The 54,319-nt window shown below is 40.0% G+C and overlaps 1 protein-coding gene across 1 annotated transcript; it reads right to left on the bottom strand.

Annotated features, from left to right (window-relative positions):
• Window positions 1-25,008: 25,008 nt before the first annotated feature.
• On the bottom strand, window positions 25,009-50,230 carry LOC128689114 (vacuolar protein sorting 29). Its single transcript, XM_070081463.1, has 4 exons — window positions 50,154-50,230; window positions 48,438-48,629; window positions 35,191-35,423; window positions 25,009-27,573 (listed from the first exon to the last, which is right to left on the bottom strand). Exons 1-4 carry the CDS (start codon window positions 50,154-50,156, stop codon window positions 27,453-27,455), a joined length of 549 nt encoding a protein of 182 aa, XP_069937564.1. The 5' UTR covers window positions 50,157-50,230; the 3' UTR covers window positions 25,009-27,452.
• Window positions 50,231-54,319: the final 4,089 nt, after the last annotated feature.

The raw sequence follows: 54,319 nt of genomic DNA, 5'->3' as shown, positions 1-54,319 counted from the left end.
AGATGCCTTCCTCTCCCACTACATTGTAAAATGCTCCAAACTTCAGAACACCCGTGACTTAACCTGAATCCTCATTTTTTTCTTTCTTTTTCTTCTTCCTCTTCCCCTTTCCTCTTTCCTTTTCTCCTCTGGGTTGTCTTTCTCTCTCCTGTCTCGTGTTTCTGTTCCTTCATTTATTTTATTTCACCACTACCCCTTTCACGCACCTCTGTGCGCTTGCTCTCCCTCTGTGGGCATCTAGCTCTCTTGCAGTGCTCCTCTTCCTTTGTTTTTGACTGGCTCGTCATCCTTATTTCCCACTTCTAACACTACCACTACTACTACCTCTTCTTCGTCTTCAACTACTACTACAACTACTGATGAAATTAAGACACATGTGCGGCGTCTGGTTGTCTTTGTTGTGGACGTTTCGCCATCCAGTGGCTGGCTGGATGGCGAAACGTCTACGATGGGGATGCCCGGGTGTTGTGCATGTCTTAATTTCATCTTGTCGGTATTATATACAATTCTTGTACTACTACTACTACTACTACTACTACTACTACCTCTTCCTGCCTATATATAGCCGTCCTGCTCCACCTCTGTTAGTGTGACTTTGTCAATGGTCCAAGTCGGACCGAGACGTCGTCGTAAGCTTCTCTTTTATGTGCGGGTTATTTGTGTATCGTTCCAGTCACGGTATTGTGCCTTTTTGTTATTTAAGGGATACCTTTCTCTGCTATTGCAGCGATGGAAACACGGAGGCAATGACACTTGTGTACAGTTCATAACTTTTATTAAAAAAAATCATTTTAGTAAATACAGCACTACATATAAGGTTTTATCCACAGCTCAACATTCAACTTACCAGTGACCAACACCCAGCTGGGACGGCTGTTAACATACCAGTGACCAACACCCAGCTGGGACGGCTGTTAACATACCAATTACCAACACCCAGCTGGGACGGCTGTTAACATACCAGTGACCAACACCCAGCTGGGACGGCTGTTAACATACCAGTGACCAACACCCAGCTGGGACGGCTGTTAACATACCAGTGACCAACACCCAGCTGGGACGGCTGTTAACATTTAAATTATAACTTAAACATTTTAACAGGCTAAAGCATTGTCCAAATATTTTTTTTATATTTAAATTATCTTCTATATTCCCGTCTGTTATGTTCCCGACGCTGTACAGAAACTAGCTTAACATTTTTCTCTAACCTCCCGTCATGTTTGCGTTGTATTTTTATAATCATGGGGGAAGCGCCAAATTTTTCTCTAATAAATTTCGTTTAAATGTTGGTAAAATTAATTTGCTTAGTGTAATCTGGAACAATTTTCTTTTTTTTTTTAGTAAATGTTGCAAATGTTGACACGGTGCATGCAACCTGCGGAATAACTCGCCTGTGGATGTTAGGTTCATGATTTAAACATGTTACTCTTTATATAGGCAGCAGCGTTATTATTGTGTATGGTGTGTGGAAATTACTTCCAAGCTGGAATGTGTATTATATAAATGTCTAGTTTAGCTCTGTATATAAATTTTAGTTTTAACGTTTTACATAATGACAAGACCAGCGCTCTATGACCCTTGTGGGTTTAGCGCTTAATGTTAATGATGAATAAGACACATGTGCAACACCTGGATATCTTTGTTGTTCAAACGTTCTGCCTGCGCAACAGACTTCTTCAGTCGAATGCTGACTAATATAACAGTGAAAACAGTAGAAGTAATTATGAGGTGATTAGTCCCTTAACTTCGACAGGTGGTCAGTATCTCAGCCTAAAGCAGACATGCGACCATATGTTATAAACTCGAGCAGAAGTGAGGTGTAGCAGCTTATTCAGCAGTAAACTTGTCTGGCACAGCATCGTCAAGGTATTTAGCTACAGGGAAAATTTTCTCCCACACTGAGTGGACAGCATTTACCTGTAATGTCACCTCCAGATACTACTCAGTTGCTCCTGTATATAAGGTCTGGCCACATGCCTCTGCCTTAGGCTGAGGGACTGATCACCTCAAAATTGCTTCTACTGTGTCTGTTATATTCACCCGTATTTAACTAAAGCTTGTTGAACAGGTAAAATTTCAGTAATTAAGATGCCCATGGGTTACACGTCTTTTTATAGATACAAGGTAACTTTTTAGTGATCATTCATATGTCTAGTTATAATAAAATACACTAAGTATAGTGGTGTTACCTTGTATATTAGACGTAACAGAACATGATGTTCAGTCATTACAGGTTTGAAAACTGAAAAACAAGGAAATGCTGAAGGAGTTAATTTAGTAATGAAGACGATAGACAAGGGGCCTTAACAAAGGCGAGTCTGTATTCTTTTAAGCCTATAACTTTATTAAAAACTAGTATCAGTAATGTTTCTGAATATAAGTCATAGTGCTCTAAAAAAAAAATGTTTCTACTTCGGATACTGTTTTATTCTGTATTTTATTGTAGTGTTATAACTGGTTATTTTTTTATTAATGGAGGATAATCTAATCTTGCTGAACCTAACCTGACGTCATGAAATCTAAAATTCTAAAATACTGATATTCAATTTGGACGAAAGTGCATATACTTTGGACGTCTTTAATGTGTAAGTTTTGAAGCTGGGGCTCATCGTCCCCGCGGCCCGGTCTAAGACCAGGCCTCGTGGTGGATCAGGGTCTGATCAGCCAGGCTGTTACACCTGGCCGCACGCAAACTGATGTACGAATCACAGCCCGGTTGGTCAGGTACTGACTTTAGGTGCCTGTCCAGTGCCTTCTTGAAGACAGCCAGGGGTCTTGGAGGTAATTGAACAGTCTTGGGCCCTTGACACTTGCTGTGTTGTCTCGAGTGTATATTATGTATCTCTCACGCCTGCATTCCAGAAAATACAAATCAAGGGACTTCAACCGCTCCCAGTAATTTAGGTAATTTATCGTACTTGTGTATGTCGTGCAAGTTCTTTGTACACTTTCCAGGTCAGCAATTTCGAGTACCTTGAAGGAGGCAGTTAGTGTACAGCAATATTCCAGCCTAGAGAGAATAAGCAATTAGAAGAGAATCATCATGGGCTCGGCGTCTCTAGTTTTGAAGGTTCTCATTATCCATCCTATCTTTTTTTTTTTTTTTTTTTTTTTTTTATATATAGCAGATGCGGTGGATACATTGTTGTGGTCTTTGAAGGTAAGATCCTCTTGACAATATCACTCCCAGGTCCTTCACATTACTTTCTCGCTCTATTGTATGGTTAGAAATTGTTGTATTCCCTGATACAATTTTAATTTCCTCAAGTTTTCCATATATGAGTAGTTGAAATTTCTCTTCATTGAACTTCATATTGTTTTGAGTGGCCCTTTTGAAGATTTGGTTGATGTCCGCTTGGAGTCTTGCGGTGTCTTCGATGGAGGACAATGTCATGGCAATTCGGGTGTCATCCACAAAGGAAAACACTGACCTGTGGCTTACTTCTGTCAGATATAAGGATGAGGAATAAGAAGGGAGCGAGTACTATGCCTTGTGGAACAGAGCTTTTCACTGTAGCTGCCTCAGACTTTACGTTGTTTACTATTAATCTTTGTGTTCTGTTTGTCAGGCAGTTATAGATCCATCTACCAAGTTTTCCTGTTATTCCTTATCACTCATTTTGTGCGCTATTACACCATGGTCGCACTTGTCGAAGGTTTTTGCAAAATCTATGTATACTACATCTGCATTTTGTTTATCCTCTATAGCATCCAGGACCTTGTCATAGTGGTTCAGTAGCTGGGGCAGGCATGAGCGACCTGCTCTAAACTCGTGTTTCCCTGAATTGTGTAATAGATGGGTATCTAGGTGGTTGGCGATCTTGCTTCTTGGAACCCTTTCAAAGATTTTTATATGAGATGTTAGTGCTATCGGTCTGTAGTTTTGCAATTGCTTTACTGCCACCTTTGTAGAGTTGGGCTATGTCTGTTGGTTTTAGTGAGTGTGGGATGACCTCTGTGTCCATGCTCCCTCTCCATAGAATGCTGAAGGCACGTGACAGGGGCTTCTTGCAGTTCTTCGTGAACACTGAGTTCCATGAGTCTGGGCCTGGGGCAGAGTGCATGGGCATGTCATTTATTGCCTTTTCAAAGTCTTGTGGTGTTTGGATAATATCAGAAATTTTTGAGATGACCAAATTTTGGGTCTCATTCATAAAAAATTAATTTAGATTGACGACCCTTAGTCAGGAGAACACAAGTCTTGGGAGATGATCAGTTTAAGGTTTCAAATCATCTAGTTGCCGTTATTCTCACAAAGGTACCTTTACTGATCCATCCTTCCAACCTTTGAATCAACTCTCTCTCTTCCCTCGGGTGTTTTATGACTCCTATGATTTTAGTGCTCTCCAATAAAAAGTCCAATTGCTGTCATGCAGCATCGTGGCCCAGTATCATGTGCAGTATTGATATCAGTGGCAGCACCAAGGGAGCACTGGAGCCCAAAAAATTCCCTCGGCCCTCCAAGCCTCCCCAAATAAAAATAGAAATAATAACGCTGCTTCAAAACAAGTCTCCTAGTCCTCCCCCGTTCCAACCAGACAGCTACCCCAATGACCCCACCCAGCATGTATAGAAATATTGGCGCCGCCTCTTAATGTATTTCCCAGCCTTTTGTTGTATTGTGTTGAAAGTAGCAATTAAGGGTGCTTTAATACAGTAGCGTCAATCCCTGTTGGATTTCCTGCAGATAAATTCTGTATTGCTCCAGTGCACGTTAGGTCTGTGTTCAATAAAGTAAGTGTTGCTGGAGTCACCCACGTTACACGTACAGTAGATTTGTTTTATAGGACCCGTGTGAAAAGATTCCTCTTCATTTCTCCTATGTAGATTTTGTTGCATCCTTTGCAAGGAAATCATAACCATAATTTTTGAAGGGGGTAGACCGGTAAGCCAGCAGAAGGCTCTAGTCAGATGACCAAAAGCTGTGTCATCTATGACTAAGACCAGCATCAGGAAACACTTTTTTCCTGACAAATCTTACCTAACTTAACACTAATGGTGTATACTTCTGTTTCACTGTTGGGTTGATCTAAGGAATCTCTCTTTTCCTGGTGAGGTTTCTGCTGGAAGACTTGGCCGTGACAGCTTCATGGTGTTGACCACTACCTCTTCAGGTAGAATAAAGAATCTGAGTTTCTCGGTAGTAACTTTGTTGCTAGAGTTGAGCATAGTCTTGTATAAAGGAGGAAAGTGTATTATTACAATCAAAACTAAGCGCTAAACCAACAAAGGTTATACATAATCGTGGGGGAGAGCTAAACCAGTAGGATTATACAAAGGTTATACAGCACCGCAGGATGAGATGCGCTCTAGATGAAATGTGCGAAGATCAGAGACCAGTGAGGGGTTAGTTTTCAATAGTGGGGAGCTCTAAAGGGAAAATATAATTAGTTGGTTTAATAAGGCAGTTGCTGACAGTCAGAGGGAGTCCGCATGCAAGGTTGGGCTTTCAGCCAGGTTAGATATAGGCAGTGCACGAGGACGATGACGACGTCGGAAATAAATTTTACGTGTCTCCTGATACAGGAGAGTCTATTAAGAGATGGTGAACTGAGCGGTGCTGAGCAGCATGTCAACTGTTCACCGGTACAATACGATAAAAAATTTATTTCTTTGCAAAGGTTATAATGTGTGATTTACATATAAGATGCTGAAGTACAAAGAAAGCCGCTAATATGGCTGAGCATTTTGGGCAGTAGAAAATGCAAGATACACATCCGGTGTTAGAACACTTATTAAAGAAAAGTTCCATCCATCGGTGCTTTCAGTCAAATACAGTGACTAGCCCTATCAGTGTTGGTCCCGTTATATATTGGCTTTGAAGCCAGTGTTAGTTCCATACCTGGAGTTTACCTGGAGAGAGTTCCAGGGGTCAACGCCCCCGCGGCCCGGTCTGTGACCAGGCCTCCTGGTGGATCAGAGCCTGATCAACCAGGCTGTTGCTGCTGGCTGCACGCAAACCAACGTACGAGCCACAGCCCGGCTGATCAGGAACTGACTTTAGGTGCTTGTCCAGTGCCAGCTTGAAGACTGCCAGGGGTCTGTTGGTAATCCCCCTTATGTGTGCTGGGAGGCAGTTGAACAGTCTCGGGCCCCTGACACTTATTGTATGGTCTCTTAACGTGCTGGTGACACCCCTGCTTTTCATTGGGGGGATGGTGCATCGTCTGCCAAGTCTTTTGCTTTCGTAGTGAGTGATTTTCGTGTGCAAGTTCGGTACTAGTCCCTCTAGGATTTTCCAGGTGTATATAATCATGTATCTCTCCCTCCTGCGTTCCAGGGAATACAGGTTTAGGAACCTCAAGCGCTCCCAGTAATTGAGGTGTTTTATCTCCGTTATGCGCACCGTGAAAGTTCTCTGTACATTTTCTAGGTCGGCAATTTCACCTGCCTTGAAAGATCCTGTTAGTGTGCAGCAATATTCCAGCCTAGATAGAACAAGTGACCTGAAGAGTGTCATCATGGGCTTGGCCTCCCTAGTTTTGAAGGTTCTCATTATCCATCCTGTCATTTTTCTAGCAGATGCGATTGATACAATGTTATGGTCCTTGAAGGTGAGATCCTCCGACATGATCACTCCCAGGTCTTTGACGTTGGTGTTTCGCTCTATTTTGTGGCCAGAATTTGTTTTGTACTCTGATGAAGATTTAATTTCCTCATGTTTACCATATCTGAGTAATTGAAATTTCTCATCGTTGAACTTCATATTGTTTTCTGCAGCCCACTGAAAGATTTGGTTGATGTCCGCCTGGAGCCTTGCAGTGTCTGCAATGGAAGACACTGTCATGCAGATTCGGGTGTCATCTGCAAAGGAAGACACGGTGCTGTGGCTGACATCCTTGTCTATGTCGGATATGAGGATGAGGAACAAGATGGGAGCGAGTACTGTGCCTTGTGGAACAGAGCTTTTCACCGTAGCTGCCTCGGACTTTACTCTGTTGACGACTACTCTCTCTGTTCTGTTAGTGAGGAAATTATAGATCCATCGACCGACTTTTCCTGTTATTCCTTTAGCACGCATTTTGTGCACTATTACGCCATGGTCACACTTGTCGAAGGCTTTTGCAAAGTCTGTATATATTACAACTGCATTCTTTTTGTCTTCTAGTGCATTTAGGACCTTGTCGTAGTGATCCAATAGTTGAGACAGACAGGAGCGACCTGTTCTAAACCCATGTTTCCCTGGGTTGTGTAACTGATGGGTTTCTAGATGGGTGGTGATCTTGCTTCTTAGGACCCTTTCAAAGATTTTTATGATATGGGATGTTAGTGCTATTGGTCTGTAGTTCTTTGCTGTTGCTTTACTGCCCCCTTTGTGGAGTGGGGCTATGTCTGTTGTTTTTAGTAACTGTGGGACGACCCCCGTGTCCATGCTCCCTCTCCATAGGATGGAAAAGGCTCGTGATAGGGGCTTCTTGCAGTTCTTGATGAACACGGAGTTCCATGAGTCTGGCCCTGGGGCAGAGTGCATGGGCATGTCATTTATCGCCTGTTCGAAGTCATTTGGCGTCAGGATAACATCGGATAGGCTTGTGTTAATCAAATTTTGTGGCTCTCTCATAAAAAAATCATTTTGATCTTCGACTCTCAGTCTGGTTAGCGGCTTGCTAAAAACTGAGTCATATTGGGACTTGAGTAGCTCACTCATTTCCTTGCTGTCATCTGTGTAGGACCCATCTTGTTTAAGTAGGGGCCCAATACTGGACGTTGTTCTCGATTTTGATTTGGCATAGGAGAAGAAATAGTACAGCGCCATGAGCTCGGCTCGCTCAGATAAGCTGTGAGCGGAAAATTTGGGCCTAGATGTAAGAGAATGGGTCTATGCGATAAGTGTGCACCATATAAAAAAAAATCTGCAGCATGTAGTGCATGATGGAAAGAAAATGCAACCATGTTTTTGGTTTAAAACAGACTTTGTGGTGTATTTTTGTATAGTTTTTATGGTTGTGAAAATTTGTCTGGACTGCCTCCAAGTGAGTCGCCTACCCTGGCAAGCTCTGTTGACACCGAGCTCTGAGATCGGTACCTCAGCCTCACAAGTGGCTTATAGGACAGATTTTCATAAATGACTGATGTTGCAAGAAATCTCGCCTGCATGCACGTTTAAAGGACTAACTAACTTGGTGTTGCAGCATATATCCTGATCTTCAACCTTCCTAAGCTTAGCCCCTTTGGACTTTCCCTAAGAAACCACGTGCAACCGGGAGCCTTAATTCATGCAATATTCAATCGATATTAGTGACCTGCCTGCACCTCAGAAATTCCTGTATCCAAGAGGGTGTGTATCCCCTAGTATAACTGTGCAGAAACGGACACTAACTTCTAGGTAGACAAGAGACAAAATCACGTACTGGTCATGAACTGCCTGCTGCACAAAGGCCACAGCTCAACTCGCTCGCAGTTTTCCCCAGACACTGGCCAGAAATCCTAAGAAATAGTGGAGGTCTTGTCTTACTGTATGGGCCTGACGGAGGAGGTCATCTACGGTACATCGAGGTGCCTCTTACCAAATTTTCCCAGGTCTCATATGTGAAGACACGTGGGGGGCGCTGCCTGCTGATCACGGCACGTGTTGTCCAGATGGAGTCTAGTCTAAGAAGAAAAATGTGGCGTCTTCGAGACCCGTGCCTCATCGTTGAAACTTGGGCTGCCAGTTCTCCCTAGCTAACTTAACCTAGTGTTTGCCTACATTATCAGCCTATTACTACCTATGTTAAGGTCTTAGGTCTACATTATTTTTATCTACAGTTGCCTCAATAATCCTAATATTAGTGTACTAACAGTATAAACTACCTACTTCTTCCCTGAAGGGTAAATTTATCAATTAAAAAGTACCTTCCATCCACCTCCACCAATCCGGGAGTGTGTTTGTGTTTTTGGGTGGGTGTAAGGGCCCTCGAACGGTGTGTTTTTCCCCGTTGGGACTTCTCGGACCGAATAATTTCCAACAGTTGTATTCTTGGTCTCTATTTGATAGAATGGAAGATATTAAAAGAAATAGATGATTTGGAGTGGTTTTAGAAATGAAAGTAGCTTGAAATTGAGCTCAAAGTAGCGGAAATGTTCGATTTTTGCCAATATTCAGAATATACAAATGATGTCACTTGTCCAACATGCATCCAGCTTACCAGTCTAATATGCATTTTTTATGTATAAAAGTTCAAAATGGAAAGCAAGCGTAATATAAGAGGGGCCTGAAAACTTGACTAAGGAACCGAGGACATGTTTTTAAGGCCAGGGATGTCTACATTGTTTATTCTGGACCCTATTTTTAAACTGACATTTTTTAATTTTGAGTGAAATTGGCTAAATTGCCTATTTCTGATCACTTTATTGGGTAGTTGAAACAGGTAAATGGGCGGTTTCTTGTACTTAATCGATAGAAGGAAAACTAACGACATAGCTGATTTTGGTCTACTGGAACAATAGAATTGCCAAAAACAGGGCACAAAGTGGGCGAAATCGCATCTTACTCCACAAACTTGACCACTATGGTCAAGTTTGTGGAGGCCATGCGCTTGCATATTTTAAATCCTACCTTTCTAATAGGTATCAGTAGGTCACCATTAAAGACAGCCTCATCAATACAGCCACTTGATACTGGAGTTCCGCAGGGAAGTGTCCTTGGACCCCTGCTCTTCCTCATTTACATCAATGATCTTCCAAACATATCCCAACACCTGAAACCCATTCTCTTTGCTGGCGACACGACTTGTGTCATCTCCCACCCTAATCTTGCCACCCTCAACATCATTCCCTCTTCAAGGGGGGCTCCTTGGCGTGGTGAAGAGGCTCTTGGTCTGAGGAATTAGACCTGTCGGTCTTCTTCCTCAGACCGAACCTAATTACCCCCCAATCTCCCCTCCCCTATCCCATCCTCCCCATCCTCCCCTTTTTCCTTTCCTCCTCCTCCTCCCCACCCCTCCCTTTTGCCCTTCCTCTTTTTGTCCTTTGGGATTTCTCCCACAGGCACGCTAGTTCCTAGGTAGGGAAAAGGATACTGGGGTCCATCCCATTCCGTTGAGGTTCTTAGCGGTGGCGTAGTTTGCCGTGGAATCTGGATCGCCTGGGGATGTCCCGATCCCTCTCCGGTATCCCGGAGTAGCTTTGGGTGTCTTTCGGGCGACGAGTGTATCTCTGGAAGCCACCTTTCGGATTCCGGGGGTGGTGGCCGAAGGAGGTATGCTTTGTGGCGGATATCCGGCCGCCCTCTCTTTTGTCCACCGAGGTAGCTCGGCAGATGTGAGGTTGCTATCCCGGATTGTTAGTTTACTAGCATGATGGGTAGGGTATGGCACGGGTTCCATGCTGCATCTGCGCTACTTGCGGTGCTGAGGTCCTCTTGGGCGCGGAGGGAGATTTCTGGCCCTTTCATTCCTCCTAGGACCTATCCCTCCCCGGTCCCCCCTTTTTTTTTCTTTTTTTTTATTTTTATTTTCTTTTCTTCTTTCTTTTTTTTTCTTAAAAACAAAAAGAAAGAAGTAACCTAACCATGGCAGCCCTAGTCCATGAACCTACTACCCCCGGGCCCCTTCTTGATACCGCACCCCGTTCTGACCCCGCCTCGTCTTTGGACCACTCTTCAGACACTCCTCATGCCTCTGTACCTATTGCCGGTGCTGTTTCCTCACCCGCTTCAGGTACTGAGGCCTCGACTGACTCCTTCGATTTATCGGACCTTCGCTCTCCTCTGACTATGCTTCCGGCCTCTCCCTCTACGGTGCGGCAATTTTCAAATCGCCGACCCGTTCCACGTCGGACCAACTCTGGTCCCACGCCTAAACGTCAACGACAATTACCTGCTGATGATACTTCTCCACCTTCTCGTTCTTCTCAGAAACGATCGACACGTCCTTCACTACCTTTCCACGCTCAGTTTCAGACTGAACAATGGACTAAATTCTTCACTTTACGACCAACTTCCTCTACTGCCTATCTTTCTGACCATAGTATTGGCAAGGCACTCCTACGCCATGTTGGTAAAGATATTTCTTTTCATGCTCTTAAGAGCGGTACGCGCATCATTACCGTACAGAATGCTACCCAGGCTCATGAGCTCTCTCGTCTTTCCCATATCGATACTGTTCCTGTCACTCTTGAAAAACATCATTCCCTCAATTCTTGTAGTGGTACCGTCATTCTGCCCCATACCATAGTTCAACAAAATTTCCAGACATGTGGCACTGACATTCTTGAACAGCTGGAACTCCAAGATCTCCCAATCCTCAAGGTAGACACTTACGTTCTTCCTGCCCGTGGGCGGAGACGATACCCTAGCAATGTGGCTCGTTTAACTTTTGACAGCCGAGAACTCCCATCCTCAGTTTATATAGCAGGACATCGGTTACAAGTTCGAAAGGTGATCCCTACACCACAACAGTGTAGAAATTGCTGGCGATTTGGCCATCCAGCGAAATATTGCAGATCTATCGCCGAATGCCCAGTCTGTGGTGCCGATGACCATTCTAATACGTCTTGCAATCGATCTCCCTCTTGCCTTAACTGTCATGAGGCTCACCCTTCGTACTCTCGCCGTTGTCAAGTCTATTTAAACGAGCGGGAAATCCGTTACCTCAAAGAGACAGAAGGTCTCCCTTATGCCATGGCAGTTTCTCATCTCCGCCTCCAAGGGAGACTCCCACGTGTTTCTTATTCCCGTGTTTCAAAACGTCCCCCCACTTCTGGTATCCCATCTTCTACACCCACCTCTGTGGTTACCTCTCCCATAATCACTCCTGTATCTAATCCTTTTGCTGTCCTCGGCTCAGACGTCCCTACTTCAACGCCTCAGTCTAATCTCGCTTCTTCGAGTTCTCTCTCACAAGCCTCAGTATCGACGAGACCTCGTACGACACCTCCTCCCAATCGTCCCTCTACTTCTCAAAAGTCAAAAAAAGGTCCGTTAACACCTCCTACCCATCTTCCACCTCCTCATTTTACCCTCCCTGTCTCTGTCCCTAGTTCTTCCCCTCTCACTGGCTCAGTTACAAGTGCAGAGGTTCACCCTCCTCCTCGTAATGTACCTTCCTCCCCTGTTCCCTCCCAAGTTTCTTCCTCTTCTGCCACCTCCCAGGTTCCTGCCTCTTCTGTCCCCTGCCACGCTTCTCCAGTTCCCTCCACCCTTTCGCCCCCCCCTACCTTGGTACAGTCCAATACAGTTCCAATCTTTACTCATCCTCCCCCTACCATTTCCAATATTGTCTCCCATACGACATCTCTGAATTCCGAAACACTTGAAGCAATCTCTGAATATATTGCAGAGACCAAACCATCAATGGACACTGATCCACCTTCCGCTCTTTCTCTCTCCTCTGCTCCATCTGCGCAACTCCTTTCTTCACAGCGCACCGTTCCTTCGCTGCTTGAACGTTTTCCACTGCCTCCGCATGTGGACTTTTCTAACCCCTCTAGTCCGTAGGAACCCTTACCTGCGGATTTCAAGTATCTTTATCATTGCCAATCATGGCCTATTTACAGTGGAATATACGCGGCCTCAGGGGTAATCGGGGTGAGCTTCAGATGTTACTCTCCCAGTTTGCCCCTGTTGGTGTTTGCTTACAGGAACCAAAATTACACTCTGCTGTTATTTCTCACATCTCAGGCTATAATTTATTGTATTCTTCAGATCCTTTTCCTGATGGGACCTTTAATGAAAGTGCCCTTCTTCTCCGCACTGATATTCCGTACCATCAGCTATTTGTTCATACTTCGCTGCATTACACAGCAGCCCGTATCCACTTACATAGGTGGTATACGCTCTGTTCTTTATATCTCTCTCCTTCTCGGGCATTATCTATTCCGGATTTTGCCTTCCTTGTTTCGTCATTACCGCCACCGATTCTGTTACTTGGTGATTTTAATGCCCACCATTTCCTCTGGGGGGGGGGGGGGTCTCACTGTGATTCCCGTGGAATTCAGTTAGAGGCTTTTCTTGCCACCCACCCCCTCCATGTTTTAAATACAGGTACTCACACCCATTTTGATCCTCGGACTCATACTCTCTCTTGCATCGATCTCTCAGTTTGCTCTTCCTCCGCCGCATTAGACTTCACTTGGTCTGTTCTCCCGGACTTACATGACAGTGATCATTTCCCAATCATTCTTACTTCCCCTTCATATTCGCCACCTCTTCGCACCCCACGCTGGCAATTTAATCGGGCAAATTGGAACCTTTACTCACACCTAACTGTTTTTAAAGAGGTTCCTTCTTCGTCCTCCATCGATGAGCTTTTACACCTCTTCTCGTCCTCCGTTTTCACCGCAGCTTCTCATTCTATACCCCAAACTTCGGGCAGGCATTCTCAGAAATGCGTGCCTTGGTGGTCTCCTGCTTGTGCTCGTGCAGTACGTTTGAAACGCGCTGCATGGGGCAGGTACCGGTACAATAGAACCACAGAGCGACTCCTTGATTTTAAACAGAAGCGTGCGATCGCTCGCCGTGTCATCCGTGACGCTAAACGCACTTGCTGGCGAGATTATGTCTCCACCATCACCTCTGCTTCCTCTATGAGTGCAGTCTGGAAAAAAGTACGAAAACTGAGTGGTAAATATTCTCCTGACCCGGCTCCTGTTCTGCGGGTTGCCGGTGTTGATATAGCAAACCCACTAGATGTTGCCAATGAAATTGGCAATCATCTGGTCCGTATTTCTCAGGGACTCCATCTATGCCCCTCATTTCTTTCCTCAAAGTCTGCCAGAGAGTTAGCACCCTTGGACTTTTCTTCTCTCAGAGAAGAACAGTATAATGTGCCTTTTACACTTCAAGAACTGGAGGCAACACTCTCAGCTTGTCGATCATCGGCAGCTGGGCCCGACGACATTCATATTCGTATGCTACAACATTTACATCAGTCAGCCCTTGCAGTCCTATTACGCCTTTACAATCTTATTTGGTCACAAGGAGTTCTTCCACAGCTGTGGAAATCCGCCATTGTTCTCCCTTTCCGCAAACCAGGCACTACGGGACATGAAACCTCCCACTATCGTCCCATTGCTCTTACCAGTGCAGTTTGCAAAGTAATGGAACGCCTAGTAAATAGACGTTTAGTGTGGTATTTAGAGACACACAACAGTCTCTCCACTCGTCAATATGGCTTTCGTAAGGGACGTTCTACCATAGACCCCTTACTACGCTTGGATACGTATGTTCGTAATGCCTTTGCGAATAACCACTCAGTTATTGCCATATTTTTTGACCTTGAGAAGGCATATGACACAACTTGGAGGTATAATATTTTAGCCCAAGCCCACTCCTTAGGCCTTCGAGGCAATCTACCATCCTTCCTTAAGAACTTTTTAACTGACAGGCATTTCCGTGTTCGGGTTAATAATGTGCTCTCCCCGGACTTTATCCAAGCTGAAGGTGTCCCCCAGGGATGTGTTCTGAGCACAACACTTTTTCTCCTTGCTATTAATGATTTGGCCTCTAGTCTTCCATCAAATATTTGGTCATCACTCTATGTTGATGACTTCGCTATTGCCTGTGCAGGCGCTGACTGTCACCTCATTACAGTTTCTCTCCAACATGCAGTCGACCGTGTTTCCAATTGGGCCACCACACGTGGGTTTAAATTTTCCAGCACTAAAACCCACCAAATTACTTTCACTAGACGCTCTGTCATCTCCGATCATCCTTTGTACCTCTATGGCTCCCGTATCCCTGAACGTGATACAGTCAAGTTTCTGGGCCTCCTCTTTGATCGTAGGTTATCCTGGAAACCTCACATTACCTCTCTGAAGGCAACTTGTCACAGCCGGCTGAACCTTCTTAAAACCCTTGCTCATCTTTCATGGGGAGCTGATCGTCGAACCCTCCTTCGCCTACATTCCACCCTTATTTTATCGAAACTTGATTATGGTGACCAGATCTATTCAGCGGCATCTCCTGCTACTCTCTCTAGCCTTAACCCCATTCATCACCAAGGATTACGTTTATGCCTTGGTGCTTTTCGCTCTTCCCCTGTCGAGAGCCTCTATGCAGAAGCGAACGTTCCATCCTTATCCGATCGCCGTGATGCCCATTGCCTGCGCTACTATGTACGCTCTCATGATCTCCGCAATCCTTCCATTTATAGAATGGTCACTGATATTAGTAGACATTCTTTATTTGTTCGCCGCCCCTGTTTACTCCGTCCCTTCTCTCTTCGCCTTCATTCGCTCTTGTCTTCTCTTCAACTACCACCTTTCTATGTACATGTAGCATCTCACTTTTCCCTACCCCCCTGGGAAGTTCCAGCTGTTCGAGTCTGTTCTTTCTCCCTCCCTTGCTCGAAAGCCCAACTGTCTACGGTCGCTTCCCGCTCTCTTTTTCTTGACCACTTTCACTCTCATTCTCATGCCATTGCTGTGTACACAGATGGCTCTAAGTCTTCTGACGGCGTAGGATTCGCAGCAGTGTTTCCGGACAGCGTCGTACAAGGGCATTTACTATCTTCGGCTAGTATTTTTACTGCTGAATTATATGCCATCCTTACAGCACTTATCCGTATTGCATCTATGCCTGTGTCATCATTTGTGGTTGTCTCAGACTCCCTTAGTGCTTTACAGGCTATACAAAAATTTGATACACCTCACCCCTTAGTCCTCCGTATCCAACTTTGGCTACGCCGCATCTTTACCAAGCATAAAGATATTGTTTTTTGTTGGGTCCCTGGTCATGTTGACGTACAGGGCAATGAACAGGCAGACACTGCTGCGCGGTCAGCAGTACATGACCTACCAGTTTCTTATAGAGGTATTCCATTTACGGACTATTTTGCTGCAATATCTTCCCACCTTCACACCCGTTGGCAACAACGTTGGTCTACTATGCTCGGCAACAAACTTCAATCTATTAAACCGAGTATAGGTTACTGGCCGTCTTCTTATCACCAGTGTCGAGGTTGGGAGACTACTCTCTCCCGTCTTCGCATTGGCCATACTCGTCTTACTCATGGATATCTCATGGAGAGGCGTCTTGCTCCTCTCTGTGAGAATTGCCAAGCTCCATTATCAGTCAGCCACATTCTGTTGGACTGCCCACTTTATCAACGAGCACGCAGAATTTACCTCTGTCGTCGTCTTCGCTCCGCTGCTCTCTCTTTACCTTCCCTTCTCGCTGATGGACCCACCTTTCATCCGGACTCTCTCATTGACTTTTTGACAACAACTGACTTACTTCACAAATTCTGATACCTTCAGCCCTTTCTACTTCAATCTCTTGCTACCCTCTACCCCCGTACTATCCCCTGCCCCGCTGTTTTCTGTAACCTGCTGATCATCCCCCCTCCCTTCTGCCATCCAATACCCTCGCTTCCTTCCCTACCCTGCAGCGCTGTATAGCCCTTGTGGCTTAGCGCTTCTTTTTGATTATAATAATAATAATAATGCCGATTCCCACCAAGGCAGGGTGGCCCGAAAAAGAAAAACTTTCACCATCATTCACTCCATCACTGTCTTGCCAGAAGGGTGCTTTACACTACAGTTTTTAAACTGCAACATTAACACCCCTCCTTCAGAGTGCAGGCACTGTACTTCCCATCTCCAGGACTCAAGTCCGGCCTGCCGGTTTCCCTGAATCCCTTCATAAATGTTACTTTGCTCACACTCCAACAGCACGTCAAGTATTAAAAACCATTTGTCTCCATTCACTCCTATCAAACACGCTCACGCATGCCTGCTGGAAGTCCAAGCCCCTCGCACACAAAACCTCCTTTACCCCCTCCCTCCAACCCTTCCTAGGCCGACCCCTACCCCGCCTTCCTTCCACTACAGACTGATACACTCTTGAAGTCATTCTGTTTCGCTCCATTCTCTCTACATGTCCGAACCACCTCAACAACCCTTCCTCAGCCCTCTGGACAACAGTTTTGGTAATCCCGCACCTCCTCCTAACTTCCAAACTACGAATTCTCTGCATTATATTCACACCACACATTGCCCTCAGACATGACATCTCCACTGCCTCCAGCCTTCTCCTCGCTGCAACATTCATCACCCACGCTTCACACCCATATAAGAGCGTTGGTAAAACTATACTCTCATACATTCCCCTCTTTGCCTCCAAGGACAAAGTTCTTTGTCTCCACAGACTCCTAAGTGCACCACTCACTCTTTTTCCCTCATCAATTCTATGATTCACCTCATCTTTCATAGACCCATCCGCTGACACGTCCACTCCCAAATATCTGAATACGTTCACCTCCTCCATACTCTCTCCCTCCAATCTGATATTCAATCTTTCATCACCTAATCTTTTTGTTATCCTCATAACCTTACTCTTTCCTGTATTCACCTTTAATTTTCTTCTTTTGCACACCCTACCAAATTCATCCACCAATCTCTGCAACTTCTCTTCAGAATCTCCCAAGAGCACAGTGTCATCAGCAAAGAGCAGCTGTGACAACTCCCACTTTGTGTGTGATTCTTTATCTTTTAACTCCACGCCTCTTGCCAAGACCCTCGCATTTACTTCTCTTACAACCCCATCTATAAATATATTAAACAACCACGGTGACATCACACATCCTTGTCTAAGGCCTACTTTTACTGGGAAAAAATTTCCCTCTTTCCTACATACTCTAACTTGAGCCTCACTATCCTCGTAAAAACTCTTCACTGCTTTCAGTAACCTACCTCCTACACCATACACTTGCAACATCTGCCACATTGCCCCCCTATCCACCCTGTCATACGCCTTTTCCAAATCCATAAATGCCACAAAGACCTCTTTAGCCTTATCTAAATACTGTTCACTTATATGTTTCACTGTAAACACCTGGTCCACACACCCCCTACCTTTCCTAAAGCCTCCTTGTTCATCTGCTATCCTATTCTCCGTCTTACTCTTAATTCTTTCAATTATAACTCTACCATACACTTTACCAGGTACACTCAACAGACTTATCCCCCTATAATTTTTGCACTCTCTTTTATCCCCTTTGCCTTTATACAAAGGAACTATGCATGCTCTCTGCCAATCCCTAGGTACCTTACCCTCTTCCATACATTTATTAAATAATTGCACCAACCACTCCAAAACTATATCCCCACCTGCTTTTAACATTTCTATCTTTATCCCATCAATCCCGGCTGCCTTACCCCCTTTCATTTTACCTACTGCCTCACGAACTTCCCCCACACTCACAACTGGCTCTTCCTCACTCCTACAAGATGTTATTCCTCCTTGCCCTATACACGAAATCACAGCTTCCCTATCTTCATCAACATTTAACAATTCCTCAAAATATTCCTTCCATCTTCCCAATACCTCTAACTCTCCATTTAATAACTCTCCTCTCCTATTTTTAACTGACAAATCCATTTGTTCTCTAGGCTTTCTTAACTTGTTAATCTCACTCCAAAACTTTTTCTTATTTTCAACAAAATTTGTTGATAACATCTCACCCACTCTCTCATTTGCTCTCTTTTTACATTGCTTCACCACTCTCTTAACTTCTCTCTTTTTCTCCATATACTCTTCCCTCCTTGCATCACTTCTACTTTGTAAAAACTTCTCATATGCTAACTTTTTCTCCCTTACTACTCTCTTTACATCATCATTCCACCAATCGCTCCTCTTCCCTCCTGCACCCACTTTCCTGTAACCACAAACTTCTGCTGAACACTCTAACACTACATTTTTAAACCTACCCCATACCTCTTCGACCCCATTGCCTATGCTCTCATTAGCCCATCTATCCTCCAATAGCTGTTTATATCTTACCCTAACTGCCTCCTCTTTTAGTTTATAAACCTTCACCTCTCTCTTCCCTGATGCTTCTATTCTCCTTGTATCCCATCTACCTTTTACTCTCAGTGTAGCTACAACTAGAAAGTGATCTGATATATCTGTGGCCCCTCTATAAACATGTACATCCTGAAGTCTACTCAACAGTCTTTTATCTACCAATACATAATCCAACAAACTACTGTCATTTCGCCCTACATCATATCGTGTATACTTATTTATCCTCTTTTTCTTAAAATATGTATTACCTATAACTAAACCCCTTTCTATACAAAGTTCAATCAAAGGGCTCCCATTATCATTTACACCTGGCACCCCAAACTTACCTACCACACCCTCTCTAAAAGTTTCTCCTACTTTAGCATTCAAGTCCCCTACCACAATTACTCTCTCACTTGGTTCAAAGGCTCCTATACATTCACTTAACATCTCCCAAAATCTCTCTCTCTCCTCTGCATTCCTCTCTTCTCCAGGTGCATACACGCTTATTATGACCCACTTCTCGCATCCAACCTTTACTTTAATCCACATAATTCTTGAATTTACACATTCATATTCTCTTTTCTCCTTCCATAACTGATCATTTAACATTACTGCTACCCCTTCCTTTGCTCTAACTCTCTCAGATACTCCAGATTTAATCCCATTTATTTCCCCCCACTGAAACTCTCCTACCCCCTTCAGCTTTGTTTCGCTTAGGGCCAGGACATCCAACTTCTTTTCATTCATAACATCAGCAATCATCTGTTTCTTGTCATCCGCACTACATCCACGCACATTTAAGCAACCCAGTTTTATAAAGTTTTTCTTCTTCTCTTTTTTAGTAATTGTATACAGGAGAAGGGGTTACTAGCCCATTGCTCCCGGCATTTTAGTCGCCTCATACGACACGCATGGCTTACGGAGGAAAGATTCTTTTCCACTTCCCCATGGACAATAGAAGAAATAAAAAAGAACAAGAGCTATTTAGAAAAAGGAGAAAAACCTAGATGTATGTATATATATATATGCATGTGCGTGTCTGTGAAGTGTGACCAAAGTGTAAGTAGGAGTAGCAAGATATCCCTGTTATCTTAGCGTGTTTATGAGACAGAAAAAGAAACCAGCAATCCTACCATCATGCAAAACAGTTACAGGTTTTTGTTTCACAGTCATCTGGCAGGACGGTAGTACTTCCCTGGGTGGTTGCTGTCTACCAACCTACTACAAGTCAGACCAGTTGAACATTCAGAGGATCTCCGTTCTGGTACTACCATCCTGTAAAACTATATTTCCCTGGGATGATAAAACCACTAATTCATATTCCCAGTTTGAACCAGCTGGAGCTGATAACCAGGAAGCACATCTAGGAACTCAGTGACCTTAACGATCTTCATGCTATCTTAATTTATCCAAGGAACAGTTAGAGCCACTTGGGTCAAGATTGTGTCAATTGGAATTAACTGCACCCAGACACAAGAATCATTTTGTTTAGAAAGCAACAGAAAAGCCTAGGAACTTTAAACTGGAAGAATCGGTTACTGCAGCGCTACCAGGTCTGCCCTTAGCTCTTGCTAGAGGCTTAAAAGAAAAATGAAACAATGCACAAACTTGTCACTACAATGAGAAGTTTGAGTTGAAAACCTGTGGTGACCTAAAAATTATAAGCTTATACTGGAATTGCAAGGTGAATTGACAAAGTACTGCTGCTACCTGTACCTGTGGTACAATTAAGATGCATTCAATGTATAAGGCCAACTCTAGAATCATATGAGGCAGGGTTCATCTACCTAAGGGAGAAGTTTTCCAAAGTTAGTGACACCAAATTAAAAGAATGAATCTTTGTCAGACCTCACACCAGGAAGTTATTAAATGATCCTCGTTTTAACAAAAGTCTCAAAGATGCTGAGCTGCATGAGTGGCATTCAAGAACACTTGTGCATGTCTCTTGGGGAGTCATCACTGATGATCACAGAACTATTGTAGAAGAGCTTTTAACAGTATATATACCGAGACGTCAGATTCTCAAAATTCATTTCCTCTATTCTCAACTTTAATTTTTCCTGCCAAACCTTGGTGCAGTTAATAACGAATGCACTGAATAATTTCACAATAACATAACCATCTTAGAGAAGAGATATCATGGAAATGTGATCAGCTTTATGGCTTTATATGCATAAAAAAAATTCCTGTGATTGTTAAGTAATGAGTATCATGAAATTCTTAAAACAAGCCAAAATACTGATCATAAGATCTCAAAAGAGCCTTACATGATAGACTAAATAAGATCAGATTTGTTATCAGTGCATCAATCTTAGCTTAAAACACCAATTTGCTCTCTGAACTTGTTAAATTTTTTAGGCTAGTGTTATATTCATAGTAAAGTGCTGAACTCGTTAGGATCAAGCAGCACCTGGAGGGAATAGGATTATTACCATTAATATAATCAAAGGGAAGCATTAAACCCATAGTGGTCAGTGCCTGGGGAATGGTTGGCAATCAAGGTTAATCCAAACAAGGCTAGAGCCAATTTCTTGAATCAAGAGCCCTTCATTATTATATCCATGGAAAAGTGTTAAACCCATAGGGATCATAGAATGCCTTGGAAACAGAGATAGTTAGGTTTGACTCGAGAGAATAGATCCAATTCCTTTGATCAAGATCCCTTTACCAGCATTAAGGCACCCATTTGATGGAAGAACAGTGTGTAAAATTTCTACAATGTAGTAAATCATACTTTCCTTATTTACACTATAAAAACATAAGAATGAAGATTAACAAGCAATTGTAGATTTCAGAAACTGTCCAACATAATGAATTGGACAATGCTGGAAGGTACCAAGAGGACACTCGAGATTATTTTATTCACAAAGAAGTGCTAAACAAATGAGGGGGTTAGTGTGCAGGAACACAAAGATCACGTACATACTAGAAAAGTTTACACAAGATGAACCAGGAGACATCAAAGAAGTTTTGAACTCTGTCTTTAGTACAGTTCTGTAGTGTTATTAAAAGTATCATTTTGTGACCCATGCAGATTGAGCATTTTAGTTAATATACAGGCAAACAGCGCTTCACTTTAGTTTTTCACTAATACAGTGGTTTTTTACTATACCCATTCTTCATTTATTCAGATTTCCTACAATAAATATATTCACTATAAGCTAAAGAAGAAAATATTTTAAGGTATGTAATGTGTGCACTGTATGTGCATTTTTTAGGCATAGCTATAGTACTCACTTAATATATGATAGTGTAAATATATCAGGCTTTTATGTGAATTTGAAAGTGAAAAAAAGGCAATGATTCATTTTACAGTGATTTTTGCTTTACAGCAGTAGCCAGATAATATAAATAAAACATAATATAAACAAAACAGTCCCCAACTTGCTAACAAGTTGCATTCCTGGTGTTTCAGTATTTTATAGAAATCAGTACAGGTTGAGTATACCTTATTTGAATTGCTTGGGGCCAGAAGTGTGTCAGATTTCAAACTTGACAGATTTTGGAATATGATAGCTTGGGGATGGGAATATCTAAACCTGAAGATGGTTTATTTTTAGTAAAAATATGTTTTTAATGAAAGTAGCACAGCACATCAGATTATTATAATCAAAAAGAAGCGCTAAACAGCATCAGCTGTTACAGTAAATACTGGCAGACTGTCTCCACCTGTGATGCTCTATTTTGATTAAAAGCTCTCCCCTCCTCCCATTATACACTAATTAAGTTTGTAAGTGTGCATGCCATCATGTGTGTGTCTTGCACGGATTAATTTTATTTCCATTATTTCTTATGGGGAAAATTCATTCACATAACGATTATTTCGCATAACAATTACCCCTCTTGCACGGATTAAAATCGTTAACCGGGGGTCCACTGTATTATAATCAAAAAGAAGTGCTAAACAGCATCAGCTGTTACAGTAAATACTGGCAGACTGTCTCCACCTGTGATGCTCTATTTTGATTAAAAGCTACTATACACTATTTTTTCTCATCAGTGTTACCATTTTTACACTCAAAAATATCTTGACAACACAGGGCAAAGAAAAGCACTAAACACAGTAATCACAGTGAGTAATGTATGTAGTATTTAGTGGTTAGCTATGATTAATAATATTAATGCACATAGGTCTGGCAATGACAGATGTTTATAAACTGGCGTGAACAGACCATCAGAGCCCCAATCAGGGTACATGAGGTCACGTCACATCTGTCTGGGTATGGAGAGACTTGCACAATGCCTGGTAACCTCTCCAGAGCTGAAAGGATTTTCCATTTGTGGCATCGTATCAGTGCTCAAAAAAAAAAAAAAAGTTTCAGATTTCGGAGCTTTTCAAATTTCATTATTTTGGATAAGGAATACTCAACCTGTAGTACAAAGGATAGTTATGTCTTATCATTTGTACTGAAAATTTGCAAGTGTAAGAATTTAAATGGTTTAGTATTTGTGAGGGTGGTCATAGCCTGGAGCATGTGTAAGCTAGGAAAATCCTGTATGCTTCATTCTAGTTTAATCAAATTAATTTGTTAATGTATTTATGAAAAAACATGTCAGTCCAGTCATACATCATGTATCTCAGGCAATGCCATGCTTTATTTCATTATGCAAGTGATTTTTTTCCCTTTATACACATTTCATGAGCTTCATGCAACCAACTTCCGAACACCAATGTGACGAGACAAATTATTATGCAGAATACATATTTTAAATCTTTTTAAACTATTCATTCAAACAGGATGAAAATTTTACATAATTCTACATGTCCTTTTGGAAAGGCAACTATGGAGTGAGTGATGGTCAATGAGCTTTCTTCAGGCATGATTCAAGACAGGGAAGAGCAGCTCCAATTTTGTAGAATACCATTGTCACACTGTAAATCAATCCAGTAAAAATATTGCCATAATTAAGCCATATTTATTAAAGTAATTTAGTTAATTCTGAAGAAATAAAACCCTTTTTTATGAAAAAAAAATCTTTGTATATTTTATTGGCCTACGTGTTGTATCAGCCAACACCAGATATAATTTGTATATCTATACTGCATACATCATCATAATCTGCTCTTCCTTATAAGAGGGAGAAGTATGTGGTTAACAAAAGGGAATTATGATCCCCTACAGATTTTCCAAGTACTGTAATGTTTATACTGTAGATAGATCTTCCTTAAGCAAATATGCTATATATATATATCTCAATCATATTCCTCTTCAAAGATGAGAAAGTTTAGAATATTATAATTAGTTTAATACAGACTCCATTTTAATGATATCAATTTGTACATAGCAGTAAAAATTGTCAAAACACTTTTCAGGATGATTAAGGGAAAATGAAGGAAGAATAAACAGGTAAACAACCAAAAAGTCAATTATATAAAAAGGTATAGAAAACAGTCATCAGTAAATGATAACTAAAAAAAATTTATAAAAAATTATACCCTATGCACATAGTTTTAAGTTAAATAATGCAATGAAGGACAGTACCCAATCAAAATGGTCCCCTTTAGGAAACTAATATAAGCCAAAAAAAAAAAAAAAAAATTATGCAACTATTGCTAAGTTTTTCTTTAGACTGAGTGACCAAAAAATGCTAAATCGCTCTTAGTACTCCAGTGGGGATAAGTTTAAATTACTGTGGATACAGAAACCCCTTGAAAAATTAACTCGGTGGGTGCAGTAAGTGAAAATGTCCTCAAACACAGCAGGAAATGAAGAGTATTCAAACTCGTGGCAAATCAATCCTAAAACTAGCAAGTGAATGCTCTGGCCACTAGACCACACATCAGCCTTAACTCTAGTACAGTACATTTTGCTTTTCTTCCACCACTATTTTTTATTCTCTGGTTTTTGTCTGTATTCTTATAAGCCAACTATCGTGAAAAATTTTTCTTGGACTATAATTTTAAACTGCTTTCAGATACATATAATATTAAAGAAAGTGTACACTAAAGCCTTGATTAGTACAAATTTGAATAGTACGCAATTCAATTTGGAACAAATTATAAAATACCAGACCTTATTTAATAAGTCAAAATTTGGTTAGTACAGTACGAGTGTACGGATCACCCCACTTGCCCAGTGTCACGTAGAGATGTACCATAGATTATCCTATACACGTACTGTATTTTATTTTTTTTTAAAACTGCCCTTAGCTAATATGGACAAATACAAGAATAATTAGTCTAAATAATGCAAGGGCAAAAAAAAAAAAAAAAAAAAAAAGGGGGGGGGAGGCTTATAAGGGCAAAAAAATTGATGTAATAGTGACATGCACAGGGTGATAGCATCTCTAAAATAGGCAGAGATGTTGGAATGCATGAATCTATGGTACGTAATGCTATAAAACACACAGATGAAGTAAAAGATAAGGGTACAGTTGTATTAGCTTTTTGGGGCTTGCTAACTACTACTAGAAACAAACATTACAATGAAAGAAATGGAGTGATTATCTGTGAGAGTACAAGACTGCACCCAAAAATGTATTACTCTTAGCAAAACAGCAATTCAAACAAAAGCTTAGTCTCTTTATGGTAATTAACCCTTTCAGGGTCGACAGGCCCTCTGAGATTTGTTGTCAGGGTCGGCCAAATTTCAAAAAAAAAAAAAAAAAAAAAAAAATTATGAAGACAGATAATCTTTTCCCAATCATAATGACACCAAAAGTATGAAATTTGATGGAAAACTTAAGGAATTATGCTCTCGCAAAGTTAGCGGTCTTGACGATATTTATGCATCGGTGATTTTGCCCACTTTGAGCCCTATTTTCGGCCAATTCCAGTGTACTTATTGACAAAAATCATAACTATTTCGTTAGAACTCATTTTTTCTATCGAATGAGTACAAGAAACCACCCATTTACCAATTTCAACTAGCCAGTACAGTGGTCGGAATTTAGCCAATTTCACACAAATTTCAAAAGATGCCAATTTCCGAATAGGGTCCAGAATAAACAAGAAAGACATTCCTGGCACTAAAATAGCATTTCCTTTGTTCATTAGTCACGTCCCCATGCCCCTCTTACATTCTTTTGCTTTCCACTTTGAATTTTTATTCTCACAAAAAAATAAGATTTACTGTTATGCAGACTACTGCATTGGTGTAGAAATGGTATAAATATCAGCGCACTTGTGAAAGAATATTAGACTCGCCAGTTGACGTGTATTGAACGCATAGCACAATTTTACTTTTGAACTTTGGTAAAAATCGAACATTTCTGCTACTTTGAGCGCAATTTCAAGGTAGTTTTCTTTGTAAAACCAGTCAAAATCATCTCAACTTCTGTAATATGTCTTCCATTCTATAAAATGAGACCAGGAAAACTAGAATACAACAATAAATACCATACGAAAATACAGTGCAAAGTCGCTGGTTTAATCCAAAAACACGGTCAAAGTTTTTTTGTGCTGCAGGATTTTTTTTTTTATACCACGCACACTGACCACATAGACCCATTCTTTCATATGTAGGCCTACCAGCTTTCTCTCACTAGATTTAAGGGCGCTAGAATTTAAGTGTACTAGTACGTCAAAAACCCTGATGCGTAAGCCGTACTTGTACGGCCGAAACCCTGAAAGGGTTAAAGAAAAGAGTTCATGCAGAAACTGAAGAAACTTTTATTGCAGGTAATGGTTTGTTTGACCATTTTAAAAATAAAAAACTGCATAATGTTAAAATTACTGGCGAGTCTGCCAGTGCAGATAGTGACAGCTGTTGTTGAAGAAAAAGACAATGGAGGCAGCTCAGTTTTGATGAACTGAACTCTACAAATGTCCATGACTTGCCTGAATCATGCTGCAAGAAATGACTGATGGAGACCTTAATATAGATCAATAGTGTGCATCTGAAGAATTAGACAATGTGCAAATGAAGGCATTCACCATCAAAGATTGCAAGAAAATATTTCAAGGTCTGGAAGTTTTAAAACGAGAGGTTAGGGATGCTGACCCTCAAAGCATGCAAGTCTGCCAAGATACAGATAAAGTTTTCAACAAATACAAGCACATGTATGAAGACTTGGAGAAAACATTTCTGCCTAGCCTACTAAAATATTTTTGTTTATAATAAACTAATAAGAAATACATTTTCATTATCTACTGGTAATATATTAAAAATTTCATTAAATACTCTATTTTCATTGGAGTGGGACCAATTACCATACTTTGTTATAACAACTTAAAATAGTATGAATTCAATAAATGAGATTAGCAGGATTCATTATTTGTACTAATTGAGGCTTTGCTGTAATCTTAAACATGAGCTTCAGTAGGTATTAAAAAATATTTAAGGCAGATGTACCTAAGATGGTTTTCTAGTCAACATATAATATATGCTCCTTCTCTAAATAGCTATGCATGCAAATAAACTTCATATTATATCCTGGCATTTTACACTACCCACCACTGCATAAAAAATTAATACCTTGAGAAATTTAAAAAAATAATTCCTTTTATCAGCAATAGCTATATCATTGAGTGATCAATCCCACTTCACTGGGAATTGAGTAATAAATGACAAAGTAAATTTCCATTTAATTAAATGTTATGTAATGAATAATATACAGATCAAAGTATATGGTGTAATCTACCCATGCCTCTTGAACCCTGCATGAGAGACCCGCCACACTGAAGATTTAACATAAATACTTAAAACAGCAGCACAGACTTATAGTTGTTTCATAATGTTTGTGTGGTGATGCTGTTTGATTTAACATGCTGCTTATCACATGCTTCAATAAAAAAAAATGCCTAATTGGCTTTTTTGTACTCTATTCTTTCCACTTTGACTTCATCCCCAACCAGCTGATAAACGTAGGTGACGACTGTGGAGCTCTGAATATCCATTAGCACGAATGATGGTGTGATCTCTCTGGAAAGGAAGAGAATATGAATAATAGAGCTTCAAAGCATTAGAATAGTAACACTGTAGCCATTTTTTTTAGTACTTTACTGTCAACTCTTAATATAACTCGGGAGCATTGCATGGACACACTTATAAGAAGAAGAATAGGAGATTACAATAGAGTAAAACTTGTTACGTTTAATCTTTATACCAGGAATCAACTTGGGTAACAGAACCATGACAAACTCTGACAACAATATGCAACTGTTGCTACAGTAATTATATGACAAAATTACTTATATATTTTTGCAAATATATAAGTAATTGTCCTTGGAAGCAAAGAGGGGAATGTATGAGAGTATAGTTTTACCAACGCTCTTATATGGGTGTGAAGCGTGGGTGATGAATGTTGCAGAGAGGAGAAGGCTGGAGGCAGTGGAGATGTCATGTCTGAGGGCAATGTGTGGTGTGAATATAATGCAGAGAATTCGTAGTTTGGAAGTTAGGAGGAGGTGCGGGATTGCCAAAACTGTTGTCCAGAGGGCTGAGGAAGGGTTGTTGAGGTGGTTCGGACATGTAGAGAGAATGGAGCAAAACAGAATGACTTCAAGAGTGTATCAGTCTGTAGTGGAAGGAAGGCGGGGTAGGGGTAAGGAAGTTTTGTGTGCGAGGGGCTTGGACTTCCAGCAGGCATGTGTGAGCGTGTTTGATAGGAGTGAATGGAGACAAATGGTTTTTAAATACTTGACGTGCTGTTGGAGTGTGAGCAAAGTAACATTTATGAAGGGATTCAGGGAAACCAGCAGGCCGGACTTGAGTCCTGGAGATGGGAAGTACAGTGCCTGCACTCTGAAGGAGGGGTGTTAATGTTGCAGTTTAAAAACTGTAGTGTAAAGCACCCTTCTGGCAAGACAGTGATGGAGTGAATGATGGTGAAAGTTTTTCTTTTTCGGGCCACCCTGCCTTGGTGGGAATCGGCCAGTGTGTTAATAAAAAAAAAAAAAAAAAAAACTATTCTTAATATGTAAAAAATCTATTAATGATCCTTTTCTTTGTCCCTATACCGGTTTGCCTTCTTGCTGTGGCCATAATCTCTCGGCACTAGGATTCTGAATCTTAAGAGCATGTGCTACACTATTGTTTTCAAGCATGAAAAACATCTTCTCAAATTTGATTTCATGAACCACTATAGGAACATGACCTATCAGCTAAACTTCATCAGAATGGATCAAAACTGCCACTTATTTAGTAGTTGTAATTCTTTTGTCTCTTAACTGATGTGGAGAGGTGACAAGTACTGTTCTCATCAGGAGGTATAGGGGCATTCAGTTCCCCCCTTCCCCCACAAAAAAGGGGCAGAAAAAAATACACAAAATAAAACACATTCTTATTTTCTACTGCCTCTACTGTATAAGGAGGCCATCTGGCTGAAGCCATCCATTCTTCATACTAGACTTGTCAGCTGACATGAAGACAATGGATTCTATTGTTCACTAAACCAACCCCAGAAAGTTTTCATACTTCAAAATGTGTTAGGTGAACCGAGTCTGATTAACTGCTACAGGAATGTAGCAACAGTACCAAAATTGAAGGAGACAGCTGCAGGGACAAGACAGGTATTGTAAGATTAATGTGGTTAACCTGCAGCTTAAGCCATTTTTTGTGACATGTGGAAATACTTCTCATAATGACATGTGCAATGGTTCTCGTTTGTGGGATCTGAGCAAAGCCCAGCATCCAACAAGGAAGATTGAGCCTCCAGCTAGCTTGAAAAATCCTGGCCATACATATAAGCAAAATGTAAACTAAGTATTTAGTTATTGTATATTTAATATTGTTTACTATTGCTGTTTTATACTATTTACCAGTTTAATGTGCATCATCCTATCCTATACGTACGTACTTAAATATACAATTATTGCAATGCTAATTAAGATAAGATTTCATTCATATTTTTAACCCCAGAGGGTTAGCCAACCAGGATAACCCAAGAAAAGCAGTGCATCATCGAGGACTGTCTGTCTTATTTCCACTGGAGCTCTCAAGCTTGTCCCCCACATTGCGACCCACACCAGTTGACTAACACTCAGGTACCTATTTGCTACTAGGTGAACAGGACAACAGGTGTAAGGAAAAGTGTCGAAATGCTTCCACCCAGCTGGGAATCGAACCCGGGCCCTCTGCATGTGAAGCGAGAGCTTTGCTAGCCAGGCCATGGGGCCACTATTTTATCATTGCATGTTTACAATTTTTAATTTACTCGGACACTGTTCACTGACACCAACTTTGTCCATTCATTCTTTTATTAAAGATAATACTATTACCACTTAATACTCCATTTACAATTCATTATAATTTAATAATATTTACCAGTAATAATCACTGAAAACACTAATGACCACTACTCCACCTTCCTCCTAACAAACATTTCTAAGCAACCAATGGGACAGAATAAGATCTCATTTCGACTCCATGACAAGGCATCAATGAGTGACTTCACCACAACATTAAGTTCAGTTGACTGGCCTGCAGAATTTACCAGTGCTCAAAGTGTTGACAAATGGATAGAAATTTTCCTTCAAAAAATACATAGATTATACAACAAACATTGTCCCATAAAAACTAAGCAGATTACTACTAAACAACTAGGTTTCCCATGGCTTATAAATAGCATCCTTAGATCCATAGATAAACATCATTATGAAAATAACATAGATGGGGCTTAATAATTAAAAAACTTGGTAAAAACTATACATCAGTCCTCGCCAAACTGATAACGTCTAAGCAACTGCATTATTCTAATAGGTTCACCGAAACGAGAGGAGATATAAAAAAGACCTGGATGACATACTCAGATTTTGGGCACCCAAAAAGCTGAACAAAACTAGAGATATTGTCCTAGCTAAACCTGATGAACCACAACTTCAGCCTACTGAAACAGCGATAAGATAAATAATTTCTTCTCAACCACAGGATCAAGTCTCACTAGCAAAATTTCAAACACCAATACCTGGGTGATATTTAGATGGAAACTTCCCAACATCCCTCTATCTTGCTCCAACTGAACCCACTGAAGTCACCTTGATTAATAATTCATTAAAAAACAAACCAGGAAATCTAGTTCAGGTTCCACTACTATTGTTCAAATGAGTGGCTCATGTCCTCTCACCCCACCATTACATTACTTTTTAACAAATTACTAGAAACCAGCACTTTCCCTACTTTACTCAAGATAGCAAGGGTTACTCCAATACAGAAAGCTGGAGATTCAACAGATATAAACAATTATTGGCCAATACCTAACTTTCCTTTGCTATCCAAAATTTTTGAGAAACTCATACACAGGAGATTACACTCGTTTATAACATCACAAAGTATTCTCAACCCCTGCCAGTTTGGCTTCAGGCAAAGCAAAAGTACAAGTGATGCAATTATAAAAATGCTAGACCTACTTTACACAGCGCTTAGAAATAATGAATATCCACTAGGGCTCTTTGTTGACTTAAGGAAAGCTTTTGATAGAGTAGACTACTGCATCTTACATCACAAACGTGATCATTATGGCATCAGAGGTCATGAACTTGCATATATACCTTACTAACAGACAATAATACATCTTTACTGAGGACACAACCTCTTCAACAAGACCTCTGGACAAAGGCATTCTACAGGGAAACATCCTTGGCCCCCTGCTTTTCCCCTTATACATCAACAGTCTTCCAAACGTATCGCAGCAACAGAGACCTATTCTCTTTGCCAACAACAAAACTTCTGTCATCTCCCACCCAAATTTTGCACCACTCAACAACATATTTAATGAAGAGCTCTTAAAAATATCAACCTGGATGGCTACCAAAGAACTCTCATTTAACACTGACAAAACCTTCTGTTTGGGAGAAGATCAAGTAATGTCCAACTAAACGTCACGATTAACAATACTCTTATAGCTAAACATAATGAGAGAAAACTTCTGGGTCTGTTCCTTGAGAGCAACTTGAAATTCAACACCCACACCCAACACATCACAAAATAAGTGTGCAAAACAGTTGACATCCTCGCCAAGATACATTATTATGTTCCACAAACAACACTACTTACATTATACTATTCACTGATGTGCACCTACCTCACCTATGCTATCTGCACCTGGGGATCCACAACAGTAAATTCCCCTAGGCCAAAAATAACTCAATAAAAGGCCACAGTACGAACGATCACACAGTCTAATGCCAAAGAACTCCCACCCCATTCTTCAAAGACCTAAATCTACTTAGTATACAAATCATTCACTCTTATTACTGTGCATCCTACATATACAAAACAATAACTTTTAAGATTAATCCTGACCTGAAGCACTTCCTTAATAGATGCAACAGGACCCACAAACATAATACTGTACTAGACACAAAAATCTCTATGACATACCCAATGTCTGGTTTAATCTTTGTAAAACCTCAATGTACATAAAAAAAAACAAAATCTGGAACTCCATGTCAGAAATCTCCAGAGCCACACTTCTCTGTCAGCATTTTCAAAATTACCACAAAACAACCCTCTTTCCCTAATATATTCCAACAATAGCTAAATATGATAAAACTACATATATACAACCTCTCCTCACTTAGCGACGTACTTGTTTATCGATGACTCGGACTTACATCAGGCTCGCTGACCACTATGCATACCTTAATAATGTATATTTGAGCTGATTTCCTCTGTCCTGCTTATTACAATATACGTACAGTACAATACTATATAAACATTTAAAAATATACTAAAAATTTTATAAATGGTGCAAAGATGACATTAAAACAATATCAAAGATGGTTGACATAAATCCACTACCATCATAGAATGCTCCTTGCTTAGCGACGAACTCGTTTACTGACATGGTTTTATAAACGGAACTCTGTCATTAAGTGAGGAGAGGCTACATTCATATTCTCATTACCACAAGTACGTACATGGAAAACTACACAATGGTACCCAAAGTTTTGGCCATCATTCATTCCAGAAGGCTGTTCGAGTGCCTTTACCAAACGAATTTATTCCCATAAGGAATAATGTAAATTAGAGTGGTCTGATTCAGACCCCCAAAAATACAGTTACAAAAGCACTTACAATAATACACTTACATATTTGTTCGAGTTAGGAGCTGTACGAAACTTTGGGTACCACTGTACAGTGGACCCCCGGTTAACGATATTTTTTCACTCCAGAAGTATGTTCATGTGCCAGTACTGACCGAATTTGTTCCCATAAGGAATATTGTGAAGTAGATTAGTCCATTTCAGACCCCCAAACATACACGTACAAACGCACTTACATAAATACACTTACATAATTGGTCGCATTCAGAGGTGATCGTTATGCGGGGGTCCACTGTACAGTGGACCCCCGCATAGCGACTTTAATCCGTGCAAGAGGGCTGATTGTTATGCGAAATGATCGGTATGCGAATGAATTTTCCCCATAAGAAATAATGGAAATCAAATTAATCCGTGCAAGACACCCAAAAGTATGAAAAAAAAAATTTTACCACATGAAATATACATTTTCCTACACACAAAGAGAAGGATACATGCACAATAGTAGAGTAGTACATGCACAATATATATTGTGCATGTACTACTCTACTAAATGAAGAATAAATGACACTTACCTTTATTGAAGATGCAGCAATGACTGATGAGACACTGTGTCCTGGGAGTGCCTTTTCCTCCTGAGTACTGTAGGTCCTGTTTGGCATTTTCTTCCAGAACAGGCCTTATCACACTGTGTATGCCACTACGATTCTTAAATCTCTCAAACCAACCTTTGCTGGCTTTAAATTCACCAATATGAGCACTAGTTCCAGGCATTTTTCCCTGTTCAACTGGGTGTTAGTCGACTGGTGTGGGTTGCATCCTGGGAGACAAGATTAAGGACCCCAATGGAAATAAGTTAGACAGTCTTCGATGACACTGACTTTTTTGGGTTATCCTGGGTGGCAAATCCTCTGGGGTTAATTGTTTCTTGGTATTCTCAATAAGCCACACCAACAACGGTGCTACAGCAGCAGCAGCAGCAGCAGCTGACAGTGCTACAGCAGCAGCAGACGATGCTACAGCAGCAGCAGACAATGCTACAGCAGCAGCAGACGGTACTACAGCAGCAGCAGACGGTACTACAGCAGCAGCAGCAGCTGACGGTGGTACAACAGCAGCAGCAGCTGACAGTGCTACAGCAGCAGCAGACGATGCTACAGCAGCAGCAGATGGTATTACAGCAGCAGCAGCAGTTGACGGTGGTACAACAGCAGCAGCAGCTGACAGTGCTACAGCAGCAGCAGACGATGCTACAGCAGCAGCAGATGGTACTACAGCAGCAGCAGCAGCTGACGGTGGTACAGCAGCAGCAGCAGCTGACGGTGCTACAGCAGCAGCAGCAGCTGACAGTGCAGCAGCTGACAGTGCAGCAGCAGCTGTACCACCAATAGTAGCGATGGTTGATTGGGGTTTATTATACAACCTGGCCAGCTCGGAGACACGCACTCCACTTTCATACTTATCAATGATCTTTTTCTTCATCTTTATAGTAATTCTCACCCTTATTGCTGTAGGGTTGGCACTAGAAGCTTACTTGGGGCCCATGGTCACTTATTTTGCAGATAAAATCACCAAAAACACTGTAATAATACGAAATGTTCCGATTGTATGCTTGGATGTTACCGCGGAGGCTGGCTGGTAAACAATGCCACCGGCGGCACATGTGAGGCTGGCTAAGGGTGCACATTGGACGCGTCTCGGACGAAGAGCGGTGAGCGGGTTTTTGGGCGGTATGCGAGGCAAAATTTTTGCGATAAAAGCGAGCGGTATGCGGCTTGAACGGTATGCGATGCGTACGGTATGCGGGGGTCCACTGTATATTCTTTTTCCCATTATCTGTAATATTCACACTGACAACTATTAATTATACTGAAAGTGTTCAAAATGCATTAATAAGCAAGAATCCTCATTACCTGTAATTAAAATCCAAACTGCAATCCTTAAAACAATTAAACTCAATGAATGTTATATAGAGTGTATTAATATGCTATTCAATTCTCGTGTTCCTCATAATTTCTAAATTTAATGTTATAATCACTTGGAGATCATATATATAAAAGAAATCAAATTAATTATTGCTATATTAGTCTTAAGTTTGCCCAAAATGCTCTGCATACTAAGGAGCTTTCCGCATGCACATCTAAATGTCACCCATCTCTTTACAAACACTGTATCATGCTCAAATAAATAAATACAAATAAAATAATTATATTCCTCATTCTGTACCTGTATCATGTTGCAGGAATCAAAGAGAAATGTTTTAAGCTCTTCTTCGAAGGTAAAAATTTTCTAGAAAAAACTTTTTATGACACTCTTGCTATACACTATACATAAATGTACCCTAAGTAACCCCTTCTCTTGTATAAATTACTAAATGTAAAAAGGAAAACTAGTTTTTCCTTTAGTTCACCCTGCCTCGGTGGGAGATAGATGGTGTGTTGAAAAAAAAATGTATCATACCTGTAACAACTGAAAAACACCAATACAGTGAACAAAATAACATGAAAATACTTTTTCCATTAAAAAAAAATACTTAATTTTTAAGAAGAACCCTTACCCATCCAGAGCACTGTAAGATCCTGTAGCTGAGCCAGGATTGATAAAGAACCGAGATTCCGCTTCAAATGCTTCAAATTTGTGTGTGTGACCTGAGATGAGGATGTCAGCATCCAGCTGTCTGGCAATGAGGGAAAGGGCTGCAGGATCTCCCCAGGGAACTACTTGATGGCCATGGCACATACCAATGCGAAATTGTCCTACTGTCACCACTTTCTGTTCTGGATAACTGGTCTGCAATAATAAATATAAACAAAATAAATCAAAAGGCACATTACAGCATGAATGGTGTGGAAAAAACACTGGCCTGAGTGTATCAATAGCTTCAATGGTCTTGAGATACAATACAAGACATTCCCAAGAAGTTCATGAACCTATCAATGCCGACTTGAAATGCACAGTACAGTCATACCCCACTTACGTCACTTCGGCCTACGTCAAATTCACCTTTACACAACTTTTCTACAGTAAATTTCATTTCAGTGTATGTCATTATGTCCGACTTTACGTCACTCAGCAATGTCACCTACATTATAATTTTTTGTGCTCATTACTCTTTTAGTGTTCTTTAAGATTAAACAATAGTTATATTCTTACGCGAGTTATTTATGCTAGTTTTAGTTTTAGTTTCAGCTTAGTTTTATCATGTTTGTCATTTTAAGACATTTTTAAGACATTATGTCCAGTTTATGTCAAAAATTGGGTTACGTCACAGTTCCTGGAACCAATTAATGATGAAATGCAGGGTATGACTGTAATATACTGACAAAGCTGACATATTATTGGAATCCCAGAAAAAGGTTCTTTCCAATAAGAAACTGTTTTGGGTTCAAGAACAGCAGCAGTATTGGGAAATGAAGAGGATGCAAGTGCTGAAACATGCTTCTTGCCAATTAACTCAGGAGTCAAGAGCTAGCAATCATATTTCTTCAGATATGACTCTAATAGCATTAGTATATGCTGTGGCACCTTGACTTACGAGTTTAATCCGTTCCGTGACCTAGTTCGTAACTCAATTTGCTTGTATATCGAATTAATTTTCCTCAATGAAATTAACTGAAATGCCATTAATCTGTTCAGCGGAATTTCTGCTCTCGGGAGGTAAAAGAAAATACTTCAATATGATGCTAATATCAACTCTACGGCTTATTTACTTACCATAATTGATCTAATATGACATAATAAACAATATAAATAACACAGAAACATGATATATACTCTAGAATGAATAAAATATGTCATTATGTGACGAGTGGTGGCGGCCACTCCCGCTCCTGCTCTGACCATATCTTCCTATTCTTCCCCTTCTGAAAACGGTGTTTGTGAGGCTAACTGCACTAGATCACTAGTTTCATAAGGAAAACACTGAAACAATGTATTTATAAATAAGAAATATTGTATAAAAACATAATATAGTACGTACAGGTACACTTTCCTTTATCCGAAACCCTTGGGGCCAGTAGTGTTTCGAATTTCAGAAATTTTCAAATTTCAGAATGACGGTGGGGTCTAGGGCAGCACTCCATAATTAAACATTAACACTGCAGCAAACACATATGAATGCTCACACTAAGTGGGATAAATAAAGACTACAAATACTAGTACGGTTTATTTATAAAGTAATACAGTGGACCCTCGCCTAACGAATGCATCGCATAACGTTAAATTCGCCTAACGATACATTTTAACGCTAACATTTTGCCTCGGCTAATGCTAAAAAACTCGCCTAACAATATTCGTTTTTGGGTACCAATAATATCGTTAGGTGAGGGTCCACTGTATAAAAAACCATACCCCCGGCCGGGATTGAACCCGCGGTCATAGAGTATGGTTTGGTTTGTTTGCAATCGTGTCATTACGATTTCTTAAGTCCACTGTATACTGATAAATGAAATAATGGAATAATTATAGACCAGGAACATGATTCTCAAGTGATGAAGCAGCAATATGACTGACGGCATTTTTAAAGACTTAACTGATTGCACATTTTCACCATATTGTCTATGAGGACTTTTTTTCACCTGTGTTCACAATGTCATCATCATCACTACTATTCTTATGCTTATTTGTATTTAACACCATTTCTTTCAATCATAAACAGTGGTAGTTCCAACACCATATTCTTCAGTAAGATGCCACACTGACACACCACAATCAAGCTTCTGCAGTAACTCTACTTTCTGCGCTATTAATAATGTCAGATGCTTTCTGTTCTTTTTCTCAGTTACCCATAGGGGTATCTGTAGCTCATTCTGACATTTTCACAGTGAAATTAAACACAGTCACAAAATAAAAAGCAAAAACAAAATATCAGTGAACAGCAGACGCACATGTAAACACTACAAGCGCTGAGACACAACTGATGGCTGCCACTCTGGCTGTCAGTGACTGATGCTCCACATTCCATGAAAAAAACTTTGGTTTTTGGAACTTTTCGAATTTCAGAATTTCGGATAAAGGAATGTGAACCTGTAAAACATAAGAGAGAATGTAAAGAAATAAACTGGTTTTGTAAAGTGTATGTATTTACCTTGGAGAACAGATGCTGGGGGAGGTGGAGGGTAGAAAAGATAGGCTACTTGCTACACTCTTAAGGCTACACTTTATCGCTGAACTTAATTGACCCTCAGTCACAGTATCTCTTGTGAAGTGCTTCTCCATCAACCGCATCAACAGTAGCTTCTCCATCTTTTTGTGGACAAAGGTCTGTGGCTTAGAAATTATTGTAACGCCCTTGGCTGGCACTATAGCCTTTATCGACTCCTCCTGCTTTAGTATCATACATATCGTAGAAGCACTATGCTGGTACTGCCTGGCCGAGTCCACAACCCACACACCTCACTTGTGTTTATCTATGATTTCATTCTATAATTCAATGGACATTATCCTCTTTTTCTTCTCAGCACTTACTTTCTTAGACCCATGGTAAGAACAAAGAAATTTGGCAAAATAATTGCACAAAACGCAAGCACAACACAAGAGAAATGCTTGCACGGTGAGGTAAACACGTGCACTGCTGAGCAGATGTTGTGGTGTTCACTACGCCAACTAGTGACGGCGTTCTGGAGCCTTCCTGTAACTTGGATTTTGGCTCGTAACTCAAAGCAAAAAATCAACTGAGCAACGACTCATAACTCAAAAAACTCATATGTTGAGGCACTTGTAAGTCGAGGTTCCACTGTACTGGTACAAAATAAAAATGGAATGAAAATACCTAGTTAAATGTTGCAGCTCAAATGTTGCAGCTCAAAATAAAAATTTTACTTATAATAAGTAAAATTTTTATTTTGAGCTGCAACATTGCATTGAAAGTTCAAACAGATGCACAATACAGTCTTTCTTAATATTTAATGTTGCTCTAACAGCACTGGTAATTTAAGTCATAAACTGGAAAAAAAAAAGTTAAAGAAATGGATCCAGTAAATGCATTGTGAACTGAACATTTCAAAATACTGTATCCCCTTCAGCTGATTTTTAATTTTAGGCAGCGAGCAGTGAGCTGTAAAATTAACGTGGTCTTATTTCTTTATACTATGTGAGACTTAAGGAATTAATGCTGAAATTCTTGGAAAAGAAAATATAGATTCTAACAAATTCACCACAAAAACTAAACAAACCATAACACGGGCGGAGATAGAACCTGCGATCAGTCTCAAAACTCTCTGATCACAGATTTTATCCCCACCTGTGGTATGGTTTGTTTGCAATCATGTCATTACGATTTCGTGACTCACAAAAACTAAAATTTCGTCAATTAGGATTCACGAATGTAAACACATCTTAAGGAGTTTTCTTAGAGGGGAAAAACTGTTTTGGTGCATATGTAGTATCATACAGTATATGCATGGCTCCATTGTTTTATATGTAAACATGTCTACTCTTGTATATTTCTCCCCGACTCGACTCACGAAATCTTAATGACACAATTGCAAACAAACCATATCATGGGAAGAGAGAGAACCCGCGATCAGAGAGTCTCAAAACTCCAGACCATTACGTTAGCCACTGGACCAGCTAGCCACAATAAGATTCATCCAACTAGGTATATTTCTACACCATAGGAAGGTTAGCATAGACCCCACTGTGACCACAAATGCAATTTTTACAGACGAATCTCCAGCTAGCGTGGCCGTGACAAACTCTAGCTCAGGTCTCTTCAAAGCCGTCCAGTGGCTAACGTAACGGTCTGGAGTTTTGAGACTCTCTGATCGCAGGTTCTATCCCAGCCCGTAGTATGGTTTGTTTGCAATCATGTCATTACGATTTCGTGAGTCATGTTGACGGCTTTGAGGGGGCTTGAGCTAGAGTTCACCACAGCCACGCTAGCTGGAGATTTGTCTGTAAAAACTTGCATTTGTGGTAACAGCGGTGCCTATGCTAACTTTACTATGATGTAGAAATATACCTAGTTGGATGAATTTTATTGTGGCTAGCTGGTCCAGTGCCTAATGCAATGGTCTGGAGTTCTGAAACTCTCTGATCGCGAGTTCTATCCCCGCCCATGGTATGGTTTGCTTATATTTCTCCCCCTTGTGTTAAAAATAACTTAAGAGGTTAGCTATACACCGCAGCAAGTGCTCAGCATACCATACATGCAGAAAACTGGCCTGTTTTCTTAAAAAAGTTTGCAAGAAAAACTAATTTCTGAACAATTTACCTTTAATTCTAGCAGCCTTTCAAATGAATACATTATCACCTGGGTAATTCTATTAAATGTACTGGTCTAGTACCTGTGAGCTCTCAGGGTGATGCAATAAACATTTACTGTGTTCTTACAAAATCTAAAAGTCTTTCAAATTGTCTAAATATCCAGCATAAATATTCAATTGGCCTTTTTACCAATCCCCCCCAAAAAAAAAAAAATGCTTTTAATACAGAAGACCATATCATCCTGCTGCTCAAATTAAAACATTATGGAATAGGGGCCATGTTCTTAAGATTTTGTTTGGATTTTTAACCCTAATTTGTTAGCCACCCATGATAACCCAAGAGTGTCAGTGCATCATCGAGGACCGTTTGTCTTATTTCCATTTCGGTCCTTAAATCCTGTCCCCCCAGAATGTGACCCACACTAGTTGACTAACACCCAGGTACCTACTTGCTTGCTAGGTGAACGAGGACAACAGGTGTAAGGAAACACATCCAATGTTTCACCCTTGCTGGGGATCGAACCATTGACACTGTGTGAAGCGAGAGCATTGCCTACCAGGCCATGGGACACCTTACAAACAGACTTACCTCAATGACACACACAGCAAGTGATTTATTTCGCATTCTCAGCAGTGAGCCTCCACTAAATATAAACACATTATGTTGAATATCATTATAGGTTCTTGCTTAGCCAATTTCTGATATCTGGTGTAACTTATAAAAATCCTTTTGAGTGCCATGGTTAATCAAAAATTAAAGGAGGAAATAAAGTAAAAGAAAATGTATGGCAAAGTTTTCATAATGAAGCAGAAGTGCCCAGCAGGTGACTAGAGTTGGCAGAATATACTTAGCAGTCAGAGCACTATACCTAGGGAAACACCCATTTCCTTTTTAAATGCCAAAGCATGAAGCATCTAATTTTGTTGGCAATAACTGGAGATGCTGGCTACACACATCAGAGTATTCAGTGTGACTGAAACAGTTATTTTCTTTCGTACTAAAAGATAAGTATGGAAAAGGTAGCCTAGCAGTTTGTGTTATCTTGCTAGGTCAATTAGATAAAATTATGCCATTTCTTTCATATCTTAAAGAGCTGGGTAAGAAGGATGCCACAATCAAAATGCAAAACTGGTTTGAACAAACAACAAAATTATGACAGAAAAAGTACTGCATTTATATATATTTTCTGAATTTGACCCACAGGTGCTGCTCTGAAAGTTCACATGATGCTATGTCCCAGAATATAGCACTAATGGCTTTAACACAAACATTTGTATAATACAAAACAGTAAAAATGTAAAGAATGCAATCTGGTGACTCTACTGAGCATATTTTAAGGAAGATTCTCTGGCTGTTTTTGAACTTGAGCCACAGGTGCAGCATGCCCATACACTTGCCTCACCCAGCAACAAAACATACACTGACAATATACATGTATATATTGAGAATCACCTGCTTCATCTCATTTAATTTTTAACCACTTTTTTGCTCTTAATACACACACCATGGGTACCTAATGAGTGATTTCACATTTATGTACATAATACAAATTGCTCAAGTACTGTACTGTACATAAAAACTACAGGAATGAACCTTAAATACAATAAATAGAATTTTAATATTGTATACAGTTGCTACACAAGGAATCTGGAACTTATTTGCATTGTTAATCATTAAATTGTGGATGGGTAGAAGCTATGACAGCCCCTGTTATCACGGCTTATGTTTATGACGGAAACCGGTGGCCTGGTGGCTAAAGCTCCCGCTTCACACACGGAGGGCCCGGGTTCGATTCCCGGCGGGTGGAAACATTTCGACACGTTTCCTTACACCTGTTGTCCTGTTCACCTAGCAGCAAATAGGTACCTGGGTGTTAGCCAACTGGTGTGGGTCGCATCCTGGGGGACAAGATTAAGGACCCCAATGGAAATAAGTTAGACAGTCCTCGATGACGCACTGACTTTCTTGGGTTATCCTGGGTGGCTAACCCTCCGGGGTTAAAAATCCAAATGAAATCTTATCTTATCTCTTAACTAAATAAAGTATACAAAACAATGCAAAGCAAGCCACAGGGGGTAGTATACAAAAAATCTTACGTGACCGTAGAGAATATAAAGCTAGATGTAAATGTGAAAACTGAAAAATAATAAAAAATAACCTTTTATGGCATGACAAAAATACTCATACTCCAAACACTAGTTCTTACACCAATTTTTAACAACTCCTTTTTCCACCACATGAATCTGCCGGGTCACCACATGGAAAAGACCCGGGCCCATACCAGTCCCAGCGAACCTACCTGTACCTGTACCATATGAATTTACACAATTCATAAAACAAAATACAGTGGACCCCCGGTTAACGAACTTTTTTCATTCCAGTAGTATGTTCAGGTGACAGTACTGACCGAATTTTTTCCCATAAGGAATATTGTGAAGTAGATTAGTCCATTTCAGACCCCCAAACATACACGTACAAACGCACTTACATAAATACACTTACATAATTGGTCGCATTTGGAGGTGATCGTTAAGCGGGGGTCCACTGTACAGTCTTTCCTCACGTAGCGACATACTCGTTTACCGACCAGTTGGACTTACGACCGGCTCTCCAACCAGTATGCAAACCTATGTATACTAGAGCTGATTTCCTCTACTAGGTTTATTACAGTATATAGTACACTACTGTATAAACATTTAAAAATGTACTAAAAATGTTATAACTGGTGCAAAGGTGACATAGATTTATTTATTTATTTATTTATTTATTTACAATTTGAGCACACATACAGAGGTACAAAAAAATACAGATAAGAGCAGCATGCCAAAGCCACTTATACTATGCATAGCATTACGGGCTGGCTTAAAATTAACTTAAGATTAACTAAGCAATGATGAAATCAGTGATAATACATTATTGTAAACAGATAACTATAAAGCACAAGTGAGTATTACAAAGACAGGTCATATGGTTGCATGCATTGTTGTACATTCAGTCGAATGGAGTATTCTGTTAGGTAGTGTATTTAAAAAATAATAAAGTTAGATTGGGTTTTAGGTTTAACATTTATGTGATATAATTGTGAGAAACATTTAAGATATACAATTTATAAGGTTCAGTTATTCAGTATTTATTTGGTTTTGGGTGAGTAAGTGATCTTTGAGAAGAGACTTGAATTTATAAACAGGTAGTGTTTCTTTTATATTTACAGGTAATGAATTCCAGATTTTAGGGCCTTTTATGTGCATTGAGTTTTTGCATAGTGTGAGATGGACACGAGGAACATCAAAGAGTGATCTGTGCCTTGTGTTATGGTCATGTGTTCTGTTGAGGTTGGCAAGGAGATGTTTGAGGGGAGGGTTAATATCAGAGTTAAGTGTTCTATGTATGTAATAGGTGCAGTAATAAGTATGGATGTTTTGTATGGTGAGTAGGTTTAGTGTATTGAATATTGGTGGAGTGTGCTGCCTGTAGTGAGAATTTGTTATCATTCTAACTGCAGCCTTTTGTTGGGTAATTAGTGGTCTGAGATGGTTAATTGTTGTTGAGCCCCATGCACAAATTCCATAGGTGAGATAGGGGTAAATAAGAGAGTGATATAGGGCCAGGAGGGCTGACTGTGGAACATAGTACCGTATCTTCGATAGTATGCCTACAGTCTTGGAAATTTTCTTAGAAATTTGTTGTATATGTGTATGAAATTTGAGTCTATTATCAAGGTGGATTCCTAAGAATTTTCCCTCTGTTAGCTTTGTGATAGGTGATCCGTTTATCATTATGTTAAGAGGGACATCTGTAGCTCTGTTACCAAACTGAATGAAGTAGGTTTTGTCAATGTTTAGTGTAAGTTTGTTAGTCCTCATCCAGGTAGATATTTTCTGTAATTCGGTATTTACAGTATTGGCTAGCGTGACTGGGCTCGGGTGAGAGAAGACGTATGTAGTGTCATCTGCAAATAGTGTGGGTTTGAGTAATTGCGAAGCATTTGGAAGGTCATTTATGTATAGGAGAAAGAGAAGAGGGCCAAGGACACTTCCCTGTGGGACACCAACTGTAATTGGTTGCGCAGAAGAGTTTGCCCCATTTGCGTACACATATTGGCTTCTGTTGCTGAGGTATGACTTGAGGTAGTTGAGGGAGTGCCCTCTTATACCATAGTGTGACAATTTTACGTGGAGCAAGTCATGGTCAACTGTATCAAAAGCTTTACGTAAGTCAATGAAGATCCCCAGTGGGACTTCTTTTTTCTCTATTGCAGTGTATATATGTTCTAGCATGTGTATAATAGCATCATTAGTATTTTTATTAGGCCTGAATCCAAATTGGCAGGGGTTGAGTATGTTTTGGGAGATAAGGTAGGAGTAGATTCGTTTATGAATTAATTTTTCGAAGATTTTTGAGAGAGGGTGTAAGTTGGATATTGGCCTATAGTTATTCAACTCTGTTTGGTCTCCTCCTTTGTGGATCGGGGTGACCCTTGCTATTTTGAGTACTGTAGGGAAGGTGGAGGATTCAATGGATTTGTTAAAGAGTGTTGCAATGATTGGTGATAGCACTTGTGACACTTTTTTGTATATAAAGGGTGGTAAGGTATTTAAATCTCCTGCCTTGTTTTTTAGTGCGTTGATAATAAGGGAGACTTCGTATGGGTTAGTCGGAGCTAGGAACAGTGTGTTCGGGTAGTTGCCGGTGAGGTAGTCATTTGGTGGGGTATCTGAGCTTGGGATTTTATTGGCAAGGTTTTGTCCTATAGTGGAGAAGAAATCATTGAGTCTGTTTGCTGTTTCTGTTGGTGGGAGTTGGGGTTCATCTGATTTTGCTAATTTTATTTCGCTATTTCGTGATATCTTTTTTGTTCCCAGAATTTCTGATAGGGTTTTCCAGGTCTTTTTTATATCACCTCGTAAGTTGGATAATCTGTTCTCATAATACAATTTTTTTGCCCTTCTTATCAGGCTGGTTAGGATTGACGAGTAACGTTTTGTTTGGTCTCTGGTTATGTGACCCATTCTGTACTGTTTTTCATATTGGTGTTTTGTATTTATGGATTTGAGAATGCTGGGTGTTAGCCAGGGACTGTTCAGTCTCTTAGCTGTCATCTGTTTAGTTTTTTTAGGGCAGTGCTTGTTATAGAGGTATTGGGTCTTTTTTAGAAAATTATTAATACATTCGTCAATATCTGTATAGATTTCTAGCTCAGTGTGCCAATCAATGTTTGCTACTGCTGTTGTGAAGTTATTAATGGCTGCCTCATTGTGAAGTCTGAAGGTGACTTTAGTAGTGTCTTGGGGTAGTTTACCAAGAGTTGTTATGAGGAAAGTAGGGTAGTGGTCTGTGGTATTATCTGTAATTATGCCTGATTTTAAAGGGGATATGGTGTTGGTCCAGATGTGGTCAAGTAGGGAAACACTAGTCTCTGTAACTCTTGTAGGTTTTGTTACTGTTGGTAGTAACATACAGTTACTCATTGTGTTTGTGAATTCAGTAACGTGTGGGTCCTGGTCTTGCAGGAGATTTATATTGAAGTCACCTGAGAGTAGTAAGTGATCTTTGTTCATGCGTGCATCAGTTATCATACTTCCTAGGTTTTGACTAAATTGGCTAATGTTTGACTGTGGAACTCTGTAGATGTTTATCAATGTGAGAGGTTTTTGTAGGTATTTGGATTTGAATTTAGCTATTATATATTCCCCATGTTCATCCCTTGTGCAAGTATTAGTGATACATTCTAGTTGGTCTGAGTAGTATATGGCTGTGCCACCCCCTTGTTGGTCTGGCCTACAGTTGTGTATGGCTGTGTAACCAGGAATGGCATAGACATCTGTACTATCAGGCTTTAGCCAGGTTTCAGTTAGTGTAATGATGGACATATTGGCATGTAAGGAATTTAGTAATGCTATGAGGTCATCGTAATGCTTGCTTAAAGATCTGATATTGTAGTTAAAGATAGTTATGTTGTTGTTGGCACTGAGAAGTGCCTTTGATTGTTCTGCAGTGTAGTAATTACAGTAACTGTTTGATTCATTTAAGTCATTAAATAAGAGGTTGGTATCAGGATCAATGCTTGTAATCATAAGATTTGTAGTGAATCTATAGTTAGAATTAAGTATAAAACAAAGTAAATAGTCTTAAGCTAAAAAATAGCACCTGAATTATTTAACAAATGTAAAATAATGAGCTAAGGTAGTTTTTTTTTTTTTTTTTTTTTAAGCTAAAATAAAGGAGACAATATAAAAGGGACTAATACAAATAAAGTGATGATCAAATAATGGAGCTTGGGAATATGATAGTAGGTAGTACTATAAAGGTAATTTTTTAAAGTTAGAATTATAGTATAAAATTATAATATAAAAGGGACTAATATAGGTTGTGGTGAACAATAAAGTGGTAATCAAATAAATGAGCTTTGGAATATAATGGCAAAATTGTGAACTTATTCTACTTTAGCACCTGAGAATAGCACCTTGATTATTTTAACAATTGTGAATATATAAACTAGGGTAGTTATATAAAGCTAAAATAAAGGAGAAAATATATAAGGGACTAAAATTAAGTAATGGTAAACAAAGTTAAATGGACAGATGGTAGGAATTATAATATAAACTTATAATATAAAAATACAATTTGAAATGGTACTTGCAATTGCACTAGAGTCTGGTATAGGTTGTTGACAAGATCAAGATTATAACTAGATTTAAATTGACAAAATAAAATTCACAATTAAAGTACCAAAAGAATAATAGTAAAAAAATAACAATGGTAATGTCTTGGTTATAATATGATAGTAAGATGGTAGACAGGTACACAGGTACAAAGGATAATATAAAGGTTGGGGTTGAATATACAAACTTGAAAATTTGGCAACAAAATGTTATGGGAAGTATAAGATAATGTTTAATGTACAAAAGTAAAATTGACTGGTAGTAAATATGGTGTTTAATAAAATTTTAGTAAGTAATAATGATTACAAAAAAGTGAAAAAGTAATGTTTATTTCATTCAATATTGCACTGGTAGTTATACTTGGTTATATGGCAGTACAAGGTAATTAAGAGTAATCTAAGATAGTAAATGTGGTATTAAAACAGGTAAAGGTAATTAGACAAGTAATGGTTATTAAATGTCAAAAATGTTAAGAGTAAATTGAAATTTTAGTAAAAATTATAATTATTAATTTTAGTAAGTCCTGAATACAGTGGACCCCCAAGTCCTAAATGCAGCTGATATTAATCAGTGGACCCCCGTTCCTGAGAGCTCATCGTAAGCCGAAATTATCGTTAGCCGAATTAATTTTCCCCATAAGAAATAATGGAAATCAAATTAATCCGTTCCTGACACCCCAAAGTATGAAAAAAAAAAATTTTTTTACCACATGAAATATTAATTTTAATACACACAAACTGAAGAAGACATGCACAATTACTACTCTACTAAGAATAGAATACATGACACTTACCTTTGAAGATCTGGTGATGACTGATGGGATGGGAGGAGGGGAGAGTGTGGAAGTTATTGTTTAGAAGGGGAATCCCCTTCCATTAGGACTTGAGATAGCAAGTCCTTTTCAGGAGTTACTTCCTTTCTTCTTTTAATGCCACTAGGACCAGCTTGAGAGTCACTGGACCTCTGTCGCACAACATATCTGTCCATAGAGGCCTGTACCTCCCTTTAAGACTTTCCTAAAGTGGGCCATAACATTGTCATTGCACAGGTTGCCAACACGGCTTGCAGTAGCTGTGTCAGGGTGATTTTCATCCATAAAGGTTTGCAGTTCAACCCACTTTGCACACATTTCCTTAATCTCTTTTTCAATTCCATACTAATTCTCGCCCTTTTTACCACAGGGATGGCACTAGAAGCTTTCTTGGGGTCCATGGTGACTTATTTTGCAGTTACAAGCACTAAAAACACTGGGATAATGTGAAATGTACCGAATGTATGCGTAGATGCGACCAAACTGGCTGGCTTGTAAACACTGGTGCTGAGGCCACACGTGGGACGCATCCCAGATGAATCACGTAAGGCAAGTTTTTTGTATCGTGAGGCGTTCAGGCAAAATTTTTGCATGCAGCCATTCAAATGCTTCCCAGTATAGGCTTGCAGATTTAATGTAACAGCGATGCAGACTTCGTAAGGCTCTACTCTGGGGGAACCAGGCAATCCACTGTATCTTGTGTGAAATGTGCTTATCTACCATAGTTTGAAAGGTTCCGAATTAGTCTGCCTGAAATACTTTTCATAAGTGGCTTTCTTTGGAGCATTAAACTGTAATTGTATCATAATTGTATGACACGAATGTCGACTACTTGCTGTCACGATGTTTCCCAGAAGTTGTAATGTAACATTAGTAAACAACTGCTAAAGTGTAACCCAAAGATTACTCTTGACCCTGACCTTGAGTATATAATGTGCAGCGTGATTTTCTAAGACTTTTTGTGGGAAAAAAAAAGCTCACCTTACATGCCGGAAAATATGGTAAGTGAACTGCAAGCCCAGTTAATCTAACTTCCATGTATGTTTCAAAAAAGCAAGGATTTTTATTTTCATAATGAAATCAATACTTTTCTGAGAGTAAAACTTGCTAATTCTTTAGTCTCACCTCGTCAAAGTCTCCTCGAACAACATGTACGTCTGCTGCCAGAGTTTTGAGATAGTCATAACTCTCCTTTGTGCAGAGATTTCCAGTGCAAAGAATGTGCTGAATGCGACCTGGAACTAGCAACTTCTTAAATTTTGCAGGCAGAGAACTCGTGCGGTGAGGAATATGTAGATCGCCTAGTACCAGAACCAGCTGTGGAATATATATAGTGTACTTACAATACTGAGATAGTTATTTTAAATTTTAATGTGCGTAAAACCTTTCATAACACCCAGTGCAGCATTCAAATTATCAAAATATAATCATGAATGTTTATGCAAATATATAAGGTCTAAATTCTATGCAATGTATTGATTAAAAATATATCAGTTTCTTAGGATCTTCAATCAAAATCTTAACAACTATAATAAACACAAACCTACAATATAGTAAAATACAATAAAAACAATTTCTACCGTTCATTTAACAAGAAATAGTTGTAAGTGTCATTCAACTTTTTTTTTTTTTAATCTTATGGTAGAGACAATATATTTTCATGGGTGCCCAGGTGCCTAGGTCAATAGGACTCCTGGAAATATATCAAACAGACTTGGTTTTTTCCTAAGTTAAATCCATATAATTTACCAGTAGTGTACACATATATCAGTTGTGGAAAATACTGTATATTTTCCGGAAATACGGTAATTTATATGTAAATAGATGCCTATATTGTATTTTTAAAAGAAGTATGTTATCGAAAATGGGAAACTGGAAGCTGCGCCTGCGCAGAAAGGGAGACTCGCCATCTTGGTTTTGAATTTGTATTAGAACGTTGGTGTAATGGGTAGAAATTTTCGTGCTCTAGAGGTTAAAATTGTGTTGACACCTCTCAAATAGGAGGCAAAATTGTTGGATGTGCATTCCTGCATAACTTGAGATATCAGACGACTGGACAAGACAGCTCCAGGAACCTCAGATAAGCTCTCTAGATTTGTGTAATTCTGGCCAGCATTATTTTCATAGATTTAGTTAGAGTGAGGTTTTCTGAGTATGATACACATTAATCTCCAGCCAAATTGGTGAGTGATATTAAGATATATTTTCCTTCTGTTATGTAATTGTGTATATATAATCCTTTTTTAATTTTAATATACAGTCCACAAATTTATATATTTATCAGCATTCCTGGTGATGTATATTTCATTTAATTAATAGGTCCAGAGCAACTTGTGGATATGACAGTGGTAGGTATCGAAGGGGGACATTTTTTGCGACCTAGGTGTCCCAAATTCCTACTTGTCTAACTGATAAATAATAATTATCTGTTCATTTACTGTTATGTACATAATGATACGTTCAGCTAAATGCAATTTTCCACATCAGTCATGTATTTACAAGAACTACTAAATAATTGATCAGGAATATCGACAAAGAGAAAACTGCAAAGTGAGATTTTAGCTTGTTATGTCAATTAAAAACGACAGTCCTAAACTGGAAACTTCACAGAGAAATTATCTTTATTTCCATCGTATTAAGAGATAATAGAGACAAGTGAGAAAAAGATTATTATAAAATAGCAAGAGAGGCAGTCAGCCATAATCTTGAAATAGGTCTTAATGTGAAAAATGGGGAAAAAAAATGTCATCAGTTATCTCTGCTGTCTGAAAGTAACCCTACTAGAGCCTCCCTTGAGTACCAGGGTCAGGAGGTGTCAGAGAAGCTAGTAATAATACTGACCATGGTGACAGGTGGGAGGACACGATTGTTTTGATCACAAGGTCCCGGACACTGTACCTCCCCCACTATACTCAGGAATATACTTCACTACATCACCCACACTACTACCATAAAATATAGTATTAATAATATTCTTATAAAACAAAATTATGTTATATTATATTATATTATATACCTATATACACACTTATATATATATATATATATATATATATATATATATATATATATATATATATATATATATATATATATATATATATATATATATATATATATATATATATATATATATATATATATATATATATATATATATATATATATATATATATATATATATATATATATATATATATATATATATATATATATATATATATATATATATATATATATATATATATATATATATATATATATATATATATATATGCATCTTTGCATAGTTCCTGATGATGACTGGAGTTTACCTGGAGAGAGTTCCGGGGGTCAACGCCCCCGCGGCCCGGTCTGTGACCAGGCCTCCTGGTGGATCAGAGCCTGATCAACCAGGCTGTTGCTGCTGGCTGCACACAAACCAACGTATGAGCCACAGCCCGGCTGGTCAGGAACCGACTTTAGGTGCTTGTCCAGTGCCAGCTTGAAGACTGCCAGGGGTCTGTTGGTAATTCCCCTTATGTATGCTGGGAGGCAGTTGAACAGTCTCGGGCCCCTGACACTTATTGTATGGTCTCTTAACGTGCTAGTAACACCCCTGCTTTTCATTGGGGGGATGTTGCATCGTCTGCCAAGTCTTTTGCTTTCGTAGTGAGTGATTTTCGTGTGCAAGTTCGGTACTAGTCCCTCTAGGATTTTCCAGGTGTATATAATCATGTATCTCTCCCGCCTGCATTCCAGGGAATACAGGTTTAGGAACCTCAAGCGCTCCCAGTAATTGAGGTGTTTTATCTCCGTTATGTGCGCCGTGAAGGTTCTCTGTACATTTTCTAGGTCAGCAATTTCACCTGCCTTGAAAGGTGCTGTTAGTGTGCAGCAATATTCCAGCCTAGATAGAACAAGTGACCTGAAGAGTGTCATCATTTGCTTGGCCACCCTAGTTTTGAAGGTTCTCATTATCCATCCTGTCATTTTTCTAGCAGATGCGATTGATACAATGTTATGGTCCTTGAAGGTGAGATCCTCCGACATGATCACTCCCAGGTCTTTGACGTTGGTGTTTCGCTCTATTTTGTGGCCAGAATTTGTTTTGTACTCTGATGAAGATTTAATTTCCTCGTGTTTACCATATTTGAGTAATTGAAATTTCTCATCGTTGAACTTCATATTGTTTTCTGCAGCCCACTGAAAGATTTGGTTGATGTCCGCCTGGAGCCTTGCAGTGTCTGCAATGGAAGACACTGTCATGCAGATTCGGGTGTCATCTGCAAAGGATTAAAATGGTATAAAATACCGACAGATTGTTAGGTAAGACACATATGCAACAGTTAGGTATCTTTATTTCGAAACGTTTCGCCTACACAGTAGGCTTCTTCAGTCGAGTACAGAAAAGTTGATAGAAGCAGAAGATACTTGAAGACGATGTAATCAGTCCATCACCCTTAAAGTTTTGAGGTGGTCAGTCCCTCAGTCTGGAGAAGAGCATTGTTCCGTTGTCTGAAACAATATGAAGTTGAAGTGACAGGATGGAGCCTTTATATAGTGCCAGGAGGTGAGACGTAGGTTGCTTTGGGAGGGCAGGTCCCTCTCAAACCCAGCCGTTCTCACTAGTAGAGGTTGTCGAAGTTGATGGTCTGTACCAAGATACCCTTGTGTTGCAGTGTCTGACAGAATGAACATTAAAATGGTATAAAATACCGACAGATTGTTAGGTAAGACACATATGCAACAGTTAGGTATCTTTATTTCGAAACGTTTCGCCTACACAGTAGGCATGATGGACTGATTACATCGTCTTCAAGTATCTTCTGCTTCTATCAACTTTTCTGTACTCGACTGAAGAAGCCTACTGTGTAGGCGAAACGTTTCGAAATAAAGATACCTAACTGTTGCATATGTGTCTTACCTAACAATCTGTCGGTATTTTATACCATTTTAATGTTCATTCTGTCAGACACTGCAACACAAGGGTATCTTGGTACAGACCATCAACTTCGACAACCTCTACTAGTGAGAACGGCTGGGTTTGAGAGGGACCTGCCCTCCCAAAGCAACCTACGTCTCACCTCCTGGCACTATATAAAGGCTCCATCCTGTCACTTCAACTTCATATTGTTTCAGACAACGGAACAATGCTCTTCTCCAGACTGAGGGACTGACCACCTCAAAACTTTAAGGGTGATGGACTGATTACATCGTCTTCAAGTATCTTCTGCTTCTATCAACTTTTCTGTACTCGACTGAAGAAGCCTACTGTGTAGGCGAAACGTTTCGAAATAAAGATACCTAACTGTTGCATATGTGTCTTACCTAACAATATTCCAGCCTAGATAGAACAAGTGACCTGAAGAGTGTCATCATGGGCTTGGCCTCCCTAGTTTTGAAGGTTCTCATTATCCATCCTGTCATTTTTCTAGCAGATGCGATTGATACAATGTTATGGTCCTTGAAGGTGAGATCCTCCGACATAATCACTCCTAGGTCTTTGACGTTGGTGTTTCGCTCTATTTTGTGGCCAGAATTTGTTTTGTACTCTGATGAAGATTTAATTTCCTCATGTTTACCATATCTGAGTAATTGAAATTTCTCATCGTTGAACTTCATATTGTTTTCTGCAGCCCACTGAAAGATTTGGTTGATGTCCGCCTGGAGCCTTGCAGTGTCTGCAATGGAAGACACTGTCATGCAGATTCGGGTGTCATCTGCAAAGGAAGACACGGTGCTGTGGCTGACATCCTTGTCTATGTCGGATATGAGGATGAGGAACAAGATGGGAGCTAGTACTGTGCCTTGTGGGACAGAGCTTGTCACCGTAGCTGCCTCGGACTTTACTCTGTTGACGACTACTCTCTGTGTTCTGTTAGTGAGGAAATTATAGATCCATCGACCGACTTTTCCTGTTATTCCTTTAGCGCGCATTTTGTGCGCTATTACGCCATGGTCACACTTGTCGAAGGCTTTTGCAAAGTCTGTATATATTACATCTGCATTCTTTTTGTCTTCTAGTGCATTTAGGACCTTGTCGTAGTGATCCAGTAGTTGAGACAGACAGGAGCGACCTGTTCTAAACCCATGTTGCCCTGGGTTGTGTAACTGATGGGTTTCTAGATGGGTGGTGATCTTGCTTCTTAGGACCCTTTCAAAGATTTTTATGATATGGGATGTTAGTGCTATTGGTCTGTAGTTCTTTGCTGTTGCTTTACTGCCCCCTTTGTGGAGTGGGGCTATGTCTGTTGTTTTTAGTAACTGAGGGACGACCCCCGTGTCCATGCTCCCTCTCCATAGGATGGAAAAGGCTCGTGATAGGGGCTTCTTGCAGTTCTTGATGAACACAGAGTTCCATGAGTCTGGCCCTGGGGCAGAGTGCATGGGCATGTCATTTATCGCCTGTTCGAAGTCATTTGGCGTCAGGATAACATCGGATAGGCTTGTGTTAGTCAAATTTTGTGGCTCTCTCATAAAAAATTCATTTTGGTCTTCGACTCTCAGTCTGGTTAGCGGCTTGCTAAAAACTGAGTCATATTGGGACTTGAGTAGCTCACTCATTTCCTTGCTGTCATCTGTGTAGGACCCATCTTGTAGAACTATATACAAAAGATGAGGTAATCAGTCCCTCGGCCTTGGAGTTAGTGTTCACAGCATCGTGGTGGAGGAGAATCTGGAGAAAAGGCAAGAAGACTGGCGGTTATATACGCGTCAGTGGATAGGGACGGGCAGCAGACGAGGGCAGTCACTGGTAGGCGGGATTCCCCAGTGGAAGTAGGTCCTTCCCAAAGAGATGGGTTAGTTGCAGAAGCCGTGAAGAAGGTCTTGTAGATGTCCTCTGAACCAAGATTCCATGATGTTGCAGTGTCAGACACTGCAACATCATGGAAGTGGAGAGGGAAGTGGAGAGGGAAGCAGGAAGGACAGGACGAACGAAACCAAACTACAAGAGAGGGGACTACAGAGGCATGAAGAATTTCCTGTGGGACAGAGCACTGGCAGGGAAGTCAGTAAATGAGTTG

Source organism: Cherax quadricarinatus, unplaced genomic scaffold, assembly GCF_038502225.1.
Source record: "Cherax quadricarinatus isolate ZL_2023a unplaced genomic scaffold, ASM3850222v1 Contig2795, whole genome shotgun sequence".
Lineage (NCBI taxonomy): Eukaryota > Metazoa > Arthropoda > Malacostraca > Decapoda > Parastacidae > Cherax > Cherax quadricarinatus.
Note: the sequence above shows the minus strand (reverse complement) of the source record. Positions and strands in the feature narration are given on the sequence as shown.

Bases quoted from the DNA above. Each gene is read 5' to 3' on its own strand.
- LOC128689114 (XM_070081463.1), bottom strand. The intron at 35,424-48,437 runs GTGAGACTAAAG...TTATTATTGCAG, and splicing joins TTCGAGGAGACTTTGACGAG to ACCAGTTATCCAGAACAGAA. The intron at 27,574-35,190 runs GTAAGGGTTCTT...CTTCCTTTCCAG, and splicing joins TCTTACAGTGCTCTGGATGG to AGAGATCACACCATCATTCG.